The following is a 72089-nucleotide window of genomic DNA, read 5'->3' on the forward strand; positions in this document are numbered from 1 at the left end:
AGCTGAATGTGACAGAAATGGGAAGTGTACATCAGTCCAAGCTGACCAACATAACTATGAAGTTTCATGTGTGTAGGTGCAAAACATTTGGAGGTACATGGGACACAAGATGTTTTAGATCATTAAATACTAAGTCAAGGGCCATAACTCTTGTTAGACTGAGTGAAATGCGACAGAAATGGCTGGTGTACAACAGCCCATTCTGACCAACATAACTATGAAGTTTCATGTGAGTAGGTGCAATACATTTGGAGGTACATACAACAGACACAACTCCTTTAAAGTATAATACTTGTGACAGAGTAAATAATAATGATATTTTGATAAATACATTAAAAAAAATGTATAAAACATAAATTTTTCTTGGTCGGCATTTCAAATTACAAATTCGTATGAAGTATCATAGACATATTATAAGTAGTAGAGTGATTTTAGCTAGCAATAAAGAATTGTCTATCTTTGTGTAAACTATTGCTTGGACTGTTTTTGAAACTGACCTTGTGGTAATCCAGCATAATATCATTGCCAGAGTTCACTGACATGTTCAAGATGTTTATATGTTGAAGACATTGACCAGTGATGAGTATAACCTAGGCAAGATCCAGGCCACACCACTGGCTGCCAGTTAGTCTGTGTAGGTGTTTGTCAGGTTTTGGTAGGTTCTTGGTGCTCATAGCCCTTGTAGTTCAGGCAGAGGGTCCAGTTTTCAACAAAGCTGGTTGTTGTCAGCCCTCCATGTCTGCTAGATGATGCGAACAGTTCCAAGGTTGCCTATGTTGATAAATTTGCCAACATAAATTTTTTATACATATATATTTATAATTTATACATGTAGAAAAGGGGACCCCATCATACTCCATGTGGAGAACAATTTCCAGCATATCCATTTCAACTCTAGGCATCTACCTGTCCATTACCATCAGTTTGGTAGGTCTGAATGTGTGCTCCAACCACTTCCTCCTCCCAATGTGATAGATCTCCATTTTCATCCAAGAACTACAAGATTCCGTCTGCAGTCAGTGTGATTCTCAGGCAATGCCTCCGGTCATTGCATGCCAGCCCAGTGAATGGTTAATGCGTAGCCCCTGCCTGTCCCCAACCTCCATCATCCCCATGACCTCAAACAAAACTCCCCTCCCCCTTCATTTCCATGGCTGACTCCCGAAGAACAATCATTTGTGCCTAATGCCAGTGAGTTAAATTAGAACAAGCCCACAAGCCAGAAAGAAGCAGTCTAAGACGCATACATGTACTGTAAATTTCCTCAGGTGACCCTTTTCCAAAATTTCAATATTGGACAAGGCTGCTTATGAGTAAACATTTTCCCATGGCTATAAATAAAGGGAACTGAAACTTGACAGAAATGTAGATCCCTTGAGTGGGGCTGAATCTGACAAAAATGAAGTATGGCATCCATGGGTGTAGCTGAGCCTAAAAAAACTTGTAGTCGCGATGGTTCTATGTAAGATTTGAGACTTTTATAATTATGTAAATTTCACACAGTTAGTAATATTTGCAATGAAAACTATAAAATCAAGCAATTACATCCTACACTTAGTTTAATTCAACATCAAACTTTAAAACATACTTTTGAGTAGTTCAAAGTGTTCGGCTAGCTATTAGTTTTGCAATTGTAACCACGGCCCCCAAGGTCTGGGGGTAAACCGTGATAGCTGGGTAAATGGGCTGTGTTTTTACTGTCCTTGTGACCCTGCAGTGCCGGGTGAATGCGGTGGTTTTGTATTCACGCCAAATATAGCAGGGGAATGTGCCTTACTTAGGGTCCCTGGGGTGCAAGGGCATTTGGCGGGGATTTTACCATCACTTCGTCCCCCAAGGGTTTTACCAGGGCTTGGCTAGACAGAAAGTCAAAGTCCCTGTTGTTCCTTGGACCTGGAGGGGCCATGGTTAAAATTGACTGGTGCATTTTCAATGCATTTTTGGGTTATTTAAATTTTGTCATCTTCAAAAAAGTTGTAGGCCAAGGCCTTCAATGCCTATATGTAGCTACACCACTGGCGTCACATAAAATGCCCGATCGGAATTTGTTAACCCATCAACTGAAAAAGAAAAACATGTTGTTTTTTATTGAAACCCACAACTGCTAGAGGAAATATTACATTTACAGATTACATGTCCTAAAGCATTTAAGCTTAAGATGCCTATCCTCGACACCGGACCTGATCCAGATCCAGAATACGATACGCTAATAACTCGGCCGCGTCACCGATAATGTCAACGTTCTCGTGCATATGAGGTCGTCCTTACGGACGCAAACCTGAACTTTTAAGTGGATAAGGGATACTTATAGACCAATTTGGAGAATATTCAACATTTGTCCGTCCATACCAGTAGCGCTTGCATGTATACGTAGTTGGAAATCTGAGTGTGCCCTTTATCTATTATCAAACATGATTACTTCCCTTTAACTGTTAGTATTAATATTTTTAATGAGATTGCGTACTTTTTCTGGGTGATGTGAGTTCAAGCGTGTTTAGAAGTCATTCATGTATGTGTCATAAGAATACCAATTAAATAAGTGTTGCGTTTCGAATGTTATATGTTCTATACATAATAGAGTATGTTATTTACAGCTATGCCTGTGGTACGGTGTACTGAGCCAGTATCGGCTACCAGATAAATCGGCCCCTTACCAAATCGACCCCTAGTTGAAACAGTTACCTTTTCGGCTCACTACCAAATCGGCCCCATTCTGAAAACGTTTCGGCCCCTGATTACGGAGACGTTTCGACCCTTATTATTTTTTTTCTAAATAACAAATTCATTTTTTATTTGAATAGAAGTTGTAATGAGGTATGATGCTATATATATATAAAGGTATTGTATAATAAATAGATTTAAAGAAAATATCTTTATATCTGGTCACAAATATATATAAGAACACAGATTGTTTATTAAAAAACCGAGTCATGCCATGTAATACCAGCCAATTTTTACACTTTTCATTTCTACACGAGAGTCAATTTCAGCTACACATTAACCCTTTATTGACCTAGAATCTGACCATGTGTTTAATATGTTATCATATCTTGGGAGTTGCTGTAGTTCGAGTCAAGATTTGGAAGAATGTATTTAATTTTGCCCAGAAAGACGTGAAGAAGTATCAAGTGTTAGACATAATTACTGAGTACTTAATTTACTAAAACTTATTATTTACTTATTCTTAAACAAAAATATGTTGTTTTTTAATGAGTAACATTATTTTTTTTAGACATATGACAGATGTTAATGAAAATGGTATGCTTAACCAACCGTTTTATTTGGAATGAAAATGTAACCTATATTACATTATATATGAATCTGGCCGTCTCATAGGTCGAATTATATTTAAGGCTAGATGCTTTACTAAGCGTATGGATATTGATTTTAAAATGTCAGATTTATTGGGTTCGCATTTTTTAACAAAAACACACACTCTTATTATTCACTTTTAAAGCTTTGTTGTTGTTGTTTTTTTCACTGTAAAAATATTGAGTTCGTAAGTACACGTATACACCATGGAAAATGGAAAATACAAACGAAAAAATACATCACATTGGCGAAACTGAATCTCCGAATGTTAAATTTACTTCAATTTTGTTCATATCATCATGAACACATTCTGAGGCGTTTAAAATGCATTTTCGTATAACTGATTGCGATTTGTTTTTTCAATGTTTCAATCTAAAAAATGGCTTAGTTTTGTGTTCATCTGGCATTGTCTTCATACCGTGACCGGTGAAGAACATATTTTGACTCACATAAAATCACGACAATGGTCGCTGTCCTTGAGTAACTCCTTCTCTGTAAAATATTGACACAACCCCACACCCCAAATAATAACATGACTCCCAACGATCGTTACTGTAGCTAGGTATTTAACCCCACCGAACAGAACCGTCTATGTTGGTCATTTAATACGTGTGCTCTTCAGTCTTAGTAATAATGCTGCAGCTATTGCTGTTGATACTACCACTAATGCTTCTGCTATTGCCACTGTCTACACCACCGCCACAACACCACCGTCACCACCACCACAACCATCACCACCACCGATGATGATGATGATGATGATGATGATGATGATGATGAATGATGATGATGATGATGATGTTACCCCTAACACTACTGCCGCTCCTGCTGAATTGTTGTTGTTGTTGTTGTTGTTGTTGCCACTTCTACAACAACAGCTACTACTATTCCTTCTACTAACTATCATATAACTACTACTGATGCTGCTAATATCGGCTAGCAGTTAATCAACTATATGTTGCTGTGAATGAAGGAACTAAGCTTTTTGTATCAATGTGAAGACCCTTCATTTATCTATTTATAATGAGCGCAAAGTACAATGAACCCTTAAAGGGACTGTACACCAGATTCGCCCCAAAAATGTAAAAAAAAATTGTGTCGGAGACCGGGTTCAAACCCGTGTCGCCAAAATTGCAGTCCAGCGTCGTATCCACTGAGCTACGACGGCTTACTCTATTAATTACATAATTAAGCTATACACGTACCTCGGTTATATCACGTGATAACACCGACTAGCCAATCACGCATAAGGAATTAATTCTACCTGGTAGACATACCCAGTAATCTTTTTAATGGAAAAATACGAAATAACTGCTAAACTTAAATAAATTGTAAACTATGTGGTACTTCAGTTAGTAAGTTTCAATTCATTGTACACATCGATGCCAAGTTTATGTCAGTTTTCGACAATTTTCTTTTTTTCCCGCTATTTTATCATACGGAGTACAGCCCCTTTAAGTAGATTTTCGTCATCCATAGATAAACGACTCCCCGGTATCATTTTATTAAATACACATGAGTCATATCATTTTGAGCCGGTAGTCGATAAGTTTGACTGGGGTTCGTGATTCTATTTGGGTCAAAATACATCCTCACGCCGGCCAGATCCTAATAGCCTCTTATAGAACAATACCGTAATCAAGTTGTTAAATTGAACGACTTGATTACGGTATTGTTCTATAAGAGGCTATTAGGATTTGGCCGGTGTGAGGAAAATATTTAGCTGTTGGGGAACTAAGAAATATAGTTAGTACATTTGTACTTGATGTTTTCAATCTTTAAACATAATTCAAGAGTGTGGTTTAGATAGTTAAATATTGTTATCAAGGAGATATTCATAAACAATATCAAAGATGTAATGCTTAGCTTAGTTAATTAATAATTATACTTTTTATAGTTAAGAAAATCATGTCAATACTTAATAATAAACTCGTATTGATTGTCTTTGTTTTATTTTTGACAAGTGTCGTAATAAACAAAATGAGATGAAGCGTTTAACCTAAGAAACATGGACGTTAGAAAGATTTTTTTTCCGAAAAAGGACCAAAATCATTGCTCCCCTGAATTTCATGCTGGTCGTAATGACCATTAAATGAAATGAATTAGCTGTTACAGCAGATAACCGATAAAATTACATGGAGAACCAAGTCAGCCCTTTAACCCTTAGCATAAAACCACTGAATGGAACATTATGCATATGGTGCTAATATCCAGGTACATGCTGGCATACAGGGGTTCCTTCTTAATCGAAAATTGGATAGGATTTCTTGGCATGTAAAAAAATAAATCATTAAACTTCCAAAAAAATCTTGAAATAATCTTGAAATAATATACATAAGCATGTTGCTTATGATTTACAAGAGGTATAATGATATGTGTTTAATATCAAGTCCAATGTCTAAAACTGTATCAAACACATATCACCCGCTGTAGATGGCACCAACATTTCTCAAAAACTCCTCGCACGTGCCCTCATGCGAGTCATATGAGTCTAACTCATCCATAATCCTGGCGTCAATGTCTACATAACGCTCTCTACGCTGACGGTCAAGAACACTCAGAACATCGCGTACTGGTGACTGAAAATAAATAATAGAGGAATACGAACACATATAACATATATTCTGTTCAAAATATGTTTGGTTCTTTTAAGATTCACTCTTACTCTCAAATAAGATTTACCAAAATTTATACAATTGTTTTGATATGTCGATAACTTACTAATCTATACTAAATATATATATACATAGTGACGTTATTTTAGTTTATACTTGCATCGATAGGTACCAACCCTTCCCTCGTTCCATTAGCACTACAGGGCTTGCAGACGAACTGTACTGAAGTTAACTCTTTCCTTGCTTTCAAGTAATATTCTCTGGGGATGCCTTTTAAGATGGATAATAATTAATGAAAAAAACGAAAACTGATAGTTATAAGAGGTTATTTTTCTACCAGACAGACGGTCTTATGGCGAATTGTCACATTCCACAGGTGTCAGACGTTGGAATTTGTGACACTTTACAAGTTTATTCGTCTACACTCAGGTCACCAAAAAAAAATGATAGAAAGTACACAACTAAACGTTATCATTATTCTGTGCATTTTTATATTTAAAATTTAAAGGGTACCTACTTCTTTTAACTAAACTAGATTTTTTTTTTAATTCTATGCACAATGTCAAACTTTTATATGTATTGAATGCAAAACAAATATTGAAATAGGGTATATTTTTTGTGACAATATTGAGAGCAATAGTATACCTCAAATAAGTACAAAATAAATTGATGGTGTCTACAAAACATTTATATTGCTAACACCTACCTGTATCGCAGACGAAATGGGGACGAAATGGCAGGGCCGAAACGTCTTATAGTGCTGCAAATCAGATCACATTACATGCATATTTAGAGGAGTAACTGGTCTATGTCTGCCAACAAGGAGTTTTATATACCAAAATGTTCGCAATGGTATGTAGTTTCTGGAATAGTTAATCATTTGGCTCAAGACCGATGCAGAGCTGAGAAATCCAAGATGGCGTCCAAGATGGCCGCCAAATCAAAAAAATATATCGAGTATTAGTATTTGCCTATTTCCATTACTACATTTGAATTTTCAATAACATATATCTACTGATATGTTAGTAGGTAAATAACCAATGCAAGATAAGTGTATTTTATTACTATTTTTGTCGTTTTTGTTTATTTATTAAGCTAAAATATGCTTAATTATGCGCAAAATAGGGGTTTGGGTTAGCATTTTTATATGTAGACTGAAACAAACATCTGTATTTTTCTGTTTAAATGACAATACAGAATATGGGTATGCAGGTATAATGTTTTCCTGAACAAATAATTTATAAATGTGTATGAAATGACACCGAAAGTCAGATTTAATTATCACATGGCAGTATATGAGTAAAATTTACGTTTTAAAGTAATTTAGTACTAACTGCAGAACGTTGTGTTATAAATAACGCGTGTTATTTAAGAAATGCGTTATAGTTATATTACACTGGAAACAAGTGGTGGCATTCTTTTTATTCATCGTCAGAGCTTTCAGTGTCTTCGACAAAGACGGATTCAAGTGTGTAAACGTTCGTGCACATCATGTCGTCTGTGTTAGTATTTCCTGTGCAAGAACATGCCACTGTGCATGGTTGTCTGTTTGCAAAGCAAACACATGTTTCGCTACATATTTCGCATCCGCAAACGAGGTCGTTCAAGAGTTCCGGTGCAGCGGCTGGCTGACTCATCATTTTTGGTGTCAACCCAACTTCGTCTATTTCATATCCAAAGTCGGTAAATGGAGGAAGATTGTGTTGCGCTGTAGTGGCATGTCTCCATATCCACAACTGGATCACACATCTTTGCAGATGAAGATTGAGGGTGTCTGCGGTTGGGGGAATGTTCCTGGGATGAACAGAGGACTTGGCTTTGATGCATCGTAACTGGTGAAGAGTTTGCACGTCACTTCCCCCGTACAAACTGATTACAAAACTAGTGCATGCTGTTCTTTGAAGTTCGGAAAGCAGTAATTATTCGCCCAAGTTGAAGAGAGGTTGGTAGTTCGACGCGCGCTCCGTCAGCAATTTGAATGCTCTTCGCTTTCCCTTTCCGAAAAATCCGCTCGTAGTATCACATCCTGTGATGCAGTATACTGAGAGCAGAATATTTAATTGGTCTTTAGTCAGTTTGTCGATCAACTGGTGGACTGGAATAAATCGTCTACCATCCGTGTGTAGAGTAACCCTTCCAGTTGACATAAACAGATGAGCAGCGCCTATATATCGATAATGATGCAGCAATAGCACAAGAACATCTGTGTCTGGAGAGTGGATTGCTATACAAGTTGACCCTCTATCCGCCTCATACTTGGCATGAAGTATCATTACAGTGTCTGCTTCCTCTTGGTTTGTATCGAGTATGGGTTGATTGCAACTCCCATTTGTGGTGACAATAACGCATGGTGTGCTTTTACCACCATTGATCAAGAGGACTTCCTGGGCTTTTAATTTAGTACATGCATGTTCGGCCATGTATCCACTGTAAAACTGGATCAGTCTCTCCTTATTCTGCCCGTTACTCAAAAACATTTTCCAGTCCTTCGGTACTTTAAGCTCACCCCGGACATCAACATTTCCACAACTACTTTGGCTACAATCACCTCTGTATTTTCGTGTTTCCGTTTTCAAGCCATTTATGCTATATTTATCGAAAATTATATTGATTTTCGTCACTTCGGGCGATATTTCACGGGCTTTGCTGAGGGTATATTGTTGAAACTTAGCTGCCATGTCAGTGAATGTCTCTTGCTCACTGTTCATAGGTAATGTCTGTACAATAGCCATACCATCAAATATGACTACTTCTGGGTTGTCTGTCATTTCTCGTGTGTTTGGCAACAGTTCCTCCAACTTGGTCATGAAGTCCGACTTCTTTGTTTTGATCATATTTCCTCCATCACTGAACATACTCAGTGGTACTGTGGTATTTTCAAAGGAAAATACACGTTCAGATGGCACCTTCTTGTATGCATTTATTGCCAATAATCGTTGAAACATTGCTGCCCCATTAATGATTTCTGCCTTTTGTTTCTTTGTTTTTTTCTGCTTCATGTCTGACATGGTTTTTACATTACTTCTTTGCATTGGAGCAAACACGTTTTTCTCAGGTGGATCTGAGCCGTCACTTTTTGCAATTAGCCTTTCAGACACAAATGTTTCGAACATCTGATGTCCTCTTTCTAAACATGTTGTCATCGATTGCTGAACTTCCTATGTAGCATGCACACCTGTCGCAAAATTAACAAGCTTTTCAGGCGCGTTGGTTAGATCAAAAGGGTCGATGAAATTGTTGTCAAAAAGGTTAGCCATTTTTGTTACAGTTTTGTCATAGTTGTCTCGTTTTGCTTTTGTGTCACTATGGTGTTTGGTGTTGTCCTCGATGTTTCGGCTGTCTATGCTTTCATGAAATACCGTGGAATATCGGGATGCTAGAGGTCGTGCCAGAAACCAACGTGCAAGGGCATTTTCTCTTAGTGTCAGTCCGATGATTCCACCGGACCCCTTAAGAGCTTTATTTTGAGTTACCTCGAGCGTGTAGTCTAACCAGACATTGTTAAACTTCCCGGGTGCCAGTTTGGTCGTGTAAAGACCTGCAAGAAATCCCTCTTCGACTTCCGCCGGTAGCCTGTTCATAGTCAGAATTTGAATTGCCATATACTTAGCATAAATTGTACGATTGGAGGCAAACAGTAGAGGCATAAGCTGTAATTTGGCATGTTGATGTACTTTCCAACTTGGAGACCTTGTAGAAGCCAAGAGAAGTTTAAGGGGTGTTGATACTCTTGATAAATAATTGTCCCATACCCGGAACGTTGGGGATACGTTCCGACCCTCCTCTCGGAATTCGTCGAGCAGAGGCACCACATGAGTCGCAATAGCTTCGCAGAAACTTTCTATTTCAGGCTCTGGATAAGAATCATCATTCATACATCTGAGTGTTGACAAGACCGACGTAACGTCATGATGTAAATGTTTGTTGTTGTTAATACACCAGCTTTCAAAGTTAATGAGCAGACGGCTGTATAACACTTCGTCAATCAACTTGAAGGCTGTCAATGCCCGGTCGAAATCTTTCCCAGTCATGATGTTGGCTGCTGTAGCTTGGGCATATGTTCCAGCATCGGTTAAAAGATGCTTCAGACCTGCTTCCCCGTACAAGTAGCCGATTCCGGCAAAGATAGACATGAGAAGGTGCATCCCACCTTCGACGGGAATAACACCTTTCAGAGAAATGTCTTGACTCCATACAATTTCACAAGCTTTTGACAGCAGTCCCATGTCAAAAATTACAGGGATATGACTCTGTCCTAACTCATGCATAACCTCTTTGGCCCGAAGAAGTGTTGTGTACACAGTGCTGTAATCTGTTGGTTTGGCCATGATGATTGGGTTGTAGGCGATAGTCGAGATGGTTTGATTGTCTTGCCCAATTGAATTTGCGAAAAAAACGCTCCAGTTTGGAACTTTTTTATCTTCAGCTACATCATCACAAAAGACGGAGCTCCGTCCCAATGAGTATAGCAACTCCTTCAGTCTCGCACTTTTTACAGCATTGGGCTCTACTGGATGACAGAGCTTTCGAAAACGGGAGTTGGTCTTTGACTCGGTTTCTTGTAAGCAGTGAGGCAGCCTAAACTACCACCTGGTAGGCACTTTTTGTCAAATGTCCTTCTGGATGATTTTCCTAATCGTTGACTGATTCTGTTTTCAACACTTGTACTGGACACTAGAATACTGGTCATTGCATGAGTAGTCCTTTTCCCATCAACCGTCCTCTCATTATGGTCCCAATTATCTGCCACTGCGACCACAAGTTTACCCCCTCTCTGTTTGGAAGCAATATTATCAGGTACAATTCCTCCAGATGGTGTAACTTTCTGTGCTGCAATTGCTTGATGAGCAGCCGAGGTTAGAAACATTCTTAGATCAGGATACGTTATTGTATATCCAAGTGCTGACATGTCTTCAATTAAGTGGCGGCTGTTGAATTCGTGGTAGAGATGAACACCTAGCCCAAGATGCTTCGGTGATGGGGTTGACGTAACTAGAGTAGTAATGTCACAAGCGAGTGTTATACATTTTCTGTTTGTGGTTTCCGATGCGGCATTGAAACATTTCCTGTCTGATAGCCAACATACAGCTTTATAAAGCAAAGGCTCGCAAAAGTCTGCTTGGGCAGACATGTTCATTTCATTAGGTGAATAGTATTCAGAATGATAATACATATCGACTGTAGAATTATAGTCCATTACTCTTTTTCTTAAAATGCCAATCGCTTTATGCACAATAGTTTCGTCTGTTTCTGGTTCTGATTCTGTGGTGTTCTCATAAGAGCATTCGTTGTCGTGTTGAATAATTTATTCAAACTGTTTCGCTTCTCTAATGGCCTCACCTATCGTTTTATTAGACGAACACACTAAATCGGATTTGCCATGCTGGTGGACAAATGCTATCTCAGGCCATATAGCCCCAAGCAGCTTCTTTAAATAAGCACCTTTATAACTATGTGCAGTTGTACACCCCTCATCTGTTGCTACTTGGATAAAACGTTCTCTTAACGTAGACAAGTAATACACTTTATTTTGGACTACAATCGAGTGCTCGTACTCTTCCTTTAGCCTTTCTGCTGCCTTTTTATATATTTCACTATATTTGTCAGATGCATTGAATACAGTTTTGGGTGGAGTACGGCCATCAGTGCCTGCATAACTGTAGTACGTCGCAAGACAGCCTTTTCTCCTGTGATAGCGAGCTTCAACTGCTACAAGATCACCATTTGCAACAGCACTTAACCGATCGATAATTGTTTTATCATTGATCTGTAGAGCAGTTTTTAACACCTTGTGATATATGGAATTATGGTCTGTAGAAATACAACTTTCAACATACGACCAACTTCGTGAATAACCTTGTGATGACGATTTACAGTTAGGGTCACATTTACATCCACAAATAAAACAATGTTCTTTCCAGTCAAAGTTATCACTGCAAGATCTTGTTTTTAAATGTGTTCCAATATTTTCCTTGTTGGCCATATTCAAAACCCAGCGTTATTCCAGCCGATGGTTCTGAAAGTTAATACGTTTACATTGAGAATGACATGCAACATGTTCTCTTATACATATACGGATGCTGCTCAGGGAGTTTGAGTAAGAGTGTTTTAGCTTCCTTATAAGAAACATTACGATCTCTTTGCAAAATGAGTTGACATTTATGAAGTTATCCAACAGGCAACAGTATATGAATTTTTACATAATATTGTGTACTTCAAATTTTCTATATATATGAAAACATTTTTTTTTCTCTCAACATGTATGAATTTTGTTATAATATTGGTATTCTACAAGTTACTAATGTACTGATAAATTACTAAACTGTATTTGAGTTTATACAAATGTACATAATGCATGAGCTATATACCTCTATATGTAATATGCATAAGAATCAGTTTTGTCCTGTGCGTAAAGTGTGGTGGTGGTCGATTTCTTGTTTTGCTCATCAATGTGTCTAAGCTGTTCACAAAAAAGCTTCTAGATGGATTCCCTGAAAATAATATTCATTTTATCTTATTTTACATAGATATAAGCTTGACGCCATCTTTCGAACATATCGGATATATATTTTATCGAGTATTATATGGAAAATACTTCGTCAAGAAGGATAACTTGTATATCCGGCTACTAGTGAGTATCCGATTACTACTCATGTTTCTTAAAAAAAAGGTCATGGGGTGTGTGACAAAAGAACCAAACATACCTAGTTTTTCACCCTTACTACTTACCTATTTTTTATCTGCCTAAATTCGTATTTTTTGAATTCATATTGTACATTTTAAAATCGTTTAGTTCTGTTTAGTTCTGTTTCATACTCAAGTGACACTCCAAACTGTACTCAAACTGTCTCTTAAAGATATTGAATGTGTAGCAAAACATAAAGAAACATACTTAATCAATTCTATGAAATGATACATACCATAAAAATTACTTGTCTCCAATATATCAATAGCATCAAATGAGAACACCACTGACTTACAAACTTACAGTAGATTTTTCCATGGCTTAATTATATCAAGGGGGAGTAACTGCTGAGATATATTGTAATCACCAGCAAGAAGGTTTACTGATAATCTCACAGTTAAAGGTAAATGTAGCATGCGCCTTCTGTAAAAAGAAATAAATTAAAGAAGCAACACAGTTTTATGAATTATATTCAATCTTTTTTTGAAATGTAATATATTATGATGGGTCTGACCTCTCATAAAATTATGCAAACTTACCCCCCTGTATTCTTCAAAATGTAGTTGCCACCTTGGCCAACAAATTATGAATCATTAAAAAGTGTACTTAATTGTTTTAATATGTGTCTAGTATAACTATGAAGTGTAAGAATACTTAAAAACTAATTAAAAATAGTAGATCTATAGTAGAAAAAGCGCAGTATGAGGTACCGCTGAAACTCGTTTTAATTACCCCACCCACATCATATACCTTACTGCAACATGACATCTCACTAATTTTAATTAAAATGCCACATACATGAATGTCCATACTCTGTACTTCCATTTAAACTGAAAAATACATATGTCTGTTTATCCTCTTTCAGTCTGCACATAAAAATGCTAACACCAACCCCTATTTTGCGCATAATTTAGCATATTTTAGCTAAATAAATAAACAAAAATGACAAAGATAGTAATAAAAAACACGTATATCGCATTCGTTATATACCTACTAACATATCAGTTGAAAATTGTTATTGAAAACTCAAACGTAGTAATGGAAATAGGCAAATATGAATACTCACTAAATGTTTGTATTTTGGCGGCCATCTTGGACGCCATCTTGGATTTCTCAGCTTCGCATCGGCATTGAACAAAATGATTAGCCATTCCAGAAACTACAGGCCTTTGCGAACATTTTGGTATATGAAACTTGCTGTTGGCAGACATAGACCAGTTAAGTGCTCTATACCTCTCGAAATTTGCAGCACCATTAGGGGCCTATTTGGTAAAGGGCCGATTTGTCTCGCTCTCCCCAGTATCCGATACAGATATTTAACTTCGAAAAAATAATAGTATGAATATGAACTTCCTGTTATTGTTTGGGTGACATTTCACAATTATTATCAAAACTTCATTAACCATGAGAGACACTCGTCATTAATAAGGAATTCAGATATATAAATGTCTCCTGTAAGTGCTCCATTCACTACTGATTCAACCTTTCGAACTGTTCAATAATTAATTAGGAACTTTGGGGAAGTTAAAAAGTTAGGAGAGGAATACAGGTTAGACTTAGAGCCTTCATAATAGCACGGACCTATAGTAATACAGGTAAAACTCGGCACATTTATTCTTTGTATTACTAAGCTTATTTTAGGCATGACAGCTTAAGCCTTGCACAGTACAGTAAAACTGCAGTCGTTTGAACAGGCGGTTGTTGGAAAACTGGCAGTCAGTCGAGGTTGAAGCTTAGTCCCGAACATTTTTCCTTTTATTTTCATATAAAATATTCTGACGCTGGATCGCAACTTATATACTGGTTGACGGTACATTTCCGAACAGGGCACAAATCCCTAACACCGGCTAAAACACGCGTTTGTTTACCGTGATCGATTATTCGATGATCTAGATCAATACAAAGGCTTGCATTGGTCACACTTGCGAAGTTTCATCTTGTTTTGTTAAGTCTTTTTCTAAAAAAATGCCATTCAATGTTCATACCTTAAAGATCAAGGTGTAGCACATGGGGGAATGACGTCAGAGGGCGCACGCGCATCTTTAGGTTTTGCAGTTATGTTGACCTACATTCAAGATATTCATAAATAGAAATCACGGTTTACATTCGAAGCGAATGTTTAGAAAAAAACATCGGAAACAATAAATCACTTTGCAGCTAAGTGTTTATTTAATGTAGCATACTTTTTAATTATAATTGTATGACCATGTATTTTCGCTTTTCAAGTGTTCGGTATTTGTGCCCTCCATAGCATAATTTTAAGGGTGATTTACTGTCCATAAAATGAACAATTTTCGACATAAAATTGATGAGATCGTGAATATGTACTTTGACAGCTGTTTTCACATGAACCAAAGATGTTTCATATGGAATTTTAACTTACTACAACAAAAACTCTCCAAAAAACTGAAACTGAAACTGATTTATTTCATTAAACGCCTATTTCTATATAAATATTCAATGGCGTTGTACACACAATACCAAATATAAGAATCACAAATTATAGAACAAAATCAAACACTGAGACATATACCATATAAAACATGTCAAACGTAGGTAGCAAAACTATAAAACAATAAGAGAATTATTAAAATATTAACAATTCACGATACATACTACTTCTAAAAATTTAAATAACCTGCTTTAAAAAATGGATCGTTGTGACTAAAATAAATTTATACATCGATGCCACGAATAACAGAGGCTCGAATCAGCTGAATTATATTAATAAAAATAAAAATAAATTATACATGAGCTTGATTAAGATGATAAAAGTACACTCAACTTAAGACTTTAAACACTTTAAATTACAATATATTACAATAAAAAATAAATCAGGATTCTAATAATTCATATAAATATCACAGAACACAAATAACAGAAACACGGATAAGTCCAATCAGTCTATTTTCTATTAAAACCACAGTATGAACAATGACTAGAAAAATGCATAAAAATCTCTAAAGAAGTGAGTTTTAAGATTCTTTTTGAACTGTTCTATGGAAGACGAGTTCTTGACGTGTACAGGCAGTTTATTCCAAAGAACTGGGCCTGCTGTAGCGAAACCCCGGTCAGAGAATGATTTTCGCCTATTAAATGGGACATCGTAAATAAGTTCTGACGTAGCAGAGGATCTCAAACCGGCACGTCGATGCATTTTTACGGTCAATAGTTCCGTGAGATATGATGGGGCATTTCCGGTTGAACAATTAAACATTAAACACAGTATCTTAAATTGAATTCGTGCTTTAACTGGCAGCCAATTGAGCTCGAATAACGCGTCTTTAGCACTGTCATATTTGACGCTGAAGAACAAGTTTCGCACACATATTTTGTATACGCTGCAATTTATATAAATCACAATCGGCTATTCCGTAAAGTAATGCATTACAATAATCGAGATGGGAGATGACAAGCGACAAAACAAGAATTTTGGTAGCGTCTACGGTCAGATATTTACGGATACTTTTAATCCTCAGATAGTTAAACATAGCACTTTTACACTTAATTCGAATATGTTCTTTAAAATTTAGAAACTGGTCAAGGTAAGCGCCCAAATATCGCACAACTTTCACGGATGGGATATTGTCACCTACAATGTTGATTTCAGTTGTGCAACATTTATTTAGTTGAGAACTATGTCCGAATAAAATAAACTCTGTCTTCGATGTGTTCATCTTAAGTTTATTCGCGTTCATCCACTCATTTATTGTGGTCGCACACTCTTCAAGCTCTTGTATGGCACTGTGCTCCTCAAGCTCCGAGGCAGGCCGGAAACGCTTGCCGGCAATATGGTCATCGGCAAACCCGTACACGGAAATTGACGGTGGAATGACGTCAAACAGTGTGCCAGCATAAGTGAGGTACAGCCAAGGGCCGAGGCAACTTCCCTGAGGAACACTGCATTCCAGTGACCTCGAGGATGACATGGCGGCGTTGACACTCACACGGCAACTTCTGGGACGCAGATACGAAACGACCCACGCCAAGGCCGAGTCAGCAATGCCATACTGTTTGTGGAGGACATCAAGCAGGATGCTGTGGTCTACAGTATCGAAGGCGGCGCTTAGGTCGAGTGCAATCAATGCCGTCACTTCCTGTTTCTCCATGCCGTCCAGCAAGTCGTTGACCAATCTGACTATTGCCGTTTCACACGAGTGATAGCGTCTATATGCAGACTGGTTCACCGGAAGGAGACTGTTGGCTTCGACGTGCTCATTTAGTCTTAGTAAGGCTGCCTTTTCAATCACTTTTGAGAGGAACGACGGGTTACTAACAGGTCTATAATTAGATAGATGAAGCTCGAGTCCCGCTTTCTTCAGTAGTGGTCGAACGATAGCCTGTTTCCAATTGGATGGAAATACACCTTCTGCTAGTGATAAATTGACAATTCGCGTAATACATGGTAAAAGTTCGTTTAGAAATGACTTCAATATATGAGTTGGTAAGATGTCAATGCTACAAGACTTGGTATTCAGTTCACTTATAATTCGCTTAACGTCCGTTTGCGAAAGCTCCTGGAAACTGTTGAAACACAAGGTGTCCTTAGGAATAGGCTCAAAACACTGGTAGTCATTGAGTGCATTTCTGATAGTGGCAATTTTGTCCATAAAAAAATCTGCGAATTGTTCAGCTAACGTTGTGTCGTTCACGGCAGAGGGCATTGGATTTTCAGATTTGGTGCCAGTAAGTTCAGACACTATACGATACAGGTGTTTGGTATTTCCTTTTGCGTTTTCAATTTTGTCAACCATGACTGTTTTCTTCTGTTTGCAGATTTCATAACTGTACAAACTTCTGATTTGTTTAAAATATTCAAATTGGTCCTGTTGTCTGTACTTCCTCCAAATACGTTCAGCTTTACGTAAGGTACGCTTAAGCTTCATGATGTTATCATTGTGATCATTATCTCCAAGATAATTGTAAAAAAAATAAAAAAATGTTCGGATTTGTGACCTTAGCCAGTAAGCACAAAACCTTATGATTACCTCAAGGTCATAATTTCACACATATACCTGAAAGCATTGTCCAAAATAAACAATTGTCAGGTGTTAAATTTTCAAGTTGTAAAAATGCAGTGACAGATGAAAAAGAATTTGATAGGTGTGAAACCCAATTATTACCGTTTACGCATGACTGCTAATACTTTATGAGCATTTCAGATGATAGTTGTGAACATTTAATGACTATGAGCATTTCAGATGATAGTTGTGAACATTTAATGACGAGAATTTAATCATAATTATTCTTATGTTATTGTTTTTTTAAAAGCAACTTTTATTGGTTTTTCTTTTACATTTTCACATTTAGTATACTACAGCTTTTGAACATATGAGCAATTTCCACAACTCATTACATAATCCATGCCAATGTAAACTAACAACTTTAAAGTTAAAATTTATGTTGTAAGTAATTTCATAACAGACTTAAATGGAAACTTGGGTTGTTCAAATCATCAGATCACTCAGTGCCCGGCGTCCTTGAGTGATCGCCGTTTTACTGTAGTAAGTAAATACTGACCAGATGGCGTAGGGCTAGAGCTAGAGGGACTGTTTATGGGGTGAGGTTGTGTGTCCAAGTCAAACTGAAGAAGTTGATAATGATATCAGTAGTCCCTTGCCTTGAGCTTGGCATAAGAAGGGAAGTACTGGGAAAGTTTGAATATAAAGAATATGTTCTGACCCAGGAAAATTGTCTCCCATGATATGGTCCTTATCACCAGCGCATGCAAATGACCCAGGGTTCTATTCTAAAACAGTAAGGGTGTTGCACTGGATGTATCTCATGGTAAAAAAACCCCACAAAAACATTAAAATTGAATGATTTTGAAATCAGAATTTCATGGGTTAATAAGACTTCTCACGCAGTCAATATGTATGTGTATCAAACTTTTACAGAGTAGCACAAGTTGGACTAATAAAATGTACATGGATTGCTATGCAAATCTAAATTTACTAAATATATTAGTCCATCATATGTCGTGTCTAGATGGGTAATTTTACTATCCTGTAAATGAAAAATGTTTGGCAATTATAAGGCTATTCTGTATTCAGATGGCCTTGTCATTGGGCTTTTTGGCCAGCACTGTAGTGAGGTAGGAGATTGAATGTTGGCTTTTGGAACAAGTCAAGAATTCAGTGCTGAACATGTAGTTATATTATCTGAAGAAGAAAAGGTAGTTATAAAGCTTTTTCTCGTTAGTTTTTTTTTTTATAAAATCACAATTTGGGAAATTAATGTCCCTGAACTGTAGCTTTTATTAATTCATATAGAACACAAAAATACAGGAACATTTCTTGATGTATTTTACAGTGTACGTGTTTATATTTAATTTATATTTTCAGCTGTGATTTTCTTGGCCTGCCACATTGTACACTATGTACCGAGACTTCCAGCGTACAGATAGCAACACAAGCGGTGGTTGCGAGGCACCACGCTATGTGCCAGATGACACAGAAGCCTCCGCCCTGTTGCAGTACTTGTCTCGGGAAGAACTGGATGACTACATTTCCCACCCAGAGAAAATAGATGCAATTGTGAAAGACTTACATCAAGTAAGACCTCCTTTTATTAAATTGAAAAATTTATGCTAGTTACACTAGCATAATAAATGCTGAGAGTGGTAACCTAAAATTTGATAATAGAACTTTTGTTATAATCACATCATGCACATGGCAGAATTGACTATTTGGCAGAAAAGTACCAGTATTTAAATGTGTATATTATGCACCAGTCATTTGTAATAATGCACCCCCCCCCCCCCCCCCCCCCCCCAGGTCCGGGGGTATACCTGGGATAGCCGGGGAAATGGGCTGTGTTTTAACCTTTCAGGTGGCCCCTCAGTGCCGGGTGAATGCGGTGGTTTGTCTTCGCACAAAATATAGCGGGGAATGGGCCTTACTTAGGCTCCCTAGGGTGCAGGGGCATTTGGCGGGGATTTGACCATCAGTTCATCCCCGCAGGACGGGGATTTTAGCCGGGGTTGGCTGGACCATAAGTCAAAGTCCCCGCTATTCCCCCGGATCTGGGGGGCCGTGGTTACAATTGACTGGTGCATTACATTGCATCCAAAAATGAACAAGCAATATATATATTACCCTGTATAAAAGAGTGCCAGTATCATTTATGCATTATAACTACAAGTATATGTTTGTCATTTCATTAATTTTGTGAGATTTTTCTCGATTAAAATGTTTATTAAAATTGAACAAACTATGATGTTGTGTGTGTTTTTGGAAATGAAATTTAAACTCTTGCCTTTGTTTCAGGTAAAAAAGATTCAAAAAGATCGAGATACAATTGTGGCTAAAAATAAAAGTTTAGCGGAGTATAATATGAGTTTACAGAGGCCATTTGCTGATCGTAAAACTGAGGTTGGAAGATTATATGAGGAAGTGAACAGTATGAAGTTTTCGTTGGGTACTGATGTGGCCTCATTAGGTAATAGTTTCTTTAACTCTTACTCTGACATAGAAAACCTGAGTGCTGACATAACATCTTGCTAGGGACCCCAATTTTTAACTTGCTATGCCTCCCTGGGACCAAAATAAACTTTTGTAAAGTATAAGCCCTAATATAATGGGACCATATAAATAACATAAAGTTTTCAACCAAGATCATAGATGGTCAAAGGACCTTTCCTAACGAGAACTCTATGAATAAAAAATCATAAATTTAAGTATACTATTACATCTCTTTATGAGTATAATGTTGGTACTTTAAAAAAAATTGTAATGTATAAATGCATATATTTTTGTAAAATTATTTAGTGTATTTTTGCTATTTAGTTTAACTTCATAATTATTGGTTTATAGGTTAGACAGTTCGTGTTTCGCTGTTAATATAAAACTCTTAAATATTTTAGCATTTGGAATGTACAATACATCATTTAAAGTTAGAAATACTGACTTGGATCTGTTTCTACTAGTCTATTACATTTGAGTAGATCAATAGTCTGAATCATACTGCCTCTCTGATATTTCAAGGGGTTCCACCTTGGTGCCTTAGCAGGGCGTTTACTGGGTTACTGATTTGCATATAGAGGCGGAGCTTCTATGCTCACAACATTACAGTAACATTATACATTGAAAAAACAAACTGTTTTGGGATATCTGTTTTACACGTGTTTATTATCGTCACGATGATGTTTTTGTGTGATTTTCAGAGTCCAAGACAGGGCGCCAAACGCACGAGACAATGTTAGCAATCTTCCAAACTCAGGCAGCCTCATCAGATGACCAATCAGAGGTTTGTTGTGTCTTTTTCATATACTGTATTCATTATGATTAATTTTGCTTATCCAACTATTCTGCGTATTTCATAAATTCAAAATAACTGATAAAAGTACTGTTGATTGAAAGTTGAAATTGAATTAAAATTGAAAGTGTTAACAAAGAATTGTTTTTAGAAACATATTGAGCTCTATGAATTGCCTTGTAACTGAAAGCTTGGATGACCAATATTTTTATTAATGTATTATTGTATATATATATATACAATTCTTCAATGTTTAAATTTACATTCTGACAGTATTTTTTTCTTGTTTTTTAACCCTTTTATTAAAATAATTATATTCAGCAAAAGAATTCTGTTACAAAAGGCCAATATTAACAGTAGTTATAACATTAGAAGGTGAATAATAATGTTTAAATGATTATGTTCAAAGTTAAAATGCAAGGACTTAAAGACTGACAGTTAGAAATTTCATTTTCAGGCCATAGCAGATGAGTTTTGCGGTGACAATATGACTTTAGAAACATTTTTGAGTCAATATGTTGAAAAGAGAACTGAGGCGTACATAAAACGTGCAAAACTGGAGAAAGTAACAGACTTGTTAAGACAAGGTAGCTCCACAACAAACAGCACTGCTCCCTACCCCAGCACAAACTATTCCCCTAAACCCCAGCCAGCGTCACCGGGATATGGGACTGTGAACTATGGATCTGCCCCGTACCCGAGTTACGGAAATGTTGGAGGTTCAATGCCAATGCCATCTTCGCCTTATAGATGAGGCTGGATTGTGTTACTAGTAGGAGCGTTAACTAAATGTTAACTGTTGTTAGACATTTGTATTGTTACAAAAGTATGTACATGTACATCAATGGTATGCATTGTTTCGAACAATTATTTATTTTTAGCGCAGTTGACTGTGTTTTTAACTGTTTCAGAAGTTTTGCACCAATGCCTAAAGTGGGCTGATTTTACAATCGGCATCCATTGTTTACTCAGTTTTTACTGTATCAGTATACTTTATAATTATGAAGAAGAAGAATTTTCTTATTAATCATCATTTTCATGTTTAACTGCAGAGTATCATCAGGCTGTATAAGTTTATACACCCAAATGAGCATGATAAGAATATACAATTGCTCATTACACAATCTCCCCATTATGGATTATTAAAATAAAACTCTTGTTAAATAAAACTCTTGTTTTAGAATACATGCCTTTTCTGTATCTCTGACATTTTGGTATCATTTTTAGCTGGCGAGTTTGTCAAAGCTAAAATATGAGGTTACTTGTATTGAATTGCCTTGATGTTGTCAAATGCTTTAATCTTGGCCATACTTTAAATGACAGTCAGGTAATATAGCCACATAGTATGAAACTTGTAAGGTAACCATAGGTTACCAATGGTAGTACACACAGCTTTAATTATTGTAGAGTCATGTCCCTTGATTCAGATCTACTTGGAAAAAGGGACAAGCACATCCACTTGGTGTACTTGATCTTTTTTCAGGACTTACTTTATGCCTCTTATTGAGGCAGCTGTTATGTATCTGTGTGTTCACTAGGCAGATTGCTAGTGTTTAATGTATAGGTATGTCAACCAAGCTTTTTGAAGGTTGACCGTTGTGTAAGCTGGCAAACTTGTTATAATGTACATGTATGCTGAAGTATCAAATTCCTTATAATAAATTTCATGTGTTATATCTGCATCTTTATTATCATACAAAAATATACTTCCATTATAAGCCATTTTAACTTGCTGGATTCTGCAAATTGTATGTAACACTGCATCAACAGTAGTTATTTTTTTAAACAAATTAAAAGCAACATTGAATTCGACATTTGTTTGATAACATGAACAACTATCAGGACTTGAGAAAATGATATAATTAAATAACTTGTTGACATCTGTTTCTCACCTACTGATATAAAATTTGTGCAGGACTAAGATCCTTGAATGAAACAGACCCTTAAGTATATCCCTTGCAGTGTGATGATGAAGCCCAATTGAATGTATGAGTTTATTTCAACATTTACTTTATTTCAGCTCCACATTGTTTTTTATTGAATGTCTGTCTATATTAAAAACATGTTTTTTCAAATGTTTTGAGATACATTGTAGATACAAATTCATACAATCTTGATGACTTAACACAGTTGCTTTGTATGGCTGTTATAGTAATGTTGATATTTAATGTCAATAAATGATTTAATTGAGAAATTGAGACTTCTGCATTTACCATTCCCCCACTCCATGACCCACACTTTAAAACGATCCCAAGACTGAGTTTTAAAAGCATTTTCCAATATAAAAACTTAATAGGTAATTGTGTTAAACAGATTACCCAAAGAACTGTGTAACTAATTAAAAGATATTTTAGTGACAACCTATAGAAATGTTCATGATCCTTTGTGTGTTTGAATAAAATTGTGTGTTTGAATGAAATAAAATCGCAGTCTTGATTTTGATAACGAAACTGAAATCATTAGTAAACACACAACTAACTCCACCTAAAAAACGAAAAATAAGTATATATTTTCATTTTTACACACCCAATGGTTTTTGCAATAAGTTTTTCAAAATACTCAGCAGGCAATGTCTTCTCCAAGTTTCTTCCAGGATTTTTAGCTCGACTATTCGAAGAATAAGGAGAGCTATACTACTCACCCAAGCGTCGGCGTTGGTGTCACACCTTGGTTAAGGTTTTGCGTGCAAGCAGACATAGGTTAATATCTCAGCAACTACTTGAGGTATTGCATTGAGACTTTATACAATGGTACTCAACCATCCAACCTACTTAATTAACCAAGTAAGATAACTCTAGTTTGCATTTAATGCAAATAATAGGCCTTTATTATTTGACTTAGAAATTCTGGTTAAGGTTTTGCATGCAAGCACACATAGGTTAATATCTCAGCAACTTCTTGAGGTATCGCATTGAGACTTGATACAATAGTACTCAACCATCCAACCTACTTAATTAACCAAGTTAGATAACTCTAGTTTGCATTTAATGCAAATAATTGCCCTTTATCATTTGACTCGGAAATTCTGTTTTAAGGTTTTGCGTGTAAGCACACATAGGTTAATATCTCAGCAACTACTTAAGGTATTGCATTGAGACTTAATACAATGGTACTTAACCATCCAACCTACTTAATTAACCAAGTTAGATAACTCAATTTTGCATTTAATGCAAAATAATTGCCCTTTATTATTCGACTTAGAAATTCTGGTTAAGATTTTGCATCTAACAACATTTAAGTCAATATCTCAGCTACATCATGTATTGCATTGAAACTATAGATATGTATTCCAAACTATCTAACCTACTAAATTAATGAAGTAAGATAACACTTTGATGCAAATTATGGGCCTTTATTATTTGACTTATAAATTCTGGTTAAGTTCTTGCATGTTAGCACACATAGGTCAATATCTCAGCAACTACTTGATGATACTTTTTACAATGGTATTCAACCACCCAACCTAATTGAATAACCAAGTTAGATAACTGTATTTTGCAAATAATGGCCCTTTAGTATTAGATTTAAAAATTCTGGTTAAAATTTTGCATGTTACAACATTTATGTTAATATCTCGGCACATCATGTATTGCATTGAAATCTAATCTAACAGTGATCCATGCATGTTCCGCCAAAACTTTTCAATCCTTACACTGAAAAGCGGCGGAATAGTCGAGCGCTGTCTCTGTGACAGCTCTTGTTTTTTTTAATTTGCATGTCATTTCCATTAGCCTGTTGTGAACATCTTATCATCGACTGTCATATATGTTATCAAATAACCTGTCTGAATTAAATCTTGAATTGCAACTCCTTGGTGCCTGCACATTTATTTCACTAGGTTTTTATCCAATGCCATGTGAGCTTAGTAATCACAGTCTTGTATGTCAGTCAATAAGCTTCTAAGAAACTATTTCTAAATTTGTGGCCTTTTTAGCTCATTTAATAATGGCAAATTATAATTTTTTGTCTGTCCATTGTTGTCATCAATTGCTACAGAAAGTTCTCCAAAATTGCTTGGCCAATTTTATACAGACCTCACAGAAACAATCCTTGTGTGGACCACTTTGACGTTGTTTTAAAACATTAAATCCCTGAATAACTCAGATTGCCATGACAACAGAACGGAAAATCAATAATTTACGCAAATTGGTATAAAGTGCTGGTCTGATAAAAAAAATGAATTCATGATTTGTCAGTACATGTTTCTTTTGAATTTTTGGAAACATTTTCAGTTACAGTCAAGGTGAGCATGATTGCATGCTGACAATGACACCACAAAACAGACGAAATAAAACTATTTTTCAATTTAAGTTCTGCATAGAATTTATTTCTTTGGCAAAATTGCAAGGAGACCAAGGAAGAGTAATTCATGAAATGTTTGGTTAAAGTAAGCCAATTTGCTTCCACAATTGTACTTGTACTTCAGGCAGAATATCATATATCTCTCAATTCATGCTCATACCTCAATAAAGTTAAGACTTTCATTGTTACCTGAATATTTTCTGATATTGCAAAAATAAGAGTTCAGCATGTACAATTCTATGAACAACTTTGCAAGCAGACCACCAAATGGTGATTTCTTAAAAATCAGCCAATTGCTTAAAGCCTTACACAAAAATAGATCAAGAATCATAACATAATATTTAAGCCAAATAAATGAGATTTACAACCAACTTGTGTTTTGGCAGTTGTAAACATGACTACCAAGTTCTTCTTCCAAATAGGTACAGTCCACACTCGTGGTGGGTCGTCGTACTGTGATCATCTGAACAAAAAACACTGCAATATTGTGGCAGGTTTTCAATGACTGACAGATAACTTCCGTCTGTGTCCCGTACCTAGTGACGAAACGATTATCGAGTACAATCGATAAATCGTCGCTGACAATGCTCTGTCAGCTACAGTCGATAGCGGATGTCCAAAATCGATGTCGCTAATGTTTCTTCCGGTTACTACATATTGTGTTTGTTTAGTGGTCAGTCGAGTAAATGTCAATTTTACTTTACGGTAAATTCTCAAGTTTATTTTCCTCTTACACAAATGCTTAAAAACTTACAAACTCTCCCAAAATTACATTTTTTTTAATTGTTTATATATTTCATAAACCTTCAATTACCTGTCTCTATGGTGTAGTTGGTCCGGTCTTACCTGCAAATACCGTGGATCACAGCATGCAGTTTGTAGGTAGCTAATTTACTTTTTTTGTGAAAGTTTAATGAAAATAAGATAGTCTTATAAAATGTTCAATATAACGGGTTATTGAATGTTAAGCTGGTTCACAAATATTAAATATGCTTCGACATGGATAAAATGCTAAGATAACTTACTTGGTGCGGTGTACATTATTTTGCAATTCATGTGCAATTATTAAGTATATGTTGTGTTGTTATGTTTTTTCGTTAAGTTATTAAAGACAGAAAAAGGTTATGGAAATTTACTTACTGTTGCAATATAAGTATCCATCATGTGTTTCCGGTATGGATAGAAAAATCCGACCCGAGGGCACTTGCGCAAGCCGGTAACGAGGCTTGCCGAGTTACCGGCCACGCAGCGTGCCCGAGGGTCGGATTTTTCGATCCGGACTGGAAAACATGATTGATATTTTTTCTTGCATATCTAAATTAATCAATTTGTGGAAAAAATGATGTTGAAAACGAACTTTTGTACAATAACACCAAAAAGCGTGTGCGACGTTGTTTACTGACGTCATACAGCGCAGTTACTAAAAATAGCGTTTTTTTACGATTATTTATTTTCAATTTTAATTAAAAGTCTTGCAAACATATATATCTGATAGCGCTTTATTGAAAAGGCATAATTATTTTTTTCATAAACCATACAATAAATGAAATAAGAAGTGGCGCGTTGTTACGCGTGACTCATCTTACATGGGGTATGTAAGATGGGTTTTTCCAGCACTGGTCACATGACCGGAAACACACGTCCGGTATGCAAGAAAAAAGCATCACATACTGATTCCAGGTTTAAGCATTTAAATGATCATGAAGATACTATGTATACAGTATGTATTCCTTACTAATATTATGAACTTAATTCGATGATTATCCGATAGTAAATCGAAATGTTTGGTCGATTCCATTATCGATAGCAAACAGGGTCCGATTTTTAAACACTACCCGTACCCGCCTATAGGTGGTAAAGTCCTGTATGCAGTATGCATATTTAGGTTAATATAACATTTCTATAGCCCTAGATTGGTTAAAATGTACATTTCTTAAAATATAAATCAGTAGAAAATATTTTTCTATTTTACGAACACTTAAAAGGCATTGTAATATTAAATGAACTGTTACTTAAAATATTCAGTTTCATCTATTGTTCTTGGAAACAGTGACATTGATGCTAGGGGCCCCAAATGCACTCTCATGGAAGGTCTCCACATTTCCTATATACTCTTTTTCTTTTATGGTAGCTTTATAATATATATACATAAAGCTTGGTCACAATATATCAATGGTAACTGAAGTTATCCAGTTTCATAGGAAACTTGACGCCACCTGCACAAACAACAATGTACCCCATTCTATTAACCTGGTTTCACTGAGAAAACCTGGTAATAATATTTTCCAACAATGGGCATTCAATATCTTAACATTCTTCATAAACTGCTGTATTAATTTGAAAATATTATTTCAGGCAGCACAATAATGATAACACTTAATAATCTCCTTAAAATATTTGAACCAACTAATAGCTTTCTTGTTGCTTTATATCAACAAAATCAAAATAATTTCACAAGATATAAATACAAATGCAAGCACACATACATGTACATAATGATACTCAGCTCTATGAATTACTATATTTCCTTTGCTCGAATGAATGTATCAGATCATCCTATTATTTGTATACATCAAAAGTTGCCACAATTCCAAACCCGTTGAGAATGTAAGTTTTGAAACTAAAAAACCATCACCTAATTATAAACACCCTTGGCATTCTGTAGCAATGATAATTGTTGGATCACAGCTCAATGCCCCTCCCCCCATTAGCATATCACAAGCAGTAGAAACCATTCTTCTTGTTTATTGCATTGCAATGAACATTCATCAGTCATTATTTCATCTTTTTTTCCCATTCAATTCTGAAATCAATTCTGGCAGTTTGTAACATTGTCACAGGATGGCAGATTGCAGCGATCCCGAATCAACAACCCCACCCATGTTCCCGCCCATAGGGGCCTCAATCCTGGTGGGGCTGTTCCCCGGCCACCTGCCCTTCCCCCCAGTTAAATCCACCAGGGCGCTCCTCAGGCAGGGGGTTGTAGTTAGGGTCATCTTGACGGTCAAATATGTATGTTCTGAAATGATACAAACATAATTATTTGTACCACAAATTTTACAAACATACTTCAACAAAAACAGGTTGCTTTACTTTTATTTTCTGTTTAAACATTATGTTGTAACACCATTTACACACCATTCACTGTACAGTTTTGTAAGTTATACTTGATTTTTAAGTTTAAACTCGGGAGTACAACATAACCCAAGCCAGAAAAGAAATGCAGATAGGGGTAATTGAACCTTATCAGCCATTACATAAGCTTGTTCTTAATAATAAATATTTGAAAGTATTTTTTAAATGTACAGTACTACAAAAACATGCATAAGCAAACATAATACACCATGATGGCAACATTAAGACTCACAAAAATCTTGGAGTTTTCAATATTCTTAATCCACCGGGCTGTTGGGGGAATACATCTTCCAGAAAGTAGTATACATGACCAACGGCTATCCCTGAAATAGAGGAAAAATCGTACAATATCTATTGATAGAGTCTAGGAGTGACTTAGTATGTAGCAGTATATTAATAATATTTCAAGATAATATCTGGCTAAGGCTTTCTCAAAATTCCAAATCCCATATTGATGCTTCATGTAACATCTGTGAAAGAATGTGAAGATTATTATAATTACAATTTCAACAAGACTCAGACAGTTACAATTGACCTGTTCAGAACTTACCCATTAAGTCTACTATAACAGAGTTTCCAAGCAGTAATGAAAATGCGAGCAGCACCCAGGGTAGATATGGGGCCTGGAAGTTCATGAGGCCAAAGAAGTTCATTCTCACATACGGATTTCTGCGACTCCACACATACACTAGCATTATAGTAAATGCACTGCCCAGAAATACGAGATTCACAAACAAGGCTACTATCTGACAACAAAGGTTAAGGAAAATACTATCAATTGAAATATGATCAATACATCTAGTGGTTATTGACTTTTTCTCTTGCCTTAATAAAAATAAAAATGAATAATAATTTATCAGATTAACACATATATATTTTGAACAAAAAGAACAGATACCTGTGTAGGGTAATAAACAGATATCAATCCTAAACCATAACTGATCATTCTTAAAATGATGAAATCTTTTAAACTGTTTTTATCTTTAAAGATTTGATATACATTCAATAGATCTATCAAGTGCAGGTTAAGCCTTCTTTCATTTGTGTGAAGCTTAAGCTTATTTTAAATAAATAATTGTATTTAAATATCTGAAACTTCTTTGAAAATACAAATGTATGTGTACCCCTGGCACATAACAAAGGATACAGTCATAACCACTCCTCCAAAGAGAAACATGAAGAAGAAATCAGCTGTTTTCCCTCTGAAAGACCCTTCCTCCAGCATCCTGCAGTATCTGTATGTGAAGATTAGGTTGAAGAGAAAGTTGAAGCCGATTGGTCCAAAGTACAGGAAATTTGTTACCAGCCTCCATAACTGAAATACAAAAAGTAATGTTGCAGTTCAACTCAAGGCTTCAAACAACAGCACTGCAGAGTGAATACAAACAATCATATGTTTCTCCCGCCAGCCTAAGGACAAAATTCGACAACTGTTACAAGTCAGAGTTATGGGCCTGGATAAGCATGTGCATGTCTCCCACAATAGTGTGTATCAAGTTTCATTTGCATCTTTATAAAGGTTTTAGATTAATGGCCAAAGTTGTGATTGCCAACGTTGCTTTCAAAGACACAAAGGCTATGAAAATACCTAGACATTTTTCTTTCGAAAGACAGACCAACTAAAAATAAATTACTAAATAACGTTAACTAAAGATTACAACTATTATACTTAAAATTTTATACTTGACATACTGTACATGTAGCCATCATAGACAAAAATACAAGAGGAACATGAATGTATACAAGGTTGTATAAAAAATAAGTATCACAAATGTACCTGGAAACGCTTGAAAATTAGCTCTTGGTTGAAGTAGATTTGGAACGGTGTTACAAAGTCCAGTTGCTGAAAAGATATATAAAAGAGGTGTAATTATTTTATTATTTTACCCCACATAGATTGTGTTATGGTTCTGCTCTGCTTCCAAGATATTATAGTAAACCTTTGAGAAAAGTGTGCTCACTGCAGGCTTCAACCTCTAGAACAAGATCACTGGTATTAATGTAATATGGAATAATATGTCAATTAAAATCAACTTAAAATCATGTTTTTATTTATCTTCAATAAAATTAATTTTTAATTAAATGCTACTTTTAGAGGAATTATGTTAATTCATGACTTTTCATGAATAATCCTACACATTTGATATATAGAGAGATTATGGTGGTCATGTTTATGATTTACTTTTATTTCATGGTGTCTTTTACTTGACCACTGACCAGTCAAGTGATTACTTTGGAATTACTGATTTCCCAAACAAGTTTTGATGCTTTTCTCATTAGTGATTCATTCTTTTTTTTAAGTAACCAATGATTACATGTTTTCACGAGTGTTTAATGGACCAGTCAATTGTAACCACGGCCCCCCAAGCCCGGGCAAAGTCCCCGCCCTGCGGGGACGAACTGCTCGTGAGACCCCCGCCAAATGACCCCGCACCCAAGGGACTCTAGGAAAGGCCCATTCCCCGCTATATCTGGTGGGAAGACAACACACCGCATTCACCCGGCACTGCGGGGCCAGCTGGAAGGTAAAAACACGGCCCATTTCCCCAGCTATCCCCGGTATACCCCCGGACCTGGGGGGGCCGTGGTTACAATTGACTGGTGCATAACCTATGATAGTACTTTTCCTACTTTTTGACCAAGAATAATTTGGTTTCTGGTGTGAGCAATTCAAACTATAAAATTATGTAAAGTTCATTTATTTATTAGTAAGGAGAAAGTCATTTTTAAGGTATTTGCTTATTTTCTTTTTTTCTTATTGTACTGGTTGAGAAGCAGTTTCCGACAGTTTTTATATGTTTTTATTGAATTATTTATATGTGTTTAAATACCTACTAAAATTGTTCACATTTTAGATAACTACAGCTCAAGCTGCTATTGTCGATATATTTTTCACACGTGTGACGTCACATATAGTGTATCTAATAGGGGCGCAAAGAGGGTACTTACACTGTTCTGATTAGCTTGTGATGAGAAGCAGTTTCTGACAAATCGAATGCGGGGCAGATTTAAGGTGCCTTTTGTGTGTTTTTATCATCTGTTTATTAAATATACTAAATATAAGGCTGTAATAAGAGAAAAAAAAAAATCAGCATTTACGAAAAAATTTAACCATTAAATTTATGACAGTCAATTCATACTCGAAATCAGGCAGACACTGAATATCAATGATTCTTTTAATCATTTCTGATAGAAACTTGTGTATGAAAACATTTAAGTGGATCTGGGTGCAAACCAAGCATGACACCAGTGTTTACAAATATGTACCGAATGATCATCGCTTGTATAAGTCAATTTAGGAAAACCTTGTAGCTATTCATAGATATGCAAATTAAGTTCACACGCATGCGCAATACGGTGCGCGTCCCGATCCCCCACGTGCAAGTTTGTGTACAAAATGAAAAATACACATTAAACATTAAATAATATTGAAAGTTACTTTTGATTGCCTAGTTACCATATAGTAGAATTACAGTACCTTTTTTATGAACATCTAAAGAAAGTACGCGAAAAAGCAATTTGTAGGAAACTGCTTTCCGTAGGAAACTGCTTCTCTACCAGTATTGCAATAAATTACTGAGATTCAAATAGTTGTTATTTGATATTTAGTATCAATTGCTGGAATTAGACATGTCAATTTTTTTATTAACATACATGTTATAGGTTATAAAAGAATAAGCACGGTAGAAACTATTGACGAGTGTCAGAGATGGTTTTGTAAGTCAATAAGTATAAAGTAATTGGAGCTCTGCAAAATGGGATGGCCTGTTAATTGACAAAAGCAGTGCATTTATTAGGACTAATAAGGTACTTGGAATCAGGAGCATTTCCACATGCAAGCACAGGCCTAAGGAATGCAATTAAAATGATGAAGTTCATCATCATTACATTAATTATTTCTTAATTACAAGGTAGTCTAAAATAATAGACGTGTTATACAGGATTCTTCCAATCCCTAACGTCTAAACGGGAATGTGCAAAAAACGGGGGTGTTTAAAAAATATTGAAATTGTTTTAAGTGAAGTATTTTATGGTCGACATTGATCATAAAGAGTTATATTCATATTTTACCATGTACGTGAAATGTTATTTTGCACTAAACAAGCATTTAATGCATTAAAACAAGTTGTTTACCTTTCCAATAAAACGAAAATTGACTGACACAGACAACAATTATGCGAAGGGGAACAACTCGATACAATCGTAATAACATGGCCTCCTCCGACAAAGCTTTCGAGATAGACCTTGTTATACAATCGTAACAACTCGGCCATGGCCGAAATGTTCCAAGCGATTTAAAACCGTGCCCTAAAGCCTTGCAGGTGCCCTTCATATCGTTATGTGTTGACAGAATGAAATGAAGAAAAGCCGTCAAACTCATAATTATTAGTTGGATATTTATTATTTGTGTACAGAACTAATATAAAATAACATTATCTGGTAATATTTCTTGTTTTTATGATATTTTAGAGACGCTATATGCTTTAACCCGGAATCCTGATCGGAACAACTACCCACTTTTGATACTAAACAATTTGTACGTGAAGGATTTGCCATATCAAAAATCTAAAAAAAATCCTTCAACGTACAATTATTTGGACTAAATTACAAGGTTACTGAAGGTGTTAAACTTAAAGTTAACAAAATTAAAAAATAAATGTATAAAACAACGAACCACTGCCAATGTTGTCAAGACACACGCTGTCGTGTATGTCCGGGTCATTGGTGGCATCTGCATGTACTCTTGTTGAAATGACTGTGCCATTTTGATTACGGTGAAAGCGAGATGAGACGAATACTCGAAAATTAAAATTGTGTTTGTTTACAGTCTCATTACCGGAAGTTTTTAATGCCACGTACTGTTCTGCGCATGCGGAATGAATTTGAGATAGTCAACACTTTCATTTGGTAAATAAGGTGTACGACCCACAAATAAGCTACTGTAGTTCTATTATATCTCTGTTTACCATTACGTTAACTTTTCCTGCGTCGCAGTGTCATTTTATGTCCTCATTGAAATTACGTGTACAGTATTGTTATTATTGAAATAAACATTTAATCTTTAACTGAGTTTTATAAATATCCATATAGTTTATACCTCTAACAATATCATCTCAGTATACTGTATAACCAATATTTGTATGCAAGTTTATCAAATAACAGTACCTATACACCTTAACTGTTTTGAGTTGGTCATGCGTAAAAACTCTGTCATTATTCGTTTGACAATTGCTTTATAAGACGATAACATATATTGCAGTTACGTTATTATAATTTATTCTACAATTTCATCATTTATTGTTTTACAATTTTATCATTTATCATCTGTATTGAACCGTTTATGACTTTAAATGAAATTGTATTGCCGTCGACAGAATATCATTATTTATGTATTATATTAATATCGCTTGATAAACATATGATAACAATACATATAATACATTATATATTGCAGTTTTCCGTCTTCTATGAACCCTAAAAGCTATTCTGACAATACATGTCTGGTTCCATGATATAAAGAAATCGATAACGATGGATATGATATAACATAGGTGCAAACAAAAATTAAAATATCTAACATTTTATTTATAAATGAAATTTTTCACAATTCTGTGTGCTAGCATCTTAAATAGAGTGTCTATACCACTATTTAAACACAAACATCAAATTTCATTCATACAACATACAATTATAATCATTTTCACTTCACTCATTATAACACATTTGACTTTACTGTGCAGTATGATCTATAATATATATGTGTATATGCATTTCGTTTTTTTATTATATCTTTACTCAATAGTTATGTGTTGCCCTATGAGTATTTTTTGTTAACATCTCGTTTCAAAAATCACAAATAATAGATGAATTGCGAGTGTTTAGACATTCATGCACTCAGATAGATGCAAACTAAGATTTATTCGGAAATGTTTTGTTTTAAAAACTTTCCGCTAATCTTCATACACCTTATAAAAAACTGAATACATTTCTATGAAAAAAATATTACTGCACACGAAGTTGTTAAAGGGACTTACACCAGATTGGCACCAAAAAAAGTTTTTGTTCTGTAACGAATCTCAGGACAATTATTTAATGAAATGTTTTACTCTTTGATATCATAATTGTAAAAAAAACATACCAAAATGTAAAAAAAAATCGAGTCGGAGACCGGGTTCGAACCGGTGTCGCCAAAATTGCTTTCCAGTGCTGTATCCACTGAGCTACGGAGGCTTACGTTTCACTGCAGGAATATTTAAGCTATATACCTAACATGGTGATATCACGTGATAACATCGATCGACTAGCCAATCACGCATAAGGAATGAATTCTACTAGGTAGACATACCTAGTAATATTTTTTAATGGAAAAATACGAAAAATGATTTAATTGTAAACTATGTGGTACTTCCGTTTAATTCCAATACATTGTACACATCGATACCAAGTTTATGTCAGTTTTCGACAATTTTCTTTTTTTTTTTCGCTGCATGTTTTATCATAAGGAGTATAGTCCCTTTAAAACCTTATATGTGATCTTATTCATAGCAGAGAAGAGATATCTACATAGTTTTATAGCTCATAATCATGACAATAAATTTCTGTATCTGTATCTATTTACGGTGTAGGACCTTTCCAGGCTTAATTTGCACACCGGGAGACGGCGCTAGTAAAATTGGAGGGCAATCTTGAAGCCATCGACTGTGTTGCCTGGACAAAACTATCTTCCAGTTGGTTCCACCTTAAAGTTATTTAAAGTCTTTTTGTACTATTTCAAAGTCCCTCGATCAGGCAGCTATATTTCCTGTATAGTAGGCAATCGTCCGCATAGAGGCGTACGTGTGGTGTAACTGACAGTGGCAAATTATTTGTGCCACAGGAATAATAGGGGTCCGACGACCGTGCATTGGGGAATCCCAGAGCTAACAGTGGCTTCGGAGATGTTTCAATATCCACGACGACCTGCACATATGCCACTCTGTCAAAAATGTACATAGCCACTAGTATACGTGAGCCTTCTAATTCTATTTAACTTTAAATCTTACTTGAATGGATTTATTATCTTCTAGGTTCTGTGTTGCATTATTGATATGTTTTTTTTTATTTGCATTCGCGAGCTATTGTAGTAGTAATTTATGTTTATCCGACGTGAAATAAGTTTTCTTGCATCTTGCAAAGATTGCGAGCACTGATATTCCTGGAGCCAGTTGTTTGGTTTTTTAGTAATACATTTTAAATATTATCAGGATCAGTAGCTTTTTATGTTAAGCATATATAAAAGGTCATTTCTTTACACCCTTAACGAAATGTTTGTGCAATGGCACGTAATGAGTAATATTACTAAGACAATAATGAAAATAATTGTTGTCTGTTTTAACATTTTTGCTACTTTTACAGAAAATATATTTTCAAAACACGGAAGTAAACAATATTTGGCATAAAGTTGTAATTATTATTTAAAAATGTTGCACGAGCCAGATTTTGACGACTTGGACAGTAATGATTTTACAGATAAAGAACTTTCTGATGAGGGTATGTTATAAACAACTTTTAAATTTGTATAAGGATCAAGCACGAATCAAATGCAAATTCTTACTTGACCGGAACTGTTTTAATACATCAGACCGAATTATTACTCTAGCGCTTGGCATCGGTATTTTATATCAGACCTGGTATATAAAATCCAGAATAATTTCAAGCACAGTAAGCATTTTTCTAGGGTTTGGCACAAGTGTCAGTTGCGTTGACACGACCCACTCTATCCCCCCCACCCCCTCTTGAAATAAATCGAAAAATTAGTCAAAAATGTTTTTTCAAGACTAAAATTATTTGGAACATAACCATCACTCCCTAAAATAATTTTGGTTCTGAAAAAACGTAAGACTGATTTTTATTAAAAAGGTGGTGTGGCCATAAAGTGGGTCATGTCAACGCAGCTGCCGTCAGTGGTATAGGGCTTGTTGGCTTGTGCTACTTTTGACCACAGTTACCAGTCAAGCTACATGTTACTGTACTGAGTGATTTGGTCGATAGGTTGATCTCTTGGTCTGAGAATTATAAGAAATGTGTGCTTGTACTTTATGATGCACAAAATAAACAAATGATCCACTATTGTTTGTATTTTTTTACATATTATTTTTTTAATATTTTACACAACTCTTGATTATTTACATAGGTGATTGGTAATTGTGACAAGCGTTGTCAGTATTTCATATGTTTTAATGTATACATGACTGATGATCTAATTAAGTGGATTTTAAAATGTTTGCTAAATGGGGGAGAATAGTTCTTAATTAGGGTGCAGTTTCCCCCCAAAGACTGTGCCTGGCACTTTTAATAGGATATTTATGGTATATGTAGTTTTTTGACCTGCTCATAGCCAAATATAGCACCATATCCACATGAAGTTGATCACACAATTGTTTGATTTTTCCTATGAATTCAACTTGCTTTAAACTTCTGATTACAGACACAGAAGATGCAAGTGAGACTGATGTGGCTAAGCAAGAAACTCAGTATACAGAAATCAAGGAACAGTATGCACCTTTAAAAATAAATATCAGTTACATATAAATAAGTTAGTATTAGATGTACTTCCTTGATAATTAATGTCTATAGGATATAAAAAAGAAGAAAATAACGTTAGAATACAGTGAAATAGATAACTCAAATAATTGATCTTTTGTAGAATGTACCAGGACAAGCTGGCGTTCCTGAAGAAACAGTTAAAGCAGCTTGAGGAGGGGACACTGCCCGAGTTCCTCAAGCGCAACAAGAAGATTGACCAGCAGTACAGAGAAAGGCTCAAGTACATGGAGGTCTTCAAGGAATATGAGGTACTTGGCAGATCTAAATCATCAGTACTAGACTTCATTTTAGGACTCATACAGTTATGAATATGATGTAAACAAACTTTTCACTGACTTAGGAATAATACAATGTATAATAATAATAACCTACTGATAACTAGCAATGTAAAACCTAGGTATATTTCTAGAGTAAGCTACAATGGTTTTATGCTGGGTGAGTCTATGGCATCAAGTCTTTGATATTAGCCATCTATACTGTCGGACAAAAATAATTTAGAGTGGAACAATTTTGAATAGAACAATTGTGATCACATGCAATGTAAAAAGGTATTTAGCATAAGAGTTATGAAGGGTGCTGAATGCTGTCTTTTTTTTTCATAGCAACCCAAGTCATGGAAAAATACTTTTGCATGAACATGAATACTTATACTATGGCTTGGCTTTAAAAAAATTATCATGACATTTTACCAGTGCAGGCCTTATTGGCTTGTGTTAGTTTTGACGGCTGCAACCGTCTGTTCTCATGGAGACCAGCATGTGTACTTTTATTATAGTTTTTATCAAATCTTATGGTGATTATAAATACATACAAACTATACATGTTTAAAAGTTTAAACCAAATATTCATTCAAATAAACACTTGCTAACTTTTGCTGTAAAACTTATCATATTTAACTTCTTTACAGCCCGATAAAATGTGTTATTTTTGTCTCTTATATAGATGCATGCGTATCTCTGTACTGCATTACCATTCATAATTTTCAGTTGGAGATTATAGAAAGAGAATTCAAAAAAGAGAAGAAATTGTCAACTAAGGATTTAGAGGTTGGTAATGGTTTTAAATTAGAAAGGCTACAAATACATTGGTGTTCAAAGTCTTGTTGATTATAAAAACATGAAATAAGCATGAGCCTTTCTGTTGTTGTTTTTTCAAAGAAGCAAAAGGTTTGGCTGTTGTGATAGCCTTGTTTTATAGTATATACAACATAAATTATGACTTCAGGCTATGAAGCGTTTCAGCTTTATGATTTATTGTCTTTGATTTTACTGTTTTTACAGTATGTTGCCCAGGGCGTTTTCTTTATGCAAAAACTAGCCATAACCCAAAAATGTTAAAAATTATGAATATTAAAAAGAAACTTAGTGCACATGTTGCAAAATACTAGATGCACATGTGTAGTAATGCCCATAACTTTAGCTTTATTGACGGTTAAGTTATGTCCCTTGATAGATTAAAATTAGCAATGACAAGCAAGGCAAATTACTCTCACTCAAAAAATTGTTGTTCCCCTGTGTCGCTGAATAGAATTGTTTCATTAACTTATTAGCCAAAAATATAAATTATGATTTCAAAGTATGAAGAATTGAATGCATTCTCAGCTTCATGATTTATAGCCTTGTGCTTCTATTTTTTTACAATGTGCAGGCTCTTTTAAATTGTACCCTCGAAGTTAGTTTTAGCTGTTAAATAATTAAAATCAAATGATAACCCAGTTCATAACCTTGCAACTGAACATAGAGATGATCTGATATTATCTAATCTTATTTCAGGAGAAGAAAGTTGACTTGAAGGAGAGCCTGATTGCCGACCTTGAGGAGAAGAGAAGGAGTATCGAGTTGGAGCGCAGCCAGCTCGAGCTCACTGGCGGGCATTGTAATTTCCTCCTGTCTACATCACTAGGTAGGTGTTTTGAGGAGAAACACAGTCATATTGAGCTTAGGAGACATTGTTATTTCCTCAAGTATATATCATAAGGTAGGCATATCAAGGTGAAATGGGCGGGCACTGTAATTACCTCTTCCCTACATTGCTAGGAAGGTGTATCAATGTGAAACACAGTGGGGTCAAGCTCATGGGTGGCACTATAATTTTCGCTTCTTCATTACAAGGTATGTGTATCGAGGTGAAACAAAGTGGGGTCAATCTCATGGCGGGCACTGTAATTTCCTCCTGTCTACATCATTAGGTGTGTGAAGGTTAAACACAGTCAGGTCGAGCTCATAGGCGGCACTGTGATTTCCCTTTCTCTAAATTGCTAGGTAGGTGTATCAAGGTTAAACACAGTCTGGTCAAGCTCATAGGCGGGCACTGTTATTTCCCTTTCTCTAAATTGCTAGGTAGGTGTATCAAGGTTAAACACAGTCAGGTCAAGCTCATAGGCGGGCACTGTTATTTCCCTTTCTCTAAATTGCTAGGAAGGTATATCAAAGTGAAACACAGTCAGGTCAATCTCATAGGTGGGCACTGTAATTTCTATATGTATTCATTGTTTGGGGAATATTGTAATTGTGTCTTTTTCAAGGTGATTATGTTTATACATGTACCTGTATTTCTATTTTCCTTTAATCATATAATTCCTATAAATAATCCTTCTTTGAGCCATTGCATTTCATGTGCCTATATATTCACAGCTTTATCATTTGTTTAATCCTTTTCAGACGTTATAGAAGCCAAACCAATGTCTACACGGAAGTTGAGACGACGGCCCAATGACCCAATTCCCATACCTGAGAAACGGAGAAAGCCAGCTTCACCTGATATCCTTTCAATGCATATATTATGTTCACTGACTTTAAACAAGTCAATATCTTTATAAATATTTATGACTTCGGCTTTTTTTGTTGTGGTTTGTGTTGTTGTTGCTTTGAATTCATAATAGCTTGAGTGTCACCTATGTCTTCTTGTCTATATTGACGAAAGATAACCATAGCAGTTGTATGTTTGCATCCACGCGTCATGGATTCCCTGATTATGCTGTTCAAGATATTGAGGATTATAGGTATTTTCCATGGCCACCCGTGTAAGATTATATATATAGTCCATGGCCACTCCTGTAAAAGAGGTTCATCCCAACCTGGGTGAAGGGTGATTTGGGAAAACAAGGTTTACAGAGAGGGTTGGGATGAATCATACACGAGAAGACATAGCTTAAGCTCCCACCTCAGTTAAACAAAGTAAAGTAAAAATGTATTTAAATTTATTTTCTACATGCATGTTTAGAGAGATTTTGTCTTTGACTGTAGGCAAGATAAGGATTTCAAGCATGGCCAAATATTTGGGTCTACTTATCCAGGTTGGGAAAGGACATTTTCTTTTTTTATATGCCTAAAATGGGTATAAAATGACAGTTAATGGTAGCTTTTTTTTATAAAAACATGCCAAACCGAATATTGAAAAATGAAATTGATGTTTTTACTGTTTGAAACAGTGAAATATTAGTGTTATTTTACTGATAAATATCTATAATCTATCAAAAAGCATGTAATAAGTCTGTGCTCTTGTTTTCTTGTCAGATTCTTGAATGTCAAGGGTAAGGTTTGACCTTCTTTAAGGTTGATCTAATTCCTACCTAATTTCATTGTAACAGTTTGACGCCTTAACTGTGTGTACCTCAGATCAACTTTTACCTAGATGACGGTGATATCATGGATGACCTTCGGATCATCAACAAGGTTGGAGGAAAGCCCCTGGGCCGTAAACCCATTCCCACTATCGGGCCCATTGACATTATTACAGACGTGAAAATAGAGGATGGACGTCTCTATTACGACAAACGATGGTACAATTTACTTTGACAAAATAACAAAGATTGGTTATAAACATACATGATACGTGATAAATATATCACACTTTTTCTCTGCAACAGGCTATAAACATACATGCTAAATATAATGCACTTTACCCTGCAACAATTTTGTTACCCTGATGAGTGATTTTCATTTAGTAGTTAAAACCATTGCCAAATGCAAATAGAATAATTATAATTTATGATATATATCTCTTAATTTAAGGACTGCCAGTTGAGTACTTTAATAGCTTTTGCGAACTACAAGGCAATGGTTTCACTTTAACCCTGCAGGTTTCACCGTAACCAGCCTGTGTTCGTGGACTGTAAGGACGCTGGGAAATTCAGTGGGGTCATCACCGCCATAGGCACTCAGGAGGTGAATACTAGACAAAGTGCCATGCTGTTTGTTTTAAAATCTTTATTAATTGTTGAAATAATGCCGCATGTATGAAATAGTATAATATTTCCACTTTAATAAAGGGATCATCTTATATTGAAAAAGATGCAGTAAGGCATTATTAATATTTGGTTAGAACCTCACTGAACATATGGGTCAAATTTGCTGAAAGTATTAAAGGCCAAAGAAAAAATAGACTGCATAACCCTGCCATTTACATGCATATGAAATGATTTATTGCCACCTTTGAGAATTAAGGGCCAGCGCTCATCATCCATAGGTGTAATTGTAACTTTATCACTCATGTTACGTTTGTATGCAGAGTTAATCAAAATGTATGTGCCTGTTCTTGAAGGTGTGGATTCGGAAGACATCGGACAGCAGCAAGATCAAGATATACCTCAACCAGCTCCAGAAAGGAAAGTTTGTCCTGCGGCGTAAACAGACGTGACGTCAGCGCGGATCTGTTCATTTGTACATTCGTCATTCTCATTATAAGGCAGTCAGTGGGTTTTATGTGTCATTATAAATAAATGTCTTAAAATTGTTTTTTAATTGTCCGTTGTTTGTCAGGTGCCGGCTGCCATATCTGAAACTGTTTGGTAACACTCAGTACACTCAGCACCTCACTTGTTTAAAGATAGAATAAGTCTCGGTGTTATTGTTGCCAATGGTGTCGTCGTGGTGAAGTTCGTTTTGACATGACGTTTCCTTTCGTCTAGTAGATTTTTATCGTCGTGAAAAACATTAAATGTAGGCTGTAACTCGGAAACCATTTTAACGTAGAATCATGAAACTTGGTGCACTTGTTCGCAGACAATACTCGTATGAACATGTATATCAAATCCCGTCACACTTGCTTAACTATCGAACGCGAGTTTTCTTTTGCTCGACCAGTCGTCGTAAATCAGGATTAGAATGTTGATCATCAGAAAATGTGCTTAACTCGTGTAAATGTTTGGTGAAGGCTAAATTTGCTACATGATCAAATCACGTTGTTATGTATTCATGTATTCAAAGAAACATAACACCACCATACACAAGAAATACATATTTAATCATAAAACAAATCTTGCTTAGCATGTTGGTAACGTGAAATAATATGCACGACAAAACAGAAGTATATTATGAAGAAAATAGGAGAATCAACATTGGCTTAGTTATGTGGTATGACAGCGAATGAAGTACTGCACGTGGACGTGGATGAATACGGCATGCCTCCTGCTCCAGCTGGGCACATAGACCCAATAGTAATCCAAGTCACTATATCCTTGTCTGTTTGTCTTACGTCACTTACTACATTTGCTAGAGGTTCTGGGCCAATACTTGAGTCTGGGTTATCTTTATATGTTGACACAAGAAGGGGGTATTTTGTCCAATCATGGTTGTGCACATTTTGTGTTATGTCTCCTAATGATTTATCGTATGAGTTGTTTATTATTTGATATGATTTCGTTCTCCCACCAGATGAGTTAGTTGAATAAACTAGCCACATATTAGATGAATTATATCCATGTTGCATGCTGAAACTACTTTTATCAAAGTGATTTATATTAGCTATGAATGCAGCATCTCTCTCTTTCATTTCTGGGTCCATGGTGACCGGATTCTTTATCAATCGCACTTCAGAGATACGATTATTCCTTTTGCCATTAACGTCAATATCAACCTTAAACTGAAATATATTGACATTCACTACACCGATGCCACTGTTGATAATATTAAGATCAGAGTAGGCTGCACTTGTTTTCACTTCTGCGTTGAACTGGCCGTCATTGCGAAATGTGTAGTCAAAGATGTAATCAAAATCACCTAGCGACGCGATCGTCCTAACAACCAGGAAGTAGTCAACGCGCCCGCCGTAGACGCCTGGGTCTTCGCCAGATGTTGTGTAAAAGCGCCTCCTAGCGGGAATACCAGCGTTGTTTTCAAAAACACATATATGACTTGGGTACTCAGTTATTTTTGCGGAATTTACGAACATATCTGAGGTCAAGTAGACCGCTGTTTCTGGGCAGTCCACACCTCTAACAAGAGAGTAAGAGGATGCGCCAAGCGGCTGCCATGCTTGGAACACGTCCGGAAGCGAAACAAGCTGCTCTACACTGGCTTCGTATATGATCATGGACCCATCGTAAATTATATTGAACAGTTTAAGACCCTTTGATGCACTCATATGTAGATGGAACCTCCATCTTTGGTATTCAACGATCTGACCGTTGATTCGAAAACGCTTTCCTACCGGGTCGATCAACTTGGGACCTTCGAGCAAAATGCTGTTAGTGTATAGTGGCTCTTTTATAATTCCAGCATAAGTTGGTTCTATATCCCTCTGTCTTCCTAGAACATTTAACCTCATAAAGTCTTCGATAGTTGAATATTTCACACCGTTGTAAACGATTTGACTGACCTGCGTTTGTTGAGGATGTAAACTGTTTTGATAAATAAGAATATTAAATCCCAAAGGTTGCCTTGGAACATTTACAAAGTTGGTAAATAACTTGACCCAGACGAAACGTCTCTCATCATCGTTATAATTACTTTCAAAATACTCCGTTGCAATGCAGTCACGTGGCCGAGAGCACTGCTTTGTTGAGAAACCTGGCATTTCACCGATCAAGTACCCGACGGAGCTAAAAATTGTCTCCAGCGTATCCGACAACTGTTTCTTGTCAATCGCATCTATTGGTTTAGCTGAATATGAGGAATTATTATTACAGTTTTTGCACCCAAGATTTCGGAATGTCTTCGGCGATAGCGTCGGAGACACAATGATATCTTCCAGTGTTGGTGGAACTCTACTCCCGAAAACAACGGTGACTCTAGCCTCCCTGGATGGACGCTTCCCTTTGCCCATAAAATAGTTCATGACTTCTTGTTTTGGTGGTATGTGTGATTCAATCATATAAATATAATTACTGCTAACAGTTGCTTCATCAAAGTTAGTCAAGTTCAATTCTGGTTTACTCATAAGAAAGTCTAAAACTGAATGGTATTCACTGGACGTAAGGTCATCGAATACGTCTGGATTTGTTAGATCACGTGGGAAAATGACGTCATTAATGATGCCCGGGTTGAAGTCACAGTCCGAAATGCACGACCGTGTAACCAGGTACACTACGGCGCTGATGAGAGCCAACATGATGAACGCCAGGCCGATACTACAAAACTTGGCAACTTCGTATCGCTTAGACCCGACCCGAGACGAAGCTTCGCTCGCCCTCTTGCGGAGATACCCAACATTAAATTTTGAAATCTGAAAAAAGATACTCATTAACTTGATGAATGATAAAAAACAAAACAAAAAAAAACTATAATATCATATATAATTCAACAAAAGAAGGGGGAAATTGCGTGATGTATTTCACAAAAGCCAATTCATGCTTAGTGAATGGGAGTATACGAATGGGTCAGAAAGAAGAGCTGCTTATACAATGTTATAAATACTAGTAACTTAACACCGCATTGTGGCTTAATATCATTTAATATGAAACACGGTTTCGTTTGTCAACTGCGTCCTTTTTATTTAACTAAAGGTTGTTGTAATACAATTATGCAAATGAAACAAAGCACAGTGACATTCATGTGAACTCGAATAAAATCTGTTTTGGGAACGTCTTTCTATACATAGAAAGTAGGATGTATTGTACATTAAACCCATACATATTTTTAAAATGGACACGTAATGACGAATTATTTCACGAAAACAGACGAGGCCGATATATTTTTGTGCAGTCTTCTCATATATATTTACCTACCTCAAACACGGAAACCCTCGGAGATGGATGGACGGAGTACATCGATACCACCGACGGACGGGGCTTCTTCGAAAGAAGTTTCCTGAAATGAACTTTATCGCTTAACTATTTTTATTAGTGGCACTTTAGATCAAATTAACCTGACCATGGATTCTTAATAGTTCGAAAATCTGCACCTGACCTTTTTTAATAAAGTTAGTAAATGAAATATATGCGTATAAAGTTATGCCTGTAAAGTTTGCTGTCAGTATTATCATCACCAACGCCATCGACGGGACCCAGTGTACACATTCAGTTATCACTACAGAAAAGGTCAGTACCAGGATTATCTGACGATGCATTCACACAGTTAGACCTTTAAGTTTTGTGTCAAAAACATTACAAGTAAGTATAAAAACCAAATTAAGAACCTATTTCAAGAGAAATGGGTCTAAGTGTCGTGCGAAAAGCAGAGAGCTAAGTCTGTTCGACCCCACTCTCGAAATATTTGTTATTTTAATAGAAACATAAAAGCTAGCCATGACCAGCTTGTTAAACCTGACTTTCCGTACTCTCTCTTCTTCCGCGCCCAGTTCGTCGTCATCCGATGACGTAACGACGTCGTCTTCTTCTCCTTCCGGCATGCGCACCTGTTCCTTGTTTAATTTCCTTTGCGCCATGTTTTTTTTTAATGTTTTTGTTCACAATCACGCAACACCTTTTTAAATCACTCTGCATGTGAACCACATTTCGTATGTACTAGTATTTGTGTTATTACATGCACTGCGTTGAAATGTTATTTTCTTTTGCGATACATAACTTGCAACAAGCTTTAATACTCATAAGTCCATATCGAACCTCACTGCCCAGTGTAAGATCATACTCCACCTGAATCCTCGTTGTAATTAATGTATGCTTAACAGGTATCTGTAACAACCTTCTTCCGTGTGTCACCAACATACAGATAGGCTAAATTAAAGAAGCGACACTACATCTAGTCTTGTCAAACCTCGCAAATGAATACTGCGGCGAGCTCATTTCCTGTGTCACCTTAATGTGTACTAGCTCACGTATACTATACACAATGTTAATGACAGTTATGGTTAACCTCATACAAACTGACTTTTGCTATAAATGAAATGTGTCCAGTTCATTTTTGTATTTACACCGGCTTATTAGAATCAAATAAACAAACAATTGCAAATCCAACGCACCTTGAGCTTAAACGATAAGAAATGCAAATACAGTAAGATCTCTTATTGTATAACTCAATGTAAAAAATGTTTCAGTGCCTAGCACAATATGGGTGCATTCCTTGTATGTTCAGAAGAAAAATACCTTGGTGCCCAGTTAGTAATATATTTCAACTAAATAATAATTGCTTACACATTAGATTTTCAATACCAAAACACTCCTCTTATAGTACAACGTCAAGTTCTGCCAATACTATTTAAGTCCAAACTCACACGGTTAAATCCAAGCTCACATGGTTTATTCCAAGCTGACATGGTTTAGTTCAAGCTCACATGGTTAAGTCCAAACTCACATGGTTAATTCCAAGCTCACATGGTTTATTTCAAGCTCACATGGTTTATTCCAAGCTGACATGGTTTAGTTCAAGCTAACATTGTTTAGTCCAAACTCACATGGTTAATTCCAAGCTCACATGGTTTATTCCAAGCTCACATGGTTTAGTTCAAGCTCACATGGTTAAGTCCAAACTCACATGGTTAATTCCAACAATTGATACAATCAAGTTATTTCTATTGATGTATGCAGATGATATTGTAATATTTGCCCAAACAAGTGAGGAAATGCAACGTAATTTAAACATTTTACATGACTACTATAATAGATGGAAGCTATCTGTAAATAAGGATAATACTAAAGTTGTTGTATTTAGGAAAGGCGGTAGACTACCTCAAAATTTGAAATTCCATTATGGTGACTCAGAAATAGATGTTGTATCAAGATATTGTTATTTAGGTATTGTTTTCACATCTGGGGGCTCTTTTATGGAATGTTATTAAACACTATCAGGTCAGGCAAATAAGGCTATTTTTAAACTAAAAAGGTATCTTCAGAGTTTTGCCAACATATCAACTGAACATGTGTTAGATCTATTTGATAAATTAGTTAAGCCCATCTTATTTTATGGTTGTGAGGTCTGGGGATTTTCCAGTGCCAACAATATAGAAAGAATTCATACAATGTTTTGTAAGAATTTATTAGGGGTTAAAACTTCGACACAAAATGATTTCGTATATGGTGAATTAGGAAGAATAGATTTGTTTTCTATGCGATTGACGTACATTTTAAAATACTGGTTCAAAATATTAGATTGCTGTGACAGAAAGTATTCAAAGGTTATGGGAAGAAAAATGGGAATAAAGTCAAAAAAATCGTATGACCGGCGAATTTCTTGAGTTTTTTGAAGATGGATGTCATGTCCTTAGATTGCGATGACTGTCAATCTGCAGAAGATCTTTTGAACTGAGTAATAAGATGATTACGTGACCCGGGTAGAGAAACGTTCAATACCATGTTAGTATTATATATTATACAGTACAAAGTGCATATTTAAAAAAAAATAAAAAAATATATGTTTTTACATATTCGATATTATAATATTTAGTGAGGAATTATAAGATTTTTTTTGATTTTTTAAAAAAAATGTTTGAGTTTGAAAAGCCGGTGCCAGTGCACCTGTTATTTGAATGTCTTTTGTACAACGACATACGATGTAAATACAGTAAGAAATATTGTAGGGAGAGATCGAGCATGTTTAAGGCAGTTTCGTTGCTAAAGTCTGAAAATGCAAACATCTTAAAAAATTTAGCTGTATATATATTTAATGCATTTGAAATAAGGAAAACGTATGTTTACGTATAAATTTCTAATGAGTAGAAACTATGTGTGCTTTCAGCTGTATAACATTTTCTTTGAAATCACAATGCATTTTATTTGGTAAGCAAAACAATACTAAGATCGACATAGCTTTACCCTGTAAACCCTCCTAATATTTCGTTTTCGCTTTTTTAGTGGGGGTGGGAATGGGACATATTCATTTAAGTTAGACACGTTTGTACTTCTAAGAATATAACGCACAAGTAGTATATTTTGTAAAATAATTAAACTTCAAATTTAATACATATCATATGCATGTTGTATTATTATATTTTGTAGACACTGTTGTTAATACTATGATATAAATATAATATTTCATAGTTTAGATAATTTATGTATTTATGATATGTATATCAAACTCTCCTAGGTACAGCTGCTATTTATTTGATACAATTATACTTGTTTACTTGTTCGCTATTTGAATTTGAATTTGTATACGTAAGCTATTGTATTCGATGAATTTGATCACGGGTCATGTTGGCCTATTTCAAATGTATATTATGTGTTATATTTCCTTGAATAAACTTTCTTCATGGTTTAGTTCATGTTCACATGGTTAAGTCCATGCTCACTTTGTTAAGTCCAAGCTCACAAGTTTAAGTCCACGCTCACATGGTTTAGTACATGCTCACATGGTTAAGAACAAGCTCACATGGTTTAGTCAATGCTCACATAATTAAGTACATGCTCACATGGTTAAGGTAATGCTCACATGGTTCAGTACATGCTCACATGGTTTCTCCACGCTTACATGGTTTAGTCCATGCTCACATGGTTTAGTCCATGCTCACATGATTAAGTACATGCTCACATGGTTGAGGTAATGCTCACATGGTTCAGTACATGCTCACATGGTTACTCCACGCTTACATGGTTTAGTACATGCTCACATGGTTTAGTCCATGCTCACATGGTAAAGTACATGCTCACATGGTTAAGTACATGCTCACATGGTTAAGTAGCTTGAGTACATGCTCACATGGTTAAGTACATGCTCACATGGATAAGTACAAGCTCACATGGTTTAGTACATGCTCACATGGTTAAGTACATGCTCACAAGGTTAAGTACATGTTCACATGGTTTAGTCTATGCTCACATGGCTAAGAACAAGCTCACATGGTTAAGTACAAGCTCACATGGTTTAGTACATGCTCATATGGTTAAGTACATGCTCACTTGGTTAAGCTCAAGCTCACATGGTTTAGTACATGCTCATATGGTTAAGTACATGCTCACATGGTTTAGTACACGCTCACATGGTTTAGTACATGCTCATATGGTTTAGTACAAGCTCACATGGTTAAGTACATGCTCATATGGTTAAGTACATGCTCACATGGTTAAGTACATGCTCACTTGGTTTAGTACATGCTCATATGGTTAAGTACATGCTCACTTGGTTAAGCACAAGCTCACATGGTTTAGTACATGCTCATATGGTTAAGTACATGCTCACATGGTTTAGTACAAGCTCACATGGCTTAGTACATGCTCACATGGTTTAGTACAAGCTCACATGGTTTAGTACATGCTCACATGGTTTAGTACATGCTCAGATGGTTAAGTACATGCTCACATGGTTTAGTACAAGCTCAGATGGTTTAGTACATGCTCATATGGTTAAGTACATGCTCACATGGTTAAGTACAAGCTTACATGGTTAAGTACAAGCTCACATGGTTAAGTACAAGCTCACATGGTTAAGTACATGCTCACATGGTTTAGTACATGCTCACATGGTTTAGTCCATGCTCACATGGTTAAGTACAAGCTCACATGGTTTAGTACATGCTCACATGGTTAAGTACAAGCTCACATGGTTAAGTACAAGCTCACATGGTTAAGTACAAGCTTACATGGTTAAGTACAAGCTCACATGGTTAAGTACAAGCTCACATGGTTCAGTACAAGCTCACATGGTTAAGTTAATGCTCATATGGTTTATTCCAAGCTCATATAGTTAAATCCATGCTCATTAGGTTTAATCCAAGCTCAAAGCACCAACCGAACATATAAATATAATGTGGTTTAGGAGTCCGTCTCTCATTCTAGAGGTCATGGGTTCGATCCACACTTTCTTCTCAAATTGACAAATTAACTTGAACCAGACATCACTTGCTATTGAGATTAAATCAATCATCTATTAACCAATATATTTTGTATCTCAAATACGTTTCAATATGTTCTGAAATATCCTTAAAATAAGACAATGTCCAACATCCAGAACGCGTTTCCTTTATATACTGTCAATGTGACTTAAATCAAAGATAACTTTTATTTTACTACCACATTTTAAATGAAACAAAGTGCAGTCTATGCCGCTTAAACAGCCCCGCCTTCGTTTTATTAACGGAGTTTGACAAGGTGATTAGTTTCACCAAACACTTCGACAAACCTGTCGCCGAAATGTTTTGACAATGCTTCGTCAGACGGCCGTATTGTGAAAAGGTTTGTCGAAGTGTTTTAAGAAACCAAATTCTCAATCAAACTCTGGTAAAAGATCGAATATGGGGCTCCGTGAGCGGCGTAGACTGCGCTATGTTTCATTTAAAATGGTGGAGAAATGGGGAAGTTATCTTTGTTTAAAGTTTTCATTCGAAGCAAAATGTTGCCTTCCGACGTAGCATATATGACGTAATTTATCACGTGGTATACACACATTGACATAGTCTCAATCAGTAAAAGCAACTAAATACGAATGTTTTCTTCACGCTTTTCAGTAATAAGAGACGATCATTTCATAGTTCCGCTCTCACATATCCGGAGTTCATTTAGTAGAAAAGAAACACGAACAGCTATTGTATTGAAAGTATTGAAATGAACTGGTGCATCTACACCAGGCAATATTTATTGTATAATTATATAATTAAGAAAATGGTATGAATTAACAAATAATAAAGTACAAGTCCTTTAAAGTAAGACGTATATATAAAATCTTTTCTGGCTGCTCATTACCTTGGTTATAGCATTTGACAAAGATTAAGTGTAGATATTAAATATGACTGGAATTAGACAGGCAGGAAGGCGGTTCGGTGGGTTGGAGGAAAACAATCGACATCAAAAAAGGTTATAAAATACGCCACGTTGACCAGCCCTGCCTACCTGTCCCATTACAAAAGTGCTTTATATAAGTCGACTATAATTTGTTCGTCTTCATAAATTGTGTGTTTAAATTTGCGCTCTCAACATATCCGCAGTTTATTTGTGGGACAAAAAACAGTACAATTTAATGGATTGAAAACACCAGCCAATATTTATTGTATGATTATATAGTTAACAATATGAAAGAAGTCCAAAATAATTTTTACGTACATAAACGTTCCCGAACAAAGTCGTACCGAAGGAGGGGAGGGCACAAGAATACTTGCATGCAATAATGACAAGAGTTATAACACCTTGTTATATTCAAAACAACATAAATACATGGTTAATTTCGAATGAAATACAAAAGTGTACTACCAAGTATTATAATATAATAATAAGTATTATAAGTACTTGTCAATTTAATGATAATTATTTTCTATAAAAGAAAGAAAACAACTTTCTTGAATGAAAACTGCCAAACAGTTTGTGTTAAAACAGTAGCCTTTCCAGAATCTTGAATGACAATTGATATTCATTTATAATGTCTGAAAAGAAAGTAAGGGTAAAAATGTTCTGAAAAAAGAGTTAAGAAGACTTTCCTACCTTTCAAGAAAGAGTGACTAGTTAACATGTATGTAAATCTTAAGAGTAATCTTTAACAAACCTTTCCTGAAGAAGGAATGGCCCTCCTTAAACAGGTTGCTATTTTTGAAATGCTGCACGGATGGCACCATTTCTGGTTTGTCCTTCCGCATATTACGAAAGTCGCACTGAGCAAGGATGGCAGCCCGGGTCGCCTCGTAGCAGGGACCCGGCCCCACCCCATTCATTTTATGTAGACGGGGTTAGGCATGTATTTACCAACTTCAGGTTATTAAAATACTTGACGTATAGCAGGTACCCGGCCACGCCCCACTCGATCAGGTAACCCTACCCCGTCTCTATAAACTCATGCCACTCATTTAGATCGACGGGTTTGTGGCTCTTCTAATAATTTTCAGGTAATTACCAGGTAGTAAATGATATGTAGCGTGTTCATCGTCCCGCTTCCATAACCTGCTGCCACTCATTCAGGTAGGCTGCGAAAGACCCGTACTCACCATTGTCAGGTCCTCGAAGTACATGACATGTAGAGGGTACCCCCGCCCCGCCTCTGCTGCCACTCGTTCAGGTAGTCCGCGTACGAGTTGTACTCCACTGGAAATCAAAGCGCTTAAAGTGTGGAAAGGTTTTCGGCCTGCTACGTTAAGTGAGTATAAGCATGCTATTGTACATCGAAATAACAGGCGCATTTAAATATAGTATATGCATCTCATGAATTCCTTTGCAAATAATTTCAGATTTTTATGCTTATTCTCAATTTAATTAAAACCATGAAGTATCAGTTACTTGAAATGCTTATTTATCTATCTACATGCACTTATAACTATTTACACCTTAACTTCCATTCCTTAAATGACTGCTTTCACTAGCGTTTCAAATTTACTTTAAAAAGCAACTATGAAGTTGTTTATTGTGAGAAAAAAAATGCTAAAAGGAACAGTACGTATAGGCTAGCCCAAACTTTATGACACACGTGTCGTATTTGTAGCCTACTTACTTTGACCATCGTCACAAATTGCAACCTTTATTATTCTTAAAAAAGTATATTGAACTACTGAGGCGTACATTCCCCTTGGGCGAAAGGTCCGATCCAGTCCGTAAACTTGCCGGTGTAGTTGTAGATATTCATGACCGTCATGTGCGCGAAGTAGGAGACGGCGGTGTCCTTCGGGTTCCGCAATCACAACACGGTCTTCATCCTCTTCCGGGCCATGTTCTTGGGTAAACAGCGGTGACAAGTGGAGTATATTTTTATCTAAAATAGGGTTAAATATCTACAAGGAAAAATAAGGAATCAAATCATCAACGATTATTAAATGTAAGCCATGCGCTTTCGACGTCATTTTTGGAGTTATTTATGTCATTTCCTGTGGCTTGATAAAACACAGCTATAAGTTGTACTAGACTGAAATGTATTCATAGTATTACTACATAGATGTTTTTTTCTTTTCTCCGATTTATCATATTAAGCTTCCATTTGTAAGACACACGTTTGGCTGGCATATCAATCTGTGTTTACTGTTGTTCTACTGGGTATTTAATTAATGTTTATACCTTGGCCGGTAGTGAGTGTTAAGGACGCGCGGCGATGGCCGGGTGTCGATGACGTCGGCTTGGTTCGCCTCTAACATGGTGGACATTTTCGTTTCCTGGACGCGCGCCGCCGACCGTCGCTGCACCATAGACAATATCTCGTACAGCCAGTTTGTGCCTGGAAGGAATATCATTATGACCCATGTGTATGAAAATTTATATTGGATAAGTTTAAAGCCACGAAAACCATTATTAACATGGGATGAACGCGAAGTTTATGAAGTCCGAACAGTACATATAGTGTTTGTTTAATGTTTAAACTTTGTATAACAAAATAACATCAGGAAACAGTTTCCATAATTCACCTTAAACGTCCACAATGTATGTACTCGGTTTCACACCAAGTTATATTCACAAAATGGCAAGTGAATACGCTCAATGTGTCTTTATCATGAAAACCCCCTAATCTCATACCCATTACTCATAGGAGAACTTACAAAAGCGCCAAACAGTTGACACAAACACACGGGTAAAATTGATAATGCCTTTTATTACATTCCTAATAAGTGCATTAAGGGCATCGAGGCCATTCCTGGCAATGGTTTCTTCGTTTAAAACAAAATAACCAGTACTAACCAGTATTATTAAATCATGTTCTGAGGTAATCAAAATCATTAACTGTTTCAAATGTTTCAAGATACTAATTCTCATATATATAATAATTATTCCTTATTATGTATATAACCATTTTACGTAGTTGCGTAAACATTATCGAGGACATTACCCCCCCCCCCCCCTTTCAATTCAGTTATATAAGATAACTTATTATAGAAGAAATCTCAATTGTTTGGAAAGCTGACGAAAAGCTTAATATCATATCGCTGGTTTCCAGACATTTGCACAATAATTGGCTCCTTCAAAGACAAGAAATTAGACAAAGGTGTCACAACAGTCGATATGTGAGAGTGCAGCCGTTAAATTGGCGTGATATTAAATATTTTGTGATTATTTTCGATGTTATTGCTGGTTTTTAAAATAATTGATGTAAAAAATTCATTGCGATTATTTATGTTGTATTTTATGCTTTCTATTTCATGTACCAAAAATGCCGTTTTCCTGAACATTGGCCTGATATACAATAAAGAAAACAGAAAATGCTTCAACAGGGCACATTCTTGATAATGCCATATTGTGGAAAGGGCTGTTTGAAATATGATTGCTAAAAGTGGTCTAGTGTATAGGATATATGCGTCCAATCCAAGGTTGTGGGTTTAAATCCCTACCGGGTTATTTACCATGGCAGCAGTACTGATTTCTACGCAGGAAACAGTTTCGAGAGTGATTCTGTAAGCTTTGGGCTTGCGTAGCAAATTCTTCTTCTGACTTGCAAACAAGTTTACCCTTTTTGTTGGCTTGTTTTGCTTTCAGTCAAAATGTTAATTAGAAGATGCGAGCATTACTTACTGCAACCTATATCTATTTGCTTTATTTGTAACTTTTGTTATTTTATTTGTAACTATAACAAAACACATGGGGTTGAAACTGCATGTTTCTGTGTAAATGAATATTTCCAATTTAGAATTCATCATTATCATTGCTGTTTGAAAATTAAACATTCAAACAACATGATAAAGAAATCCATATGTCAAGCCAAGTATTCAAAGAGGCACAAGGTCATTGCCAATAAGACATTGAACAAGAGATCAGAAAGCAAAAACAACACACAGACTGGTAGCAAAAAGAGCCTCATTAGTAAGTGTTGGGATTATAGCATTAGAAAGGTAATATAGCTTAACATTTCACGGGGTATTTAAAGATGCACTCTTACTCCCAAATAAGATTTACCACAATTAATAATATTATATTAATATTCCAAAAAGGATGGAAAATGTCAAAAGCAATGGTTCATATGAAGGATACTGAGTTTAATTTGAAGGAAATGAGCATAAAACACGGTATTTTACCTTATGGGACTATAGAAGATAACAGTAAATCTTTTAGCATTCACCAAATATGTAATATATTTTCGCTTTCTGCTATTACATACACGGTTACAATCTTGTCATCGGTAATTAATATTTTCCATAAATGCATTATTTAGTAAGTAGTTAAAGGTTAATCAGTCAAAATTGATGTTTGTTATACATGTGTATGTATCGATTTTGAATAAGAGTGACACTTTAAACTAGTTAATTAGCATGCACTTCTTCTTTTTTTTAATAAAAAAAACAAGTCTATAATCTTAGTGTGGGTCATGTCAACGCAACTGCCGCCTGTTGTTACGATTGCATGTTCAAATCCTGACCTACATAACTGCAAACTATTTAAACTTATGATATTTAAAAGCACGTTTTTTTTTGTTAATTAAGGCACTACACAATCTTTTGTAATCATTCAACAGTTTTTGCACGATTGCGGTGAAACAAAATTACAACAATGTAATATGGTAGACTGACTTTTGCAAACAAATGAAATAAAATATGTGTAAGGAGATAAATCTATCATCATTAAAAGCATTTCTTTGTCGCAAAATTGATTGCCAATGCAAAAAGTATAATATATGTTTCATTGGTATTTGATATTGACATATTTGTTTTGTTGAATTAAAAATATAAGTCAAATTGTTCCGTCTATTGTAGAAGGTAAGATATGATAGTTGCATTAGTATTCTTGATAACATATGTGTGTACATTGAGACAATAACATGTACATTGAGAGTGTGTCCGATATATCCCGCTAATATGATGTCATTGTTAAGAGTCACCATATCAAAATGACTAAACGGTATCTTAATGACCGTAGGAAGGTTTGCGCACCGTCGTAATTAAACATGATTGTGTCGACTTATGCTGCTGCTGTTGCTACTATTCCTTCTTCTTTTTATTTTTTGTTTCTATTCCAATGCTGCTGATGCAAATGCTGCTGCTGCCGCTGCTGCTGATGATGATGGCGATGATAATGGGTGTCCTATTGACTTTAAATAGTTGAACATCAATCTAGGTTTTGCGTCCCAAAATGATTATTATTCATGAATTTAATTGGTCACTTACCGGTCTTTGGAAATGTCGCTAGCATGATGTCGTCATCCCTGCACGGGGTCTCAGGCACGTGCTCAAAAATGTCCTGGAACTCGTCGGCCGTCTTATTGAAATGCGGTTGTCTCAAACCATTTTTCAACTGCGCAAATTCAAGCGTTCCCCCACCGTCGTCGGCAACCGTTATAAGCCTGGGCTCTCCCGACATGACGGCTTAATTAAAGGTATGGTGATCGAGACGAAAACAGTAAATCCGTTAATTGTCGATCACGTACAAACGAAGAAAGCATGCAAGTTTATAATGTAGAACTACTTTTATGAACAAATACGGAGCTTTCGTACCACTGCAATATCGAACCTGGAGACTTCGTACCATTCTGCTTGAGAGATCGAACCACATATAGTCAAATATATTTCTAAGAAGTGCAGTGGTAATGAATTAAAAATTAAAATTAAATTGTATTAAAATGTACGTCGTAAAAATGATATTTGAGGTGTATTTACTAGGTTTATTTCACAATGGTTTAATTTGATTATGCAGATCAAGCTCACGACTGGGTATTGCCGTCTACATCATTAGGTAGTGGTCTTGAACACTTCAAGCTTGATCCCAAGTGCTGGCACCTGTCTACATCACCAAGTTGGTGTATGGAGGTGGACACAGTCAGCTTGAGCTCACAAATGATCATTGTGATATCCTCCTGTCTACATCACCACGTTGGTGTATGGAGGTGGACACAGTCAGCTTGAGCTCACAAATGATCATTGTGATATCCTTCTGTCTACATCACCACGTTGGTGTATGGAGGTGGACACAGTCAGCTTGAGCTCACAAATGATCATTGTGATATCCTCCTGTCTACATCACCATGTTGGTGTATGGAGGTGGACACAGTCAGCTTGAGCTCACAAATGATCATTGTGATATCCTCCTGTCTACATCACCACGTTGGTGTATGGAGGTGGACACAGTCAGCTTGAGCTCACAAATGATCATTGTGATATCCTCCTGTCTACATCACCACGTTGGTGTATGGAGGTGGACACAGTCAGCTTGAGCTCACAAATGATCATTGTGATATCCTCCTGTCTACATCACCATGTTGGTGTATGGAGGTGGACACAGTCAGCTTGAGCTCACAAATGATCATTGTGATATCCTCCTGTCTACATCACCACGTTGGTGTATGGAGGTGGACACAGTCAGCTTGAGCTCACAAATGATCATTGTGATATCCTCCTGTCTACATCACCACGTTGGTGTATGGAGGTGGACACAGTCAGCTTGAGCTCACAAATGATCATTGTGATATCCTTCTGTCTACATCACCACGTTGGTGTATGGAGGTGGACACAGTCAGCTTGAGCTCACAAATGATCATTGTGATATCCTCCTGTCTACATCACCATGTTGGTGTATGGAGGTGGACACAGTCAGCTTGAGCTCACAAATGATCATTGTGATATCCTCCTGTCTACATCACCACGTTGGTGTATGGAGGTGGACACAGTCAGCTTGAGCTCACAAATGGTCATTGTAATATCCCCATGTCTGCATCACCACGTTAGTGTATGGTGGTCGACACAGTCAGATTGAGCTCACAAATGGTCATTGTAATATCCCCCTGTCTTCATCACCATGTTGGTGTATGGAGGTGGACACAGTCAGCTTGAGCTCACAAATGATCATTGTAATATCCTCCTGTCTTCATCACCATGTTGGTGTATGGAGATGGGCACAGTCAGCTTGAGCTCACAAATGGTCATTGTAATATCCCCATGTGTGCATCACCACGTTAGTGTATGGTGGTCGACACAGTCAGATTGAGCTCACAAATGATCATTGTAATATCCTCGTGTCTACAACACCAAGAAGCTGTATGGCTAGAACACATTCAGCTCAAGGTTTCAGGCTAACATTGTAATTTCCTTCCTGTCTGCATGACCACGTAAGCGTGTTAAACCAGGTAGCTTAAGCTCACAAATGGACATTGTAATATCCTCATGTCTAAATAACCACATAGGTGTATGGAGGCTGAACACAGCTAGATCGAGCTAACGAGTTCGCACTGTAATTTCCTCTTCTTTACATTGCTAGGAAGGTGTATAGACAGATCGAGTTCTTAGGAAGGCACTATAATTTCATCTTTACATTGCTAGGAAGGTTTATCAAGGTGAAAAACAATCAGACCAAGTTCATGGACGGGCACTGTCATTTCCCCTTCTTTACATTGCTAGGTAGGTGTAAAAAGGTGAAACACAATCAGGTCGAGCTCACTCATAGGCGGCGCTGTAAATGCCCTTTCTAGACACTGCTAGGAATATGTATAAAGGTGAAACAGAGTCAGGTAAAGCTCATGAGTAGGCACTGTAATTTCCTTTTCTCTACATTGCTAGGTTGGTGCATCAAGGTAAAACACAGTTAGGTAAAGCTCATGGGCAGGTACTGTAATTTCCTTTTCTCTACATTGCTAGGTTGGTGCATCAAGGTAAAACACAGTTAGGTAAAGCTCATGAGTAGGCACTGTAATTTCCTTTTCTCTACATTGCTAGGTTGGTGCATCAAGGTAAAACACAGTTAGGTAAAGCTCATGGGCAGGTACTGTAATTTCCTTTTCTCTACATTGCTAGGTTGGTGCATCAAGGTAAAACACAGTTAGGTAAAGCTCATGGGCAGGTACTGTAATTTCCTCTTCTCTACATTGCTAGGTTGGTGTATCAAGGTGAAAAACAGTCAGGTAAAGCTCATGGGCAGGCACTGTCGTTTCATTTTCTCTACATTGCTAGGTATGTGTTTACAGGTGAAACACAGTCAGGTGAAGCTCATGGGCGGGCACTGTAATTTCCTTTTCCCAACATTTCTGGTTTGGTGTATCAAGATGAAACACAGTCAGGTAAAGCTCATGGGCGGGCACTGTAATTTCCTCTTCTCTACATTGCTAGGCAGGTGTATCAAGGTGAAACACAGTCATGTCGAGATCATGGACGGAGACTTTTATTTTCTCTTCTACATTGCAAGATAGGTGTATCAAACGCAGTCAGGTCAAGCCCATGGGCGGCACTGTAAGTACCGCTTCCCTACATTGTGAGGCAGGTGTATGGAGGTGAAACACAGTCATGTTAATCTCATTGGCGGACACAGTTATTTTCTCTTTTGTACGTTGCAAGGTAAGTGTATTTAGGTGAAACACAGTCAGGTGAAGCTCATGGGCGGAAACTGTTATGGCCTCATTCTACATTTATCACGACACTAAGGTGTCTGCGACGTCAACTGACAAAACTTGAAGAGTGCGTTACTTAAGAAGCCTTAGTGTATATCTCTAATATATATCAATATGTTCTTAAATATCCTAAAAAGAAGACAAACTCCAACTGCAGAACGCGTTTCGACTTTACGCAGTCTCCATCAGAAAAAGCAATTAAAATAAGAAAGTTTTCTTCAAACATATCAATAATGAGAGATGAGCATTTCATAGTTCTGCTCTCACATATCCGGAGTTCATTTATTCGAAAGGAAACACGAACAGCTAATGTTTTGAAAAGGACTGGTGCATTTACACCGGGGAAAAATTATTGTATAATTATATAATTAAGAATATGGTATGAATTAATAAATAATAAAATACAACTCCCTTAAAGTAAGACGTACATAAACATCCTGCAAACTACCTAGGTTAGAAAGTTTGACAGAGATAAAGTGTAAACAATGTGACTGGGATTGGACTAACAGGAAGGAGGTGGGGTGGGGTGGATGACAACAATCGACAACAAAAAAGGTTATAAAATACGCCACTTTAACCAGCCCTGTCTGCTTGTCCTATTACAAAAGTGCTCAATATAAATTAATTATAATTTGTTCGTCTTATAAATTGTGTGTTTTTTTACGAGAAACAATAACAGCTATTGGATTGAAAACACCAGTCAATATCTATTGTATGATTATATAGTAAGGAATATGATACTAGTTCATAATAAGTTGTACGTACATAAAAGTTCCCGTACCAAGCCCAACTGAAGGAGGGGAGAGCACAAGAATACATGCATTCAATAATGACTAGAGTTATATAACCTTATCGTATTCAAAACAACAAATATGAATGGTTAATTTAGAATGAAATACGAAAGTATACAACTAAGATTATATGTGCATAATAAATGGATATCATATAATGAGATAACAATTAGCATTGACTTATTCAACTGTAAACCCATATAATACACTAGACTTAGTTGTGCAAAACAAGAGCAAAAACTTTTTTCAAAGATTTCTTTTTTTGTCATTTTGCACGTTTTCTTATAGACTGGCTCATTTACGTATAATTATCAAATAAAACAACATGAACAATAAACATTATTATTATTATATATATAAATATAATTTTGGTTAAACTGTCAGTATTATGATAATCCACGCCATCGACGGGACCAAGGGTACACATTTAGTTATCACTACAGAAGAAGCGAGTACGAGGATTATCCGACGATGCATTCACACTCCTCGACTGAAATTCACAGTGAGTACCGGAAGTGAAACATGGTGTCTGGGCGGATCTTGGAGGTCCAGACAGCATCAAACTTCTCGCTCTTGGCCACTGTGAACCAGTTCTTCCAGTCACCGACCTCCCCTGAAAACAGCAACATGGTTCGTGATTTCACAATCAGTACCGAGAATGTCAGATGGTGTCCTGTTATGAATGTGGAGGCCTCGACCAATTTAATGATAATTATTCAGGGGCGTAGCTAGGGCCTTAACACTTGTAGGCCCTATGTGAGATTGTGGACTTTTATATTTACTGTCACATTACACAAACGTAATTATACTTGCAATGATAACAATAAAACCAAGCAATACACCTTGCACGAAGTTTAAATAAATACCAAACTTGCTTTGGTTGAAATAAAACAAACTATTGAGTTGTTCAAATTGTTTGAGTAGCTTGTAGTTTTTATTGCATTGTTAGGTTATTCAAATTTATTCATTTTTCATAACAGTTGTAGGCGAATTCCTACAAGGCCTATATGTAGCTACGCCGGTTACGTTATTTTTATTACCGTTTGTGTTTAAAGAGTAGCCTTTCCAGAATCCTGAGTAACACCTGATAAGCATTAATAATATCTGATGAGTTAGGATAATACTGTTCTGAAGCGAGAGAAAAGCTGCCTTTACAACTTTTCTAGAAAGAGTGACCAACATGTATGTAAACCTAAAGAGTAATCTTTCACAAACCTTTCCTGTAGAAAAAATGGCCCTCCTTAAACAGTTTGCTATTTTTGAAATGCTGCACGGACGGCACTATCTCCGGTTTGTCCTTCCGCATATTACAAAAGTCGCACTGGGCAAGGATGGCAGCCCGGACCGCCTCGTCAAGGTCCACTTCCAAAAATTCTAGTAACTTGTTTAGCTCCGACATACCGTCCTCGGGTAATATATAGATGGTATTTGTTGAATTCAGTGTAAGATCGTATTTTATTTCACATAAAAAAATATTAATAGTTTGTTACCACGAGTGAAATAAAAAAATGTACATAATTTAAACAAGGTGATCGTGGGCGTAAATTAATGGTACCTGGTAAATCTGTGAGAGTGCAGCTTTAAGTGTGTTTACCTTGGCCTATAATGAGTGTTGAGGACACGCGGTGATGACCGGGTGTCGATGACGTCGGCTGGGTTTGCCTCTAACATGGTGGACATCTTTGTGTCCTGCACGCGCGCCGCCGACCTTCGCTGCACCATCGACAATATCTCGTACAGCCATTTCGTGCCTGAAAGGAACATAAGTACAGATGTCAAAACAATGTAACTTTATTTCATTAAGGTATTTCGTCATGCATGACCGATCTATCTGCATTAGTTTGCCCTTGATCAGCTCAAAAGACATTTGACCTTTAGTGACCTAACTAAAGTGACTTTTAAGAGACAAGAAGTGCTTCTATGTTGAACCATAAACGGGACTCAAAATTCATCTACTGAACGACGCCGCTGCTGCTGCTGCTGCTGCTGATGATGATGATAATGATGGTGGTGATGTTGAAATATACCTTAATATGGTTGATTGTACATTATGTATTGCTACGGCTAATGTGTTCATACCATGACTGCTTAGAACATGATGCACTCTATTATTAAATACAATGTGAATATTCTTCAAATTATCATAGTTTGGATTTAATCACACATATGATGCACCTATCAATATTTTGCCCCAGGGGGGGGGGGCGGCGGGCAGACCCAGGGGAATTAGACAAGTTTTCCTTTTGGGTGTCTAATTCCCCACCCTGGAGCCAATACTTTTGTCTAAATCCCCATAGTGGGAGATGCTTTGTGTATCTAATGTCCCGGGGATAGATGGATGAAGGCAAACCTAGTGCCAATATTGCCAGATAAGCATTTTTTTCACCCGACATGAAAGAGCTAGAAGTCAGCCAGCCAGAAATGTCATCCAGATGACAGTTGTTTTATTCATTCCAACCAATGCTTTTTAAATATATGGAGAAAAAAGTTGCACCATTTTATCTATTCTGATGGAAAGCACATCAAAACGTTTCCCTACCTACTTCCTAGGTTTAATAAAACAAAACTTTATAAAATAAATGACTTCAGCATTACTGTTTTTATATTCAAAGGGATGACTACCCTTTGCTATATTTTGGAACTTAAAAAAGAATGTCAGAAAGTATATAAAAGTATACATTTTTAGAAAGGTCTCTTCAATTATTATCTCTGTCATGCAATGACAAAGTCAATAAAATTATTTGGATGTGAAGAGATAAAGTACACATTGAATGCGCCGTTTAAAAAAAAAATTGTCCTACAGAAAGGGGCAACCCCAACACATATTTGTTTGTCGCATTTCATACCTTGATACTTTTGCAATTTGCCTTTAAATGAATTTTATAACATATATTTGGAAATCACAGGGAATATAAATACCACATTTGGAGTAATAATGAAACTAAACCTCTTTTTAAAAAAATCAGTAACATGGTTCCCTCAAGCAAGAATAAATGTATAAAATGCACTAACAGTTTGGTGTATAAAAATGCACTAACTTTTTGTTGTTAGCTGGTTAACCCTTTTCTGTAGGTTTTTTTTTGTTTTAAATGTTTTAAATGTTACAAATAGTTTGCATTCATTTTCTTATTTCTCTGTTCAGGAGCAAAAAACACCACTGTATTTGATATTAAATGAAAGAGCTTGAAGAAAATGTTTGTTTTGTTGTGTTTGTTTTTAATATTGTTGTGTTTTTTTGAGGAGTGTGGGGTGAGTGTTACGCCATTTTCAACATTATTTCAGTTATATCACGGCAACAGATTACTTTTTCATGATCCCTGGTATTTAAAACAAACCAGTACCAGGCCTGTCTTCCACAAAGCGACTTGAGTCGAGATCGTGCTCAAACTCAAAATTTCAATATCAAATAATGACCTCAATATTATTGCTAATAATTTTGTCTGCCTGTGAAACATGGGAGTTCACAAGCAGACACAAATTTAGTGCAGTGGCAATACAATTGAATGAGATATCCAATGTTGAAATTTTAGTTTTAGCAAGATATCGACTCGAGATGCTTTGTGAAAGCCGTGCCAGGCCAGTACATTTTTGAAAGAGGTCCACCAAAGGAACATTCCTGTGAAAACTTGGATGAAAGTGGGCAGTGATCAGAATAGCTCACATTGAGCCTTTGGCTCTAGGTGATCTAAAAATAGACCAATCACTAGGATCAAAAATATATAGAACATTGTGAACTTCATTTTTTATTTTTATTTTTATTGTTTTTACATAATATATTCATCAAATCTTTTTGGTACCCTCCTCCGTCCAAACCTCGAAACATCTACCATGATATCTGAAACAGAAGTTACTCAATTAAGCATGATTTTATAGTATGCAGGTTGTGGTACCTGGGATAGATAATAACCATGCTTTGGCAGGAGTACATGGTGATTTGAGTATACAATTGCACAAAAGTAATTTATAAGTATATTTTGATTCCAGCTGTGTATTATAAAGGGTTTTATGTAAACTTAAAATATTTATACATACATAAAGTATAGTGCTGAATAGACAATACAACTCTTAAAATCTACATATCATGTACTCCTTTTGAGTAAAGTTTAAACAAAAGTCATTGCGCGGTTTAGGAGGAGTTGCACTGAAAAGATGTTATAGACATATTCCTACATAACCCCCCCCCCCCCCAAAAAAAAAAATATATAAAAAATTCTGACTTTTTGGGAGTATAAATATTCTAATATTATATGTAAAATATATAACTATTAAGCTGAGTAGCATGGGTACTCACTGTCTGGTGCACTCTGAGCCTGGCTATGGTTTGGGCTCCTAGCGGAACTTCTATGGGTAGTCGCAGTCGATGTGGCAGCACCACCAGGAGTTGTCTCTGTCCTCAACTCTTTCTAGAAAAACAAAGCTTTATTTAACAAAAGAGCCAATAGTCCCTATATCGCTAGCCTGAGATCACAATACAAAGACTTAGACATTCCCATGACAGAGGAGGAGCAACAGTATCAGTAGTTCCTTGTAGTACCGGTAGTTGTATGGAAACAAACATTCTGACAAAATACCAGTATGTTTGGGTGAAAAATGTGGCCTTTGAAGTGTATACAAGGTTTTACTAAAATTTGACCGAATACATAGTTTTTAACCCCACGCAACCCAAATTCAAACTTAGCCTACATTTCATGTAGACTCACATTTTGCCCGTATTTCATACATGAGGATTGGATGTTAAATGTGGCATGTAGAGAGTATAAAACGTTTTTTTTTAAGATTTGACCTAGGGACCTTAATTATTCAACGTAGATGAAAAGATTTAATCTGAGACTTGGTAGAGGGTCACCCAAGGAAAATATTTTGAAATTCGACCATTGGTTCAGGAGTCATCTGAAGCAATTGCTATAAATAAAACCGTGACGACCACAACTACGGAGACCGTGCGATCACAAAAGCTTACCTAATAAGAAAACTAACCTTATTTAGTAAATTATAACATGACTTTACCAAACTTTTCAACATATATTTTGACAACAAATAAAACAAAATAGGTTGTTTTTAATTCTAATGGTAGATATATGGGGTGTTGTGTTTGGAGGTGAAAAAATGCCATTAGAGTTCAGTTCCAGTTTGTACAGACATTCTCTTTACAATTAAAAAGTTTTCGATTTAAGCATATCAGACATGTTAATGTAAAGCCACTTCTTTATTGTTGAGACATTTGTTCTTGATGTACCTGTCATGATGTGAATGCTTTACCTTTTTCAGAGACCGTGTCTCTGCAGCCTTTGCCTGGCCCCTTTCTCTGTTTGCAGCGACATTGTTGAGGTGCTCCAACCAAATGTTAACCTGTTTCCATACAAAATCAACATTTAATAAATTCACATTTATCAATTTGGAACAAACACCTAAATATAGCGCACATAGATTAAATTAAATTTTAATTAAACAAAAATATACCATTAAAGATGAAAAAACGCGTCCGGCATAGCCTTAACCATATTGACCCAATTACAAACAAATCAATGTATTTGAAACTTTAAACGATACTGCTCTATTATAGACCATTTATTAGATTTTTTATGGCTCAATCTGTCGATTCTGTAAACCAACTATGCATGCTAGGGAATGGAAGAAACAGATTATAGCTCCATATAATAATCTTACCAACTCGACCACAGCTACCCTTGTGGGCAGAATGATAACCGAAATTCACAATTGCAGCATCACGAGGGGTTGCATTAGTTCACGGTAGGAAATATTTATGGAAATATACTGTTGTAAAGACGTCGAGTCCCAGTAGCTCAGTCGGTAACAATGCGGGTTGCCAATTTAGGGGCTTTGAGTTTGAATCCCTGCTAGGCCAACTTTCTTTCCGACCTTTGAAAAAAGTCATTGCAACAAACGTCATTCGTCTTGGGGAGATTGTTGTGTGAATTACTGGTGTGAGAAAACCAGGAAACACATGAGTAGGTGAACTGGCCACCGTGATATGACTGAGAAATTGTTAAAAACGGCGTTATATCCCAATCAATCAATCAACTGTTGTAAAGTCAAAAATGTTTAATACTTCATTCGAAAGCTAGTTTAATAGCAAAAATAGCAAAAGTATGGGTTGTTTTGCATAATAACTGATACTTCTGAAGTGACAGGTGATCCCCATTATTCTTTTCTAAGATTTAAACAGGGTTTTACCTGCGTTAAGCATCTATATCCTAGAAACATGGTGCTTTACAATTCTGTGAAGTTTGATTCAAATCCATTCAATAATATAGAAGTTATGGCTAAGACACGAAACGGGACGGACGAACGAACGAACGAACGAATGGACGGACAGACAGTGCAATCACTATATGCCTCCCACTTTGTGGGGGGCATAACTATTGAGGCCGGCTAAAGTGGTTGATACAAACCTCTCCCACTGGTAAAGTACACTCTTTACTAAGTAGGGCTGCATCTGTACTGCCATCTGTATGTGCCCTCTGTAAAACGTCAGAGGGTGGCAACTCGACTCCCTATAAACAAATTGATAGAACAATTGAAACAAGAATTTGTCAATGCAAGCCATTGCGCATCACCACGCTGAATGTTTGTAGGTAAGTTAAAACGTTGAAACATGAAATGGTTTAAAAGATGACCTTTGTAAAGGGTTAAACAAAAAGAAATACAAAAAATAAAAAAGAACTATGATCCCACCCAGTCTGCCCCAGGCACCAGGGCTGTGGTCCAGGGGACAAATGAACAATTCAAAGTGAAGGTTTTGTCATAAGGATTGCAAGTTGTAAATATCAATACACTGGGTCAAGTAATAAACAGATTATGATATCATATTATATAACAAATTATTTCTATAAATTATGTAAAAGGGTGATCCTTCAAGATCAAGAAAAACAACTCATATAGAGAAAATTGCAGACTCGGTTTTATTGAGTCTGTTCATGAGTAGTAATTAACGATGCAACACTACTCACGCCCCCTAGCACCGGCTGAAGCGGTATTCAATCTTCAAAACTAAACGCATTGAAATTCATGATCTCGAAGGACCATGGCATTTAATCTCTAGAGTGAGAACTTGACCTTTGAGGTAGAGACCTGAGCCTTGGATACAATGCAATATCTTCATGTGACACATATTTGTGCAAAGTTATTTTCAATATCCCACTTGACATGACAAAGATCCAGCCCAAAATGACATATCAATATTTGACCTTTAATATCCGAGTATGACCTTGACCTTTGAGGTAGGGCCCTGGGTCTTGGATGAGATGTATTATCTGCTGACAAGTTACCAATATTTGTGCCAGGTTATTTCAATATCCAACTTATCATGAAAATGATACATCAGAAAACTACATATTTTATATATATTTTTTTTATATCTTTGACCTCAAGGTCACAGCAAAAATGTGGCAATGTTTTAAGTATCTAGTGTGAATGATGTAGAAGATAGGTACTGGAACACACATACGGACCGATGCACGGCAACGGGTAGCATAGTGGAAGGGCCATGTCAAGAGAAAATCGCCCTAGTGGTGACTGAAACCATTGTACACACGTGCAGATAAAAACAATTATATTATACTAGCAGTAACAAAATTCAAATGGTCACTAGGTAGATTCTCATCTGACATGACTGCAATTAAAATCATGATCAAGACATACACCATACCTTAAGCCTTTTTTCAATGACTTCGCTTGGTGGGAGGAAGTGACCACCACAGCACTCATGGTCTGGACAGCTTCCCGGTCTTCTGTCTCCGTCAGGCATGGGGAAAGGCAGGAAGGTGAGAGGTGGCCCACCAGGAAACCACAGCATAAACTGAAAAGCAGGCAAAGTTTGTCCGCCATTTTTTTAGTGCGACAGTACAGTTGTCTAAACTCCGGGTACCGGGATACGAAATACGGTTGTCTATACAACTCCGGGTACCGAGATGTAAAATCCGTCTTATGTCTAAAACCCGGGACCCGGAATTATTCGGCGTGTCAAATTCCCGCCTGTCGGGAATTGTCTTCTGTCTAAAGTCCCGTGTATGCCCGCCGCCCCCCCCCCCCCTGGGGCAAAATATTGATAGGTGCATGAGTAACGATACATATCTTAAATTGTTTATCCATTATTAGCCATACAAGTACGAATCACCAGTCGTTCTAAACATCGTTGTAAAGCCGTGGATTGTAAAATGATATTAACTAAAGAAATAGAGGATATTTGTTTATTTCAGTGTAAGATCGTATTTTATTTCACGAGTGTCATAGAAAAACATATTTTTATTTACATAAAAATGTAGTTTTTTTATGATCACGAGTGAAATTAAATACGATCTTACACTGAAATAAACAAATTTTCTGTTTCTTTTATGCTTATTTTCGGAGTTTTATTTGTTTTTTTATTTATTTTTGAATTACCCCCTTTTTGAAAAGGGTGGGCTTTATGCCGCTACCCGTGGGGCGCCCCTCATGCATAATTATAGCTGTCAACTTTTCTACTTTCAGTTTGCTGAGAAATAGTTCTCTGCTATTCATTCTTATAGCTTAATATTCGCTCGTTTTTTATTGCAAAGCTTTATGAACAGTAAAAAATGAAGTATTATTAGTGCACAAATGTTCCAAAAAATAATGAAAACACTTTATTTTAACCAAATTACTACGCCGCTATTTATGGAATGAAAATTTGGAAGGTCAAATGTGTTAGCAAAACAAATGTGGATACTCATTGGATTTTAACCATTCTTCTTAGTTTAAGACTGCATATACGCGTGTTTTATAGTAAGTTAATATTCAGTCAGTAAATGCCACACTAGTTTGTTGACACATTTTGAGATGTGGGTGGGGTAAAAAATATCGGATCTATCTGTAAATTGTTGTGTGAATTCTTCAGGAAGCTCATTTTACGTACTACAACGGCTAACAGTTCAAAATACATTTGAACGATGCTATAAAATTTTATTTATGTTCGAACAGTTGTTTTTGTCTGTAATTTGTTTGGAATGAAAGTAAATGTTCGAACATTCAGCTTCAAAGATCAGTAAAATGTTTGATAAACGGGATAACCGGTAATAAACGGTAAGTTGTTAATTTCCAATTATATATTTATTTAAATTTTTAAAAAGCTATTCTTAATTTTTTTAACATTTTTTGACATAATTTACTGAAGTCCAGTGTTCTGTTTTGACCAAGGCAAGTACATGTAACAACAAAGGATTTTAAAAGTAGTTCTGAAAATTGATATTTTCACTCCTTATTTTGCAGTGGAAATATCAAATTGATATTTTCACTGGTGTTATTTCACTGTTAAAACGCCATATTTCATCGTAAAGCATGAAAGAAATGGTTTTACACCAATATTTAATCATTTTAGCATACCTAATAATACACAAGGGGTATTCACCATAAACGACCATATTACAGCTACTCGTTTTTACACCAAAAATTCAGGTGAATACGCTCAATATGTTTTTCTTTTGGAAAAACCACTGATATACACCCATAAGTCATGGTAGAACTCACAAAATCGTCAAACAGGTGGCACTTACCGCTCGGGTTAAATTATATAGTGTTTTATGTTTAATAAAGACATTAAGGATTTTGAGGCCATTTCCGGCAATTGTTTCATCATTTGTAAACGAAAGAGCCAGTATAAATAAGTATAGAGTTTATTGAATAAGTTTTTTGTGAATAAGTAACCTAAGGAAGGAGGGCGCAGCCAAGCGACCGTGGTTTCTTATTCACGAAGAAATTACTCAATACATTCTAACTAACTTAGTGTTAGTTATAGCAATTTACTTATTCAATAAAGAGTTAAATCAAAGCTGACATGGTTTAACCCAAGTTCACATGGTTTAGTCTACGCTCGCTTGGTTTGATCCATGCTCACATGGTTTCGTCCAAGCTCGCATGGTTTAATCAAATCTCATGTGGTTTAATCCAAGCTCATATGGTTTCGTCCAAGCTCGCATGGTTTAATCAAATCTCATGTGGTTAAGTCCAAGCTCATATGGTTTCGTCCAAGCACACTTGGTTCAATCTAAGCTCACTTGGTTTAATTCAAGCTCACATGGTTTATTCCATACTGACATAGCCTAGTCCAAGTTAACATAGTTGAGACCATGCTCACTTGGTTTAACCCACGCTCACATGGTTTATTCCATACTGATATAGCCTAGTCCAAGATCACATAGTTGAGTCCAATGCTCACTTGGTTTAACCCAAGCTCACATGCTTTATTCCATGCTGACATAGCTTAGTCCAAGCTCACATGGTTACGTCCAATGCAACTGGTTAAATCCAAGCCCACACAATTTAGTCCAAGCTCAAAAGCTTTACTCCAAGCTGTTATAGCCTAGTCCTAGCTAACATGGTTAAATCCATGCTCATATGGTTTAGTACAAGTTTAAGTCCACAAACTTCAAAAGGTTTGGTCCAAGCCCACATGATCTTTTCCAATCCAACAAGGTTTAGTCCAAGCACACATTGACATTGGCTGAGTCCAAGCTAAGATGGACACTGGCTTATTCTAGATATGTATAGTCCGAGTTAAACTAGCTGATTCCAAGCTTATATGGTTAATATTTAATAGGTATAACCTCAAATAGTTTTAGTTAGTTGAAGCCAACATGACTTTGTTTAAACTAATTAAGTTTAGTCCAAACTCACATGTGTTGTTCAAGCTAATATGGTTAAGTCCAAGTTTATTAAGTTTAGTCCAAGCTCATATAGTTTATTCCAAGCTCACATGACCTTGTCTTAGCTCCTAGCTAAGTTGAGTCCAAGCTCCTATGGTTGAGTCCAAGCCCCTATGGTTGAGTCCAAGCTCCTATGGTTGAGTCCAAGCTCCTATGGTTGAGTCCAAGCCCCTATGGTTGAGTCCAAGCCCCTATGGTTGAGTCCAAGCCCCTATGGTTGAGTCCAAGCTCCTATGGTTGAGTCCAAGCTCCTATGGTTGAGTCCAAGCTCCTATGGTTGAGTCCAAGCCCCTATGGTTGAGTCCAAGCCCCTATGGTTGAGTCCAAGCTCCTATGATTGAGTCCAAGCTCCTATGGTTGAGTCCAAGCTCCTATGATTGAGTCCAAGCTCCTATGGTTGAGTCCAAGCTCCTATGGTTGAGTCCAAGCCCCTATGGTTGAGTCCAAGCTCCTATGATTGAGTTCAAGCCCCTATGGTTGAGTCCAAGCCCCTATGGTTGAGTCCAAGCTCCTATGGTTGAGTCCAAGCTCCTATGGTTGAGTCCAAGCTCCTATGGTTGAGTCCAAGCTCCTATGATTGAGTCCAAGCTCCTATGGTTGAGTCCAAGCCCCTATGGTTGAGTCCAAGCTCCTATGGTTGAGTCCAAGCTCCTATGGTTGAGTCCAAGCTCACATGCCTTAATCCAAGCTCTGATGTTCAAAATCATATGGTTTTGTCCATGCTCTCATCCCTTAGTCCAAGCTCATATGGTGTAGTCCAAGTGCATATGATTTAGTCCGAGCTCACATGCCTTAGTCCAAGCCCAAATCGTTTAGATCAAGCTCATATTGTTAAGTTTAATCTCAAATGGTTTAAGTCCATGCTCTCATCCCTTTGTCCAAGCTCATATGGTGTAGTCCATGTTCATATGATATAGTCCGAGCTCACATGCCTTAGTCCAAGTCCAAATCGTTTAGTTCAAGCTCATATGGTTTATTTCAACCTCAAATGGTTTAAGTCCATGCTCACATCCCTTAGTCCAAGCTCATATGGTGTAGTCCAAGCTCGTATGATTTAGTTCAAACTCATATGGTTTAGTTCAAGCTCACCAAGCTCGGTTGTCCAGTGTTCATCGTCTTTGCCAGTCACGACCCCAAGAAACGACCGCTCCTCCAGTTCGTCATTGTTCTTGTAGGAAGCCTCCCCGGCATGACCATAGCACGATTCGTCGCCATCGGTTAGCGCCTCGGCCCCAGAACGATACGAATGTAGGACTTCGTGTACACGTTTCGTTTTGTTGTCTGACCTGCAACATTTTACCCAATGGCTCGGTTTACCGCAACCACGACACATCGTTCCGACTGCAGGATATTGTTGCCGGTGTAACGTTATAAACTGACCACCATAGAATAATGACCTCCCGGTTATTATTTTATAT

General features: G+C 36.4%; 5 protein-coding genes across 9 annotated transcripts; 2 read left to right on the forward strand and 3 right to left on the reverse strand.

The window, feature by feature from the left end:
* Positions 1 to 13942: 13942 nt before the first annotated feature.
* Positions 13943 to 23062, forward strand: LOC128232676 (vacuolar protein sorting-associated protein 37C-like). Of its 2 annotated transcripts, none has more exons than XM_052946375.1 (5): positions 13943 to 14066; positions 18957 to 19166; positions 19881 to 20052; positions 20777 to 20859; positions 21326 to 23062. In XM_052946375.1, exons 2-5 carry the CDS (start codon positions 18990 to 18992, stop codon positions 21620 to 21622), a joined length of 729 nt encoding a protein of 242 aa, XP_052802335.1. In that variant the 5' UTR covers positions 13943 to 14066; positions 18957 to 18989; the 3' UTR covers positions 21623 to 23062. The 2 variants fall into 2 exon arrangements, with proteins under 2 accessions (XP_052802335.1, XP_052802334.1); XM_052946374.1 differs by having other exon boundaries at positions 13953 to 14207.
* A 4521-nt stretch (positions 23063 to 27583) lies between these two features.
* LOC128230133 (derlin-2-like) lies at positions 27584 to 33171 on the reverse strand. The gene is made up of 6 exons (XM_052942168.1): positions 32981 to 33171; positions 30083 to 30148; positions 29453 to 29620; positions 28856 to 29051; positions 28538 to 28628; positions 27584 to 28189 (listed from the first exon to the last, which is right to left on the reverse strand). The coding sequence occupies exons 1-6, from the start codon at positions 33068 to 33070 to the stop codon at positions 28072 to 28074; spliced, it is 729 nt and encodes a 242-aa protein (XP_052798128.1). The 5' UTR covers positions 33071 to 33171; the 3' UTR covers positions 27584 to 28071.
* A 2526-nt stretch (positions 33172 to 35697) lies between these two features.
* On the forward strand, positions 35698 to 41627 carry LOC128232323 (sin3 histone deacetylase corepressor complex component SDS3-like). Its single transcript, XM_052945812.1, has 9 exons — positions 35698 to 35835; positions 36773 to 36839; positions 36992 to 37139; positions 37878 to 37937; positions 38664 to 38793; positions 39552 to 39650; positions 40504 to 40672; positions 40973 to 41057; positions 41434 to 41627. The coding sequence occupies exons 1-9, from the start codon at positions 35766 to 35768 to the stop codon at positions 41527 to 41529; spliced, it is 924 nt and encodes a 307-aa protein (XP_052801772.1). The 5' UTR covers positions 35698 to 35765; the 3' UTR covers positions 41530 to 41627.
* Positions 41628 to 42114: 487 nt separating this feature from the next.
* On the reverse strand, positions 42115 to 45932 carry LOC128230483 (amiloride-sensitive amine oxidase [copper-containing]-like). 3 transcript variants are annotated; one of them, XM_052942784.1, is made up of 3 exons: positions 45379 to 45932; positions 44837 to 44918; positions 42115 to 44334 (listed from the first exon to the last, which is right to left on the reverse strand). In XM_052942784.1, the coding sequence occupies exons 1-3, from the start codon at positions 45417 to 45419 to the stop codon at positions 42235 to 42237; spliced, it is 2223 nt and encodes a 740-aa protein (XP_052798744.1). In that variant the 5' UTR covers positions 45420 to 45932; the 3' UTR covers positions 42115 to 42234. The 3 variants fall into 3 exon arrangements, with proteins under 3 accessions (XP_052798744.1, XP_052798742.1, XP_052798743.1); XM_052942782.1 differs by having other exon boundaries at positions 45374 to 45932; XM_052942783.1 differs by having other exon boundaries at positions 44837 to 44928; positions 45374 to 45932.
* A 17786-nt stretch (positions 45933 to 63718) lies between these two features.
* Positions 63719 to 67794, reverse strand: LOC128233006 (uncharacterized). 2 transcript variants are annotated; one of them, XM_052946854.1, is made up of 5 exons: positions 67662 to 67794; positions 66406 to 66507; positions 65252 to 65341; positions 64284 to 64395; positions 63719 to 63827 (listed from the first exon to the last, which is right to left on the reverse strand). In XM_052946854.1, exons 1-5 carry the CDS (start codon positions 67758 to 67760, stop codon positions 63757 to 63759), a joined length of 474 nt encoding a protein of 157 aa, XP_052802814.1. In that variant the 5' UTR covers positions 67761 to 67794; the 3' UTR covers positions 63719 to 63756. The 2 variants fall into 2 exon arrangements, 1 of the variants encoding a protein (XP_052802814.1); XR_008260593.1 differs by lacking the exons at positions 66406 to 66507; positions 67662 to 67794 and adding an exon at positions 65660 to 66016.
* Between the last annotated feature and the right edge of the window lie 4295 nt (positions 67795 to 72089).

The sequence above is a fragment of the Mya arenaria genome, chromosome 4, assembly GCF_026914265.1.
Source record: "Mya arenaria isolate MELC-2E11 chromosome 4, ASM2691426v1".
In the NCBI taxonomy this organism is placed as follows: Eukaryota; Metazoa; Mollusca; class Bivalvia; order Myida; family Myidae; genus Mya; species Mya arenaria.

What these genes read in the sequence shown, in the direction of transcription:
- LOC128232676 (XM_052946375.1), top strand. Translation starts at nt 18,990, where the DNA reads ATGTACCGAGACTTCCAGCGTACAGATAGCAACACAAGCGGTGGTTGC. An exon ending in TTGTGAAAGACTTACATCAA is followed by an intron (nt 19,167 to 19,880) that starts GTAAGACCTCCT and finishes CCTTTGTTTCAG; the next exon opens with GTAAAAAAGATTCAAAAAGA. An exon ending in CATCAGATGACCAATCAGAG is followed by an intron (nt 20,860 to 21,325) that starts GTTTGTTGTGTC and finishes TTTCATTTTCAG; the next exon opens with GCCATAGCAGATGAGTTTTG.
- LOC128230133 (XM_052942168.1), bottom strand. Translation starts at nt 33,070, where the DNA reads ATGGCACAGTCATTTCAACAAGAGTACATGCAGATGCCACCAATGACC. An exon ending in TAATTTTCAAGCGTTTCCAG is followed by an intron (nt 29,621 to 30,082) that starts GTACATTTGTGA and finishes TTTGTATTTCAG; the next exon opens with TTATGGAGGCTGGTAACAAA. An exon ending in TTGAAAACTCCAAGATTTTT is followed by an intron (nt 28,190 to 28,537) that starts GTGAGTCTTAAT and finishes GTATCATTTCAG; the next exon opens with AACATACATATTTGACCGTC.
- LOC128232323 (XM_052945812.1), top strand. Translation starts at nt 35,766, where the DNA reads ATGTTGCACGAGCCAGATTTTGACGACTTGGACAGTAATGATTTTACA. An exon ending in CCTCCTGTCTACATCACTAG is followed by an intron (nt 38,794 to 39,551) that starts GTAGGTGTTTTG and finishes AATCCTTTTCAG; the next exon opens with ACGTTATAGAAGCCAAACCA. An exon ending in CCGCCATAGGCACTCAGGAG is followed by an intron (nt 41,058 to 41,433) that starts GTGAATACTAGA and finishes CTGTTCTTGAAG; the next exon opens with GTGTGGATTCGGAAGACATC.
- LOC128230483 (XM_052942782.1), bottom strand. Translation starts at nt 45,495, where the DNA reads ATGGCGCAAAGGAAATTAAACAAGGAACAGGTGCGCATGCCGGAAGGA. An exon ending in GAGAGAGTACGGAAAGTCAG is followed by an intron (nt 44,919 to 45,373) that starts GTTTAACAAGCT and finishes AGTTCATTTCAG; the next exon opens with GAAACTTCTTTCGAAGAAGC. An exon ending in CGAGGGTTTCCGTGTTTGAG is followed by an intron (nt 44,335 to 44,836) that starts GTAGGTAAATAT and finishes ATCTTTTTTCAG; the next exon opens with ATTTCAAAATTTAATGTTGG.
- LOC128233006 (XM_052946854.1), bottom strand. Translation starts at nt 67,760, where the DNA reads ATGCCTGACGGAGACAGAAGACCGGGAAGCTGTCCAGACCATGAGTGC. An exon ending in AGACACGGTCTCTGAAAAAG is followed by an intron (nt 64,396 to 65,251) that starts GTAAAGCATTCA and finishes TTGTTTTTCTAG; the next exon opens with AAAGAGTTGAGGACAGAGAC. An exon ending in GGCTCAGAGTGCACCAGACA is followed by an intron (nt 63,828 to 64,283) that starts GTGAGTACCCAT and finishes CTTCTGTTTCAG; the next exon opens with ATATCATGGTAGATGTTTCG.